Source organism: Dama dama, chromosome 12 (assembly GCF_033118175.1).
Source record: "Dama dama isolate Ldn47 chromosome 12, ASM3311817v1, whole genome shotgun sequence".
In the NCBI taxonomy this organism is placed as follows: domain Eukaryota; kingdom Metazoa; phylum Chordata; class Mammalia; order Artiodactyla; family Cervidae; genus Dama; species Dama dama.
The window spans coordinates 14988047-15059848 of record NC_083692.1 but is presented as its reverse complement, the minus strand read 5'-3'; the positions used below and the strand labels follow the sequence as shown (position 1 = coordinate 15059848).

Sequence of the window (71802 nt, the reverse complement as noted above, 5' to 3'; positions counted from 1 at the left end):
GGAGCCGCAGAGAAGCAAAGTGGGTCTTCTGGGGGGAGTAAGAGTCTGTTTGACCAGCAGAGGTGGGCCGTTTACTGCCAGCAAAGGAAGAGAGGCTCGAAAGCACACATGCGTGGGGGAAGCGAGCCGCCGGGCCGACCGACGCGCAGGGGCGCGTGCCGTGCGGACGCAGGGGCTGGGGAGGTGGTGGCGTGGAAGGGGGGCAGGCGGCGGGGGGCGGCTGGCCCTGGGAAGGCAGGCCGGCTCACCGTTGGGAAGGACCTGGTCCGCCCGACAGAGGCGTGGGCTTTGCTTTTCCCTCGAAGACCAACGCGGGGGCCGTGGAGCTTGAGAAATTTTACTTCGTTTTTGAGGTTTCTAAGCCAAGCACCACAGGATCAGATAGCATTTTTGGAAAGCAGGTTCTGGAAGGGGCATCCACTCAGAAGAGTGCGCAGGAGCCTCTCGCTGTTGTGCCCGGACTGGTCACTAGAGGGAGACCTGGGCTCAGAAGTGCCACCTCGCTGCTGCTGTTGATGCTCTGCTGGTCCCTGGCCTCAAAGGGGTGCCTCCGAGGGAGCAAAACTCCAACCCACATCGGCCCTCGGCTGAGACAAGCTTGCTAGATGATAGACAAGGACACCGGCAAACTAGGAAGAAAAGGAACGGCCCTGGTGTGCTGTGGGCACGTTGACCTGCATGCATCTAACAATTGACCTCTTCGTCTGGCCACCGCTCCTCACCCCCCGGCCCATCCTCCTTCTCTTCTTGTCCCTTCCTCACCTCCAGACCATGCGTAAAGGACAGCCCAGTCTGCATGACCAAGCTTCATCCACACCCCAGCAAGTAGCCTGTGGGCTGGGGGTGCATACATGGGTGGGAAAATGACCCTGAGGATGAGGGCTGCAAGGTGCAGGGAGGAGGCTTGGGCCATTTGGGAAGAGCATTTCGGGGTCTTGGGTGCTCAGAGCACAGTGTAGAAAAGGGTCCAGTGCTCTGGCTAGGCCCCTCCGCAGGGCCTGTGAATGAGTCGCCTTGCGGGGAGGGACGTGGTCAAAGAAGGGAGTCAAAGTAGTGTCCCGTTTCACCCAGATACTCAGTGAAGGGTCTTTCCACGTGATATCCAGCTTGAAGCCCACAAGCTAATGGGCAATAAAAGCTGTTTGGGGAATTCCCTGGCAGTCCAGTGGTGAAGACTCTGCACTTCCAGTGCCGGGGGCACAGGTTTGATCCCTGGTCAGGGAACAACGATCCCACGTGCCACCAGGCAGCCTCAGCCAAAAAAAAAAAAAAAAGGTGCTTGAATTAATGACGTCTCCTCCAGCTCTTGCCTGGCTTCTTATGTGAGAGAGCAGAGTCACTTTTCCTCTCTCCAGGACTCTGTGGTTTTAAGAACGATCCCTGAGTTCTTTGACCCTCTTCTGGAGAGATGGAGCTGAATTCCCCTTCTGGGCTGGACTGCCTTCTAAAGAATACAGAGAAAAGTGACGGTGTTTGACTTTGGAAGCTAGGTTATACAGGCAGGGTGCCGTCCCCCCCTTTGTCAGTTAGATCACTGCCCTGGAGGAGCCCTCCCGTGTCAGGGGCCCTGCAGGGAGCCCTGTGGAGAGGTTGCAGAGGGAGGAACTGAGGCCTCCGGCCAACAGCCATGCTGGAAGCTGATGCTCTGGCTCTGAACAAGCTTCAGGCCACAGCAGCCTGACCTGTAGCCTCGTGACCATTCCGCTAAGCCGCCCCTGGGAAACAGTGTGAGATAAAACACACTTGTCATTTTAAGTTACAAAGTCTGCAGAGAGTTATGCCGCAGCGGATAACCGCGACAGGCTTCAAGTGGCTCTCAAATGTTAGCATTCTTATTTCCACCTGAGTTTTGCATAAGTCAAGGAATAAAACAAAAGTTAAGTATGGAAGGTGAAATAGTACCCCTATTGGTGGTCAGAGACCATTCTTTAGCCAATGGAGTTTGCTAATACCGAGCCCCAGAATTTAAGCAGACCTACCCACTGGATCCCAACACTGACTGGAGACAGACTTCCTGCCCTTTGAGGGTAAAAGCAAGGGCTCCCCTGGTGGTCCAATGGTTAAGACTCGGCACTCCCAATGCAGGGGACACAGGTTGAATCCCTGGTTGGGGAACTGAGATCCTGCAAGTCTCACGGCGGGGCCAAAAAAGCAAAAAACAGAATAAATAAATACACAAAAATAAACCCTCTTCCCTCCTAGCTCAGTTCATGTAATAAAGGTCTTTATTGTTCTGAAATAAAGAAATAAAATGCCTACTCCTTAAAGGAAAAAAAAGAGTAAAAGCAAGAAGGTGGGGAGAACAGTTACCCAAGAAAAACAAGATGTGGACTGAGTCAAGGGTGCCCAGGTACTCTTTCCAAAGTTAACAGCAAGTCACTGGAGCAGTGGGGCAGAGAGAGTTCCAGAAGCTCCACTAGTTAAGCTTCCTTCTCTGGAAGGAAATGTCAGGAGTGAGGAAGAAGTCCCCTTCCCCATAGTCTCCCCTTCCACCTGTCTGTGGTCCAATCCCAGGCGTGTGACCTGGGAGCCCTTTCTTCCCTGGGGGTTTGGCACCGCAGGTGACATCTCATCGCTGGCATTTTTCTAATAGTCTTAGTTCTTTTTCTGCTTCTCCCTGTTGTGTCCCAGGAACTTGACGCTTTGCACCGTGCTCTGCACATAACAAGACATATTGGGAATCGTGATGCTTCAAACTTGCCATGTGAAAACGGAGGTGTCTGTTTTCCCTTTAGTTCACCTTTTTTTTCTTTGCCTTTGTGGGCACTGTTTTATTAAATCATCAATGCCTTTGGACCACACCGTCTTTGCAGGAATATTGTGTAAGTGTGAAATCATCACCCTTTTTTTTTTTTCACAAAGACCTCATCAAGGAGACTCATTACATTTTATGGGTGGAAATGTGGTTCTGAAAATTACTTAATGATCAGCAAGCAATGGCAGAGATCCAGAAGAGAACAGACAATCTCCGTCATCCATTTTGATAGCTCAGTAATAATATGCACATCTATTTCACATTTGCAGCTATTTCCAAGTCTGATGGCATTTTATTTCTTATCACTGGGAATCTGGTGAAATATCTATAGTTTCTTTCTTTGCTCTTTCTCTAAATTTATTTACCTATTCCTTGTGAAAGGACGTTTAGTCTGTTTCTGGTGGTTCACTGCCACAAATAGCATTGCTATGAACATCCTCGTGCTTCCAGGTCTCCCTGCCCTGATCTATCCTGTCCACTGCTGCCTGAGTTAAGGGAGGGGCAGAAACAGAAGCTTAGCAGGCACTTAGGGGTCTCTGGATAAATACCTGCAAGGTTTTGGCTTAACCCCTTTCCTCTTTAGAAAATAAAGAAGCATTTGTGCACCAGACGCCACTATTCCTCTCTTTCCTGTGCTCTTGGGCGTCATTAAAGGGTTAGAGATTTGCAAAGTGTTGTAGATGCATAAAGGAGATTTATAACGGAAGACAGATGTATGTTAGGAAGGCCAGAAAGCATATGGACTCCGGCAGGCTTCTGTGTGGACCTGTCACAGGGGCTCTGCACTCATCTAAATTCCCTGGGGGGCTCCGTGCTGTCTGGGGGTGCTTTTGCAGCCCACGCGATTGACCGAGGTATTGCAGGAAAGGGTATGGGCGTGGGTGTCTATGACGGGGAGGCAGGCTCAGGAATGGTTTCGCTTCTGCAGAGGGATTTCTGCCAGAGGTATGTGTGTGCGCGTCGCGGGGGCCGCTGACAGGGAGCTGTATGTGCCTGAGTGTGGATGTGACCAAACTCAGGGATATGCTGCTGTTAAATGAAGCGAGGCATTGCCATGGCAACACAGCTCTCTGCTCCCAGCCAGATGCCAAGCCCTTAAATTATATTTTTCTGGTTGAAAGCGCCTCAGTCGCCTCTGGTCTCCCAAGCAATGGGGCTGCGGGGGAAGCAGATGACTCACCCCCATCTCCAACCTTTCAACAAAGCCCAAGAGGCGACAAGCCTGGGGGATGTCACAGGGGCAACTGATGAATGTTGTCTGGGGGAGCCCTGGGAGTATACCCTTTGGCGAAGGGGCTTGGGCAAAGCCATGGATAGGTTCCCCTTTCTATTATCTCCCGGTCCAGTGATCTGAGGTTAACCTTCTCCAGCACTTCATTCTAGAAGGAAATTTATACGATGCATGTCAGTAGAGATGCCAATCATTTCTTCCACTAATCATTTCCTTTCCTTCCACCCATTATCCTTCCTTTGATTTCTTAAAAAAAAAAAAAAAAAAAAAAAAAAATATATATATATATATATATATATATGTATTAAATTAATTAATTTATCTCTGACTGTGCTGGCTCTTCTTTGGCGTGCACAAGCTTTCTCTAGTTGCAGTGTTCGGGCTTCCCATGGCAGCGGTTTCTCTCGTTGCAGAGCAAGGGCTCTAGGACGCCCGGGCTTAGTAGTTGTGGCCTATGGGCTTGGTTGCTCCTCAGCATGCAGAATCCTAGTTCCTGACCAGGGATTGAACCTGTGTCCCCTGCATTACAAGGCAGGTTCTTTAACCACTGGGCCACCAGGGCAGTCCTGTATCCTTCTTTTGATTTTGATGAGGAAAGTGTCCCTGCATCTCTGACCGCTGCTGACCAGACCAGGGAACATGAGGGACCAGAAGAATACCAAGCAGATTTTCTTCCAGCAGTTTGGATCCGGGTTAATTACCTATTTGCACCCAACCTGGAAGGCTGAAGGGGCAACTTCAGGAGCAGCTTTGTGTAAGGAAAATCAGAAAAGGGTCTGCAGTCCCAGGAAGCAGACACAGGCAGAGACTAGGGAGGGAGGGGGAGGGAAGAAGTATGGGAGCTGCTGTGGTCCAGGGGACTTTCTAGTTCTCAGGGAGGTTCTGCATTTCCGGCCCGCGGGTAGTTTTTGTAATTTGATAGGCTTCTGTTATACAGGGGAAGGGTTCCTCATTAAGGCATGAGGAGCACTTGGATAGGGTTAGGCTGATGACACTGGAAGTGCCTTTGCTAGCCACATTCCTGCTCAGGATAAGCAGTAAATCCCTCACAAAAGGCTGCCTGGGAAAATTTTCTTCCATCATTCAACAGTATTTTGTGAGCAGCTATGTACAAGCAATGGGCTTCCCAGGTGGTGCTCAGTTCAGTTCAGTTCAGTTGCTCAGTCATGTCCGACTCTTTGTGACCACGGACTGCAGCATGCCAGGCCTCCCTGTCCATCACCAACTTCCGGAGTTTACTCAAACTCATGATCATTGAGTTGGTGATGCCATCCAACCATCTCATCCTCTGTCGTCCCCTTCTCCTCCCACCTTCAATCTTTCCGAGCATCAGGGTCTTTTCCAATGAGTCAGTTCTTCTCATCAGGTGGCCAAAGTATTGCAGTTTCAGCTTCAGCATCAGTCCTTCCAATGAATATTCAGGACTGATTTCCTTTAGGATGGACTGGTTGGATCTCCTCACAGTTCAAGGGACTCTCTTTAGAGACTTGGGTTCGATCCCTATGTGGGGAAGATCCCCTGGAGGAGGGCATGGCAACCCACTCCAGTATTCTTACCTGGAGAATCCCATGGACAAAGGAGCCTAGCAGGCTACAGTCCATAGGGTTGCAAAGAATCAGACACCACTGAAGTGACTTAGCACACATGCACATACAAGCAATATTCTAGATGTCAGGGAATTATCAGTGAACAACACAGAGGAAAGCCTGCTCTTAGATTTTTCTTTGGAGGACCCACATAATAGAACAAAAGGTATGACAGCAGACATTGCTAAGGGCTGTGAATAGAATGAATGAATTGTACTGAATCATAAACTATTAAGATTTGAAAAGGTCCTCAAAAGTTTCCAGATGCTTTTATGCCTATAAGACCAAAGAAACAATAGAGATAATAAAAGGTCTTTAGCCACACGGGAGGGTAGTGAAGCTGTGGCCAGCTCATTCTTTGCCAGCTATTATGTCCCTTTCTGTAGGAAGCTTTTTCCTCCCAGCTCTCTGTTAGATGCCCCTCCAGCTGCACCTTTTTCTTGGCTCATCACAGCATATTTTATTACCTGTTCATGGAGGTGTTTTTCCCACTCACTGTAGACCCAAGGGCAGAAACGGTGCCCATCACATTCACAAAACACAGTGACTCACGCTGCAGAGATGCTGGGTTAATAAATAACAAGGGCTGCTGCTGCCTGCCTGACAGCAGCAATGCTGATGTTCCTTCAACTCCTGTAGGCAGTTCTGCCACCACGTGATGCCTCCAAAGGCAGGACTAGTTGGATAACGACACAGACATGGCCTGGTTGTCTTCAGAGATGAGAGAAGAATCGTCCATGGCCAGAACCCAGGCAAGGTGGTTAGTTGACTGTTTTCCAGCTGTTGAGACCACAGCCTTTGTGTTGAGCACCTCCGAAAAATGAAGAAGCAAAGTGTGTAGGGCCAGGAAGCGCTTGATTCCTTTTGATGGGAGCAATGGGAGTAGCCTGGCAGCGGCTGGGCACACGTTCAGGCCTAATGTCACTTTGGGGATAGGACAGTTAACACCTAACAAAAGGGAACATGTGCTATGCCCAGGAAAAGTAGACGTGCATGAAGACGCACCAGGGTGCCCCAAACAGCAGATTTTGTCTCTCCTCCTGCTTTCCCTCACCACACAGCTAACAGATAATAAATTTAGGGCTCTGTAGACTTCAATTTTATGTGTCCAATAACATCCCTAGAATATAGTAATCCTTTTCAGAGGATGACTGTGGCCCTCACCAGTTGGTTCAACCTTAAGGCTGATTTTTTACTGCCCTAGCAACCAAAGCCCCTGTTGATGTTTCCACGGTGGATGGAGAACAAGGTCTCCAGGCGCGGTGAGCCACTCGAGCTCAGGACAGACCCAAACACGGTGGAGGCTGGTTCTCTTGCCTGGATGGATAGAATCATACATTCCCTAGTCAGCCCCTGGAGAACCCAACCCAGTAAGCTTTGTGGGAGTAGCTGAAACTCTGTGCTTTCTGCATCACTTAACAGAGTGTGTGCATGTTAAATCGATCCAGTTGTGTCTGACTCTTTGCAACCCCATGGACTGTAGCCCGCAAGGCTCCTTGTTTCATGAGATTCTCCAGGCAAGAATACTGGAGTGAGTTGCTATGCCCTCCTTCAGGGGATCTATCTTCCCGACCCAGGGATTGAACCCGAGTCTCTGCATTGGCAGGCAGGTTCTTTACCACTAGAACCACCTGGGAAGCCCACTTAACAGAGTACCTGTTCTTATTTATAAGAGGAAACTTACAGAGAGTCTGGGGGAAAAAAGATGAATTTCCTCCATTTTCCATATAATTACTGCATACCATTCTTTACAGGGTTTGCTATATAATTTAAAAAATTATATGAGTCGTGCATAAATATGTTTTTATATAAAAAAAATCAGACTACACACAAAACCTAGAGAGGAAAAAGTCCCTTCCCATCCTCCTCCTTCCATTACATTTTGATGTATCTTTTTTCCCAACTTTACACACAGGTACATCTATCTACAGATAATAGTCTTGTTTAGTTTTTACATATTAGTTCATGCACTGTACATAGAATTCTACCATTTCATGCTTTTCAATAACCAATTGAAAGTTATTGAAAATTTCAATAACCAAGATATCCACTCTATCTTAGAGTCCTTTTCATGTCAGTATATTCTTGCAAAGGGCTCCATAGTATTAATATTCCATAGTGTGTATGAACCGTAATCCAAACAACTCTTTCCCTACTGATTAACGTTTGGGTTGTTTCCAGTTTTCCACTATTATGAACACTGGAATGAACATCTTTTTACATGTATCATTTTGTGTTCTGGACAGGCATTTCTCTAGGGAAGATACCTAGAAGAGCTGGGTCAAAATTGAGTGAAACACTGATGATATAGTGGTTTATCAATTTATACTACAGCAGTGTATGCAAGCTCCTTCTCACACACCCCGTCAACACTGGGCATCCATTCAGTCAACAGATACTGATGCACAGTGAGAAATGACTATGCGCCAGCCAGTCTTCTAGAGAACTAGGGCGCGTCTGCTCAGGGCGCTCAGAATCTAGTCTGGGGGGAGCAATATTATCATTTCCTCATTTCTTATAACACAGTTGTATGTCATAAATGCTATCAAGTGTTGTAAAGAAAATGAGGAACACCAGTGGGGCTGAGACTTTGAATAGGGTAGTGAAGGCAGGCCTCACCCAGGTGGTTTCATTGTTATTGTTCAGTTGCTCAGTCGTGCCCAACTCTTTGCGACCCCATGGAAGGCAGTACATCAGGTTCCTCTGTCCTTCACCATCTCCCGGAGATTGCTCAAACTCATGTCCATTGAGTAGGTGATGCCATCCAACCATCTCATCCTCTGTCGTCCCCTTCTCCTCCTGCACTCAATCTTTCCCAGCATCAGTGTCTTTTCCAATGAGTCAGTTCTCATCAGGTGGCCAAAGTATTGGAGCTTCAGCTTCAGCATCAGTCCTTCCAATGAATATTCAGGACTGATTTCCCTTAGGATTGACTGATAAGAGTCAGAAATTTGTTTTACCAATAAAACTGACAGCCAACAAATTCATCTCCACAAGGGCTCAAGTTTGGATAGGATAGTTAATCAAAAGCAATGTCAATAAACATTTACTACCCAGGCTAATAAACTATATTTGCATTGCTTTTTCCACTGTAATCTTTGAAGCAGAGGAAACAAGTGAGGTGTCTTTCCCACTGATGTCTACCAACCCTTCACTCACACTGAGATCAATAACCATTCCTCGGACTCCTTTCCACCTCATTACCAGTCTAATTTGCCTTAGTAGAATATACCTAGGGTATTAGGGTTTTTCTCTTTTTCCCCTGCTCTAATAAACCAACCTTTTAGATTAAGTGAAAACAGAAAAGGGCTTAAGACCAGCTTGAAAGCAAAGTGTTAGTTGCTCAGTTGTGTCCAGCTCTTCACGACCCCATGGATTGTAGCCTGCCAGGTTTCTCTGGCCATGAAATTCTCCAGGCAATACTGGAGTGGGCAACCATTCCCTTCTCCAGGGGATCTTCCTGACCCAGGGAGCGAACCCAGGTCTCCTGCATTGCAGGCAGATTCTTCACTGTCTACCTTAGTGAAAAATGGGCTTCCCTGAAAACTCAGTTGGTTAAAGAATCCGCCTGCAATGCAGTAGATGCTGGTTCAATTCTTGGGTCAGGAAGATCCGCCGGAGAAGAGAAGGGCTACCCACTCCAGTATTCTGGCCTGGAGAATTCCATGGACTGTATAGTCCGTGGGGTCACAGAGTCGGACATGACTGAGAGACTTTCACTCTTTCACTTTCACTTTAGTGAAAAATTGGGAAAATCAGAACATGGCAAGCCAAGTCTTGCTGAGTCTGTCTGTTGAACTTCTCTCCGTCTCACTGTGGGCCTGAGCTCCTTCAGGAAAAACCTGATGAACAGTGCTGGAAACAAAGAGTCTCTCCTGAAATAATAAGCCAAGAAGTGAGAAGATCCGCTGAGCCTGATGGGCCCATCTGAGCCTGACTGGCATGGAGCTGATGAGGGCAGTGAGCAAGCAGACACCTCACAAAGCTGCTGCTGCTGGGTGCGCTGTGAGCCTCACCGGCCCCTTTGCAAAAAGCATCACAAAGCCTCCTTCAAAAGAGTGATTTATGCTGGCTGTAGAAAATTTCTAAGATACATTATAACCCTCCAGCCCTTTTTGTGCACATACAAAACACACTGGTAAAATGCTTGTATATACTGTTTTTCAGTTAACATATTAAGCATTTCTTTTGATCACTGAATAGATCTCTAAAACGTAACAGCATTTATATAGCATCTTATTACATAAAACAGCTTTCATCAAACAAGCTCCTCTTGTTAGACAGTGTTGGTGTCCCAAGATTTATATTCTAATATATTTCAAGCAGAGGCAGAACTACTAGGTAAGACAGTATTTTTTTTTTAAAGAAATTCAAGCATGCTGTATTTTAAAAATGATTTTAAAAGATTTTCAATCAAAAAATTAGAAATACAGAAAAACACAAATAAAAGAAACATCAATTATATCCCCACCATCATCCACACTTTGGTATACAAAGCCTTCCACTTTTTTTAAATATGTAAACAATTTGTACAGAATTAGATTACTATGCATGGTTTCATAACTGAGTTTTCTCATTAAATACAAGTATTTCCTCATATCTCTACTTGTTCTTCCAGGACATGAATTTTAACAGCTTTAGTTCTCCACTGTATGGTTATGTCATTTCCGCAAGGAAATAAGCACCACAAAGCCAAGTGCTTTGTGGAAAGAATAGTGCACAAAAACCATTTACTGAATACATACATGAATTTAATCAACCAACTCCTGTCTCTGGAGTTTATTTCCAACTTTCACCATTATGTTTTTACACAAAAATCTTGCAGACAGCTCTAATTACCTCCTTAGACTTAACTAGAAGTGAAATTTACTGGGTCAGGTGGTACAGATTTTAAAACATAATTAAGATGACCATATAATTTATCATCAAACCAGAACCCTTCTGAGAGGAAAAGGAAACATCACTGAGGACTGCCCTGACCAAACTGGGATGTAGAAGTCATTATAGGTTACATGATGCCAGAGTGAGCCTTAGAGGTTATAGCAAGTTACATTCCCGCTTGCAGAGTATTGGCATGCCAATTTCCCCAGACCTAACATTCATGACTCTTGATACAGATATCCCAGATCACACTGAAGATCTATCCATTTTTTATATAAAATAATAAAGAAAAGAAAAATCCTCCGCTTGGTCTTTTCTCATGGTTTCAGGTCCGTCTCGAGGGGTCTGGTTTCCTTTCCAGCTGTTGGCAAACCTTTACCATAGAGGCTGGATCATATCTTTTAGATTTTGTAGGCTACATGGTCTGTGTTACAATTATTCACCTCTGTCATTTTAGCATGAAAGCAACCACAGGTAACCTGTAAATGAGTTAAGTGTGGCTGTGTTTCAATAAAACTTTACTTAGGGACAAGAATTTCATATAATTTTCATGTATCACTAATATTCTTCTTCTAATCCGCCCCCTGTCATTTAAAAATGTAAACACTATTCATAGTCGTAAAAAAAGCAGGAGGTGAGTTATAGTTTGTTGACCCTTGACTTAGAAAATTTCTGGTAGACAACTAAAAATTGGGTGAGAGTCATCACCAGTTTATTCCCTTTTTCTTGAGTTGTATCATTTCCTGTGTCAAAGTGGAGTTGCATTACATACATCTTCAACTACATGTGCCTCACAGAAATATACATAAAAAGAGAACTGAATTGTGCAACAGTTCTGCTCAGCCCCCTCCACCTCCCAAATGAGTTCATGGCACAGCCTTAGAGGAAGCCTGGTTGGGCGAGGGGAATCTGCTTTCCTCTTGGCTGGCCTCAGTTCCTCACAGCATACGTATCTCACTCCATATTCAGTTTGAACATGCATTTTGTGTAAAATACTGTCCCTGACCACGAGCCAACACCTTCATCTGACAATCAACTGACTAAAGAACAATCTATTCAAATGCTGAAGGGTAAGTTGACTGCTGGATGTACTGAATGACATGTTGGTTTTCAGCACTGAAAACCATGAGTCAAATATAATGCACACAGTGTTCATATAATGTATATTATGGAAAATTTAAGAGATTTTTTTTCAGTGGTAATTTTAATTAGAGAAAATTATCCTATTATGAACTAATTTTAGAACCCAGCTACACATAAAGGATGAATCTGTTAATTTTTATTCCTCTAAAAAAAACTCACCAAAGATTACAATAAACTCAATTATTCAACACTCAAGAAAAAAAAAGGGCAGGACAGAGAAGAAACCAAAATTTGGCAAATCGTATTGCAAGCAGCAGGTAACAAAGCAGCTGCTGGTCAGGCATCCACACAGATACACTGGGGTGTTTCTAAGAGTCTATACAGTAATAAAATATTGGCAACATTATGTTCCTAGAAAGGGGCACTAAATTTCCATTACTGTTTGACATAGCAACATCTATCTAGGAAGATGGTAATAAACATTATCTTCATTTTATGAATGAGGAAACTGAGGTCCAGAGAAACATAAGGTAACTTAAAGGCTCAGGATATACTGAGTTGAGTAGTGGGGGTACATAGATTAAAACTCAGTGCTTCATGCATTTTCCATGCTGTCTATAATCCAAAAAAAAAAAGAGTGACTAGAATGTCAAGGAATATTCTCTCCTGTGAGACAGCTACAAAGAATACTTAGGGCAGAAACAGATAGAGGGCTTCAATAGCATGAACAATACAGCAAGTGAAAATAGGAAAAAAACTAATCCCAGATACATTCACCCTCAAACACAGATACAGATCTTTAATTTAAAATTGAGTAAGTTTATTCATGGAGAAAATAGTTACAGAATACCCTTAGGATTTTTTTAGTCCAACAATTAAAATTGAATTTAAAAGCCAACGGAACTGTTTACAGACCCAAAAGACATCTGGAGAAACTACTGTTCCTCTTTCCTTGGGTTTATACGTGTTTACCTTTTAGGCAAGAGAGATAGCTGGGACTAATTTCTTTTCTAGGAGATGTGATTTCCAGTTATGTGTATAGGATTCTTCTGTGAAGACCAGAGAAGTCCAAAGGCTTCAACGTCGATTGGAAGAATTAAGGTAAGACTAATGGTTGGTTCATGGAACCACATTTTACCACAAATCCCTAGATAGGGTGGTGGAAGGAGAATAATGTTTCCCATCAACAAAACTTGAGGTATTTAAAGATGCCATAGACATGGAAACTCACTTCTACCTCGCTCAAAGGTGATGGCAAGGCTGAGAAGGCTCTTGTGGAAGGTCATACCCTCTTGGACTTCTCTGTACTTTAGCACCAAAACCTAACCAGGACTGGACAATGTCAAACACTTCTCTGAACAAAGTGGTTAATCAGTTTCCTCTTCAGGATGAGTTCGAAGGCAACAGTGTGATCAGTGATGAGGTTTTCCCTGTCTCTGTTTTTTGGCTTGTCTTGGTGCTAAAGTCGATGGCAAGACAAAACAGCACAGCCATTTCCTGTAGAACCTGCCGGAGCAGAAGAATGGGCTCTCCAAGTCTCAGTAGTCAGGGCTTAACCTCGCTCGTTTGACTTGGCTATTGTCACCATGCAGATGGCAGGAACCTTCCGCGGTGATGTCTCTTTTATTCTCCTCTGTGGGTTCCAAAGGGAAGTCCTGACCCACGGCCAGCACCTGCCGGACAGTCATGTTAACGCGAGCAGTTTTCAGGTAGCTGGCGCACACCTGCCAGTCCTCCAGAGAACAGGGCTCCACCACCGAGTCTCTGGGGAGGTCAGCTGGGAGAGGCGTCCCGAGGCAGCCAGGCAGGCTGTCCCCTTCTGCACTGGGAAGGACCCTCGGGACTGCATGGTTCAGCAGGCGGCTGAAACCTGACATCACCATGATGTCACCACTGTGCATAAACATGGGGGTGGGGGCTTCGTCTCTTTTGAGGCCACCCAGGAGAAAGATGGCAGACTGTCCGAAGCTACGAAAAAGAAAAACACCACACAACAGTAAGTTTCTGTTATTAGCCACGGTTGGGAGAGTTAACTGCCAACTGCACTAGTTTTCTAATTTCGGCTTGATACTTATTGCTACCAAATACTCCTTTTGGGAAGGGAGGTATGTGTGCTGTGTGGCTCATGGGGTCTTACTTCCCCAATCAGGGATGGAGATTAGGCCCATGGCGATGAAAGCACCAAGCCCTAACCAGTGGACTGCCAGGGAAGTCCCAATCCTCCTTTTTAAACTGTGCTAAGATCCTTCTTTTCTGGTTTGTGTCTGTGAGTGACTAGTTCATGGTCTGCTACCAAAACTTATTAGAGCCCACAGAACTACTGCAAAATAGATTTTGAAGCAATTAAATAAGCAAATAAAAATTTATTTGGGTTTTTTTTTTTTAACTAGATATTTATCACTTCTGTTCACTTTAAAGATAAGGCAGTTAGTAAGATTCTGTTCAGGCACTTTCCTGTGAAGATACAGGTGCAGCACTCTGGAAAAATATAAACTTACATTCAGGGAGACAAAGAGAGTAAACTACTTGGACTTCTGTGCTTTCCTCCTCTCTATTTCAAAAAGATCACTCCCTTGTCTTATGTCCTTTACCACTCATCTATTCCACAGACACTGACAATACTTCTAATTATGAAAGACAGAATCCATGCATCTTAAACAGAAATATTAATCATAACTTGGTCATTACCCAAAAGGGCGATGTTAATTTTACTTATGCTACACTGCGAAGATGCCCAGAAGTGAAAGATTATTGAGCTCACCCATTTAAAAAATTTAATGTTTTTATTTATTTAAGCTTAAAAATGCTTTACAAAACGGAATGAAATGATAAAAAGTAATTCAAAATCCCTAGACCCAACTCACCTGAATGACAGCAGGGGTCTGGAGTGATCTAGTTCAGATCTGTCTACGTGGATCCCCAGTGTGGAGTCTAGTCGGTAGTAATTCAGGATACCTGCTTCAGCTCGGAAACCCTGAAATCCACAGGCAGCAGCTACTTGCTCTGAGAGGAAAGCCAGGTCAGAAGGGAAAGGTGTATAATGATCTGCTGAGTATCTCTTTGATAAAAGCAGGGAAAATAAGAAAAATAAACAATGATCTCAGGAAAAGAGGAGACTGGCATAAGATTAACCACCACTTTAAAACCATCTAATTTACAGGCAGTGTACTGACCGACGGACTGACAACGTTCTGTCGGTTTCTGCAGTACAGCAAAGTGACTCAGACACACCCATGCATGCTTCTTTCTCACATTCTTCTCCGTTACAGTTTATCACCAGATACCAAATACAGTGCCCTGTGCTGTCAGGACCTGTTGTTGGTTCATCTGTTCTGTTTTCAACAGTGTGCACCCGCTAACCCCAAGCTCCCAATCCCTCCTCCCCACCCCGCCTCGAGGCAACCACAAGTCTGTTCTCTACCACAGGTGATATTAATACAGCCCTTAAAAATTTTTTTATTGGAGTACAGCTGATTTACTTTATATTAGTTTCAGATATACAACACAGTGATTCAAAACTTTTGCAGATTATACTCCATTTATAGTTATTATAAAGTATTGGCTATATTCCCTGTGTTGTATAATATATCCTTATAGCCTATTTCTTTTATACATAAAGCTTTTTATATACAAAAATAAAAGTTTGTCTTCTTAATAGCCACGCATTTTTGAGGGATCCAGTAATCTAATATTGAGCCAATTCAAAACACTGAGCACCTATGATATGGTGGCACTACGCTAAGCGGTGATAAATCTGACAAATTCACCCTGCACGGAGTCAACATACAAAGCAGTCACACCTCTCTCTCAAAGTCACTTAGTCGTGTCTGACTCTGCGACCCCATAGATTATACAGTCCATGGACTTCTCCAGGACACAATACTGGAGTGGGTAGCCTTTTCCTTCTCCAGGGGATCTGCCCAAACCAGGGATTGATCCCAGGTGTCCCACATTGCAGGTAGATTCTTTACCAGCTGAGCCACAAGGGTAGCCCAAGAATACTGGAGTGGGTAGCCTATCCCTTCTCCTGCAGATGTTCCCGACCCAGGAATCGAACTGGAGTCTCCTGCATTGCAGGCGGCTTCCTTATCAGCTGAGCTACCAGGGAAGCCCACTCTAACCCCAAACATGAGAGTTCTCTTAGGATAAAAAGGCAAGTCAGAACTCTGTCACTGCCAAGAGGTGCCTACAGAAACACGCTGACTAAATGTAATGTATCCTGGATGGGGTCCTGGGACAGAAGGCAGAAAGTTTATCAATTAAAAACTAGTCTGCAACGTAGCTTCATGTGATTTCATTGGTCAATCTGATGGGCTGACATGCTCAAAACATTTAAACTGACTTACGCTGTGGTCAAGTCAGGACCTTAAAATGGAAGTGATTTTCACCACTTACCTTCCTGAACTGCCTCTATTTTCTGTACCTAAGGGTCACAATTCTTTAAGGCCAGAACACTCTCTATACAAAACACACAATCTGAGAACAAGGCAGCAGACAGGTCTGAGGGCCGTGTAAGCCAGCAGCATCCGACACTCTTCCTTGGTCTGATGCTCCTCTCTCAGTCCTCCTGCTATTCAATCAACCTCAGATCTGATTAGAAAAATCAGAGTTTTCTGAAAAGTCTCTGATGGATGGCCAAGCCTCTTCAGTTGGAATCTGTTTTAATTTTTTATTCTTTTTTTTCCTGTACTACAAATAAGAGCTCCTATTTAATTTCTCAAAATTATGAGTGTAGTTAGAGAAGGTTTTCTCTACCATTTTGTTTTAGTCCTTTAAAAGACCAACGACTTACAGCACTCGATCATCTCTGCTATAACAAAACAATTACCTTTTTGGGCTTTTATCCCTATCCAAATTCCCTATGCACTACACTTGTTTCTTGATTCTCTCTTACTTTTCTCTTATTAACCAGTCAGTGTTTTTTGACTAATTTCACACCAAGCTTTTCTTAGTAAGTGAGGCTAACTTTGAGGTCCTTGGAAGAGAACAGTGTCTACAATAAAACTAGTGCCTTAAAAACCAGTGAGCTCACATTTACTGTGTTACTGCATTAACTGCTCGTCACAGTCAGGCACTACTGTAATCACTATAAAGGCATGAATCATTTAATCCTCACAATCATCTGGTGAGGTTAGACACTATTCATATTGAAGGCAGGATTCAAATCCAGGCTGGCTAACCAGAAGAAAACCACATGGCCATTTCCCCAAATACAGATGTCTGGTTTTCCAGTAAAGCTGTATCACTGAAAATAAGACATATCATGAATAGTTCTGAGCAACATTTATTACTATTCTGAGTAGTTAATACATTTATTAATAAGCTGGACTGACTGAAACTATAGAGCTTTTAAAAAGTAACTGGTTAGTAGGAAGATGGTTCATGCCAATTTGATTCAGTTTATCCTCAGAATTAAGTCCTTTTGGTGGCAAACACCTCACTGAGAAAAGTGGCATTAAGATGTCAGCGATAAAGGAGGCATTTTCTGAAGCCCAAGGGTCAGGAAAGAAGAAATTGTACCTCCAGAAAACATGGAACTTTAACTGTAGACATTCTTTCCCATCTCTCCCCTGCACAGACCTTATATAGCAGTCAAAGGAATCTAGATCTTGAAAGTTCTTTTGTGAGTTGATAGAAGAGAACACTGTAAGTACATGGAGCTTCTTTCACTCCATGCACACATTATGTAGAAAATAATCAACAAACACTAAATAACAATGGAACTAAAGATTATAATTGAAAACTCCTCATGAACACAGGAAAGAAAAATCTGTATCCCTGAAACCTCCCCAGAGAAAGCATCAATGACTTCTGATGAAATAATATAATCTGAGAGCACATGAAGAAGTACTTTTCTCTTGATAAATTATTCATTCCTCTTCAGAGTCTGTTTTAAAAGGATTTTAAAGAAGGGAATATATTAAAGAAACCCTCCCGCAAATGAATAATCTGATACTTTAAGCTTGGCCAGAAAGAAGTCAAACTATGTGGGCCCAAGAAGCATAAAAATGAAAATCAATGAAATTAGCAAGAAAATCTGAATACCTTACTGTCCCAGTTATAATGGTAGCCAAGGGTCACCCAGCGCAGTTTCTCTAGCAAACTTCGGGGTCTCCGTTTATTCACTTCTTTACACCTGCAAAATTGGAGATGATTTATTCATTGCAAATGGCATCAAAAGCATGTTGCATGGATCCCGGAGTCTAAATTTGGTATCTATATAAGCAGTTAGCCAAGATCTCAGGGGAAATTAAAACAGATAAATGAGTTGACCAAGAATGTAATACTACCAAAAATATGCTAGCTATTTTGGGCCCACAAAATATGCTAATTTCTAATCCTTGGCTCTAAATCCTCTGCTGAATGGGATCAAGTTTAAAGCGTGAGTCTCCAGAATATCAATAATGATAAAATGATAACAGAAATGTCTTTACCTGTCCATGGAAAATGGGACAAAGAGTCCTATGGATAATTGAAAATTTGGCTAACAGAACATTTACAATTTTGTTTGCTGAAAGCAGGACATGATTAATTACAGTTACCATTATGTCTAGAATGATGGTGGCTTCCTAGCAATGCAGTTTGGGTGGAAAAAAGTTTGGCAAAATATAGTATACAATCAAAAATTACTTTTTTTTAAATTACCTTTTTTTAAAATACCTTCTTTAACCTCACATAACAACTTAAATACCTGAGGCTTAGCTAACAATTAATGGCCACTTTAATTGATCTGGTTTCTAACATTACCTTATTTAAACCACAGGAGGTTTCTATAAAATGGAGGTGTCCTTTCTGTAATTATAATCTAGTCTAATCAAATCTATGGGGTTAACTACTCTTTTTTTTTTTTAAAGCCACACAGCATCGCTTGCAGCATGTTAGTTCCCTGGTCAGGGACTGAACCTGGGCCCTCAGCAGGGGGAGCATGGAGCCCTAACCATTGGACCATCAGGGAATTTCTTAACTACTCTTTTTCTAAAGAAGCCTGCTTGCTTGATTTACCTCTAAATATCTAAAAATACAAGAAAGCTAGGCCTAAGCATTTCAGTTTTTCTATGTAATTTACATCATTAATCAATCTTCTTTTTTTAATCTAAGAACCACTACTCTTTAAAGCAGAAAAGACTGGACTGCTTTAAGGAGTTTATATTTTGACAGGAGATGACAGATAAGTATAAGAAATGAGGGGAAAATTTAAGGTTGTAGAAAATCTAGCACTAAAATGGATAGCACAAGACCACCAGAATCAGGAGAAGGCAAGTTCAAAGTCAACAGTCTAATCAGTTAAGCCTTCATGGTAAAGTTGGGGGGTTGAGTATGGCATTGAAGAACGGCCGGCATTTAAACAAAAAGTGATGCAGTAGGCAATATAGGGAGAGCATGAGCAGAAGCGAAGGATCTGCTGCAGGCTCACAGTGTAAGTGGCACTCATCTTGATGTCTGATAGCTTACAGGGTCTGTCTGTCCTCAGAGTTTACATTCTAAGGACATCGCAACACAGACACACACCAAGAGCAGTGCGTGCTCAGTCGCTCAGTTGTGTCTGACTCTTTGCAACCCCATGGACTGCAGCCCGCCACATTCCTCTGTTCATGGGGATTCTCCAGGCAAGAACACTGGAGTGGGTTGCCATGCCCTCCTCCAGGGGATCTTCCCAGGGATCAAACCCATGTCTCCAGCACTGCAGGCATTATCTTTACCAACTGAGCCACCAGGGAAGCCCCAACACCAAGACCAGTAACTAAATAAAAGAAATGGATCAACTACTAACTTACTTTGCACAACTGTGAAAAAAAGAGGCCCAGCAGGTCCCACTTCTATCCTTTGAAAGGACTATATCAGGTTGGCCCTTGGCCAAGCTCACGGTTCCTATGGTGTCCCTATAAACAATATAGTTTATGCTGAACATGTGCCTTCCTTCTGGGAGTCTGAATTTTGGTACCTGTCAGGCAGAGATTGCCTATGTACCATCCTCCAGTAAAAATCTGGGCACTGGGCTTCTTCAAACCATGCTGATGCTGCTGATCCAGGGACCATACTCTGAGAAACACTATTCTAGCCAAACACACACACACAACCTTTTATTTCTCTCAATAAGAGATCATTTTATTCTTGACAAAGAACCCAAAACCAGACTGATCTGTACAAATAAAGGTAACAAGGCAGCTCTGAAAATTTGATGCTGTTTTAGACATTTGAGGTGACACCAAAAAACTGCTTTTCATCAAAAGATTGGGTCTAATGCTCTTCAAGAACAGGGTATACGCTACTATAACCAACACATACAGTTTATGATCTTAATAATCAAAATTCTAGTAACAACCAAGCATGAAGATATAGCTTGTAACATGAACCTTTAAAATTTTTGTTTTTCTAGGAAACCAAAAAGAACATCTCTTTCTACCTTAACTGTATCACTATACAAAAGGCTTTGGGTTTTGTCCTATATGAATATTATAGAGGGACACTGGTCTAGGATGTGAAAGCAGCCAGAGAAGAGCCATACTTTCACAGGCATTAACTCCAGTTTTCATAACAGGAGGGAAAAAAAAAGCTTAAAATTTGCTTAGTAAAAGATTAATTCTGAGTGTGCCATTTTGAGGAGAAAATGTGTATATGTGTGTTTATATAATGTAGGTATGAAATTCTACCCCTTATTTCATATCCTCTTTTGAAAACCTGACTTCTATTCTTGCTTTTGTATAGGATTTCTGGAAGGAAAGTAGCAACAACTGCTGTAACAATTGCCTTCAAGATGTGAGAGCAGGACTGGCCTGTGCTAGACATTTCATTTTTTAGTAGCACCTAGGGACTCTTCTGGGCCCCATGGGCGTCCTAGGTAATAAAGATTCCAAAAAATTCATTTGAACAATGTGAGTAGTATAAGGCTCAAACCAGGTTTCACATGCTCCTTGATCTTTTTCAGGCAGAAAATACTAAGGGGTTAATGAAGGAAAGGGTGGGCTGTTCTTTTTTTAAGCCTGACTTGTCCAAAAGGAAGAAGCCAAGAAGGCTTCGCGGTAATGGAGCTGCTTATCCACCTGAAGGAATGCAGGGAATGTTGCCATCTAACCTAACTTTAAATCTTCACCAATTATCCAGGAGGTTTTCAACCAGGTATGACCCTAATTATTGGTGCTCACTGCAAACAGAAACCTGCTGCCCCTCCAGGCAGCAGCCAGCAGACGATGGATGGGCAAAGCTTGCACCTTCTCCCCTGCTGAACGCCCACTCAGCACTTTGCTCAGTTTCTGTCAGGGGAAAACCTTTATGTAAGTGTTAGCATTTCTCTCAAAAATCTCGTTCTACAGCACTGCTTTCAACTGAACCCAAGCTGTGTGGAAATGAACTCCCGTCCTGCTTGCCCACTCTCCATGCAGTGGGTAAGCACTGGTGTTTTTTCTTCCTTGCCTCCAGGGACATTAGTGAACCAAGTTCTAACTTAGGACAGAAATCTGGAAGTTGTTTATGATAGAAAACCTTCAACATCCTATTACAGGTATTGCGTCTTCAATCATTTTAAAAAATTTAGGGACTGTGTCTTTCACCACTCTGAATATTTCCCTCCACAACCACAGCTTCGGTCCTTCTTCCTTTCCTAGTCTCTCACTTTCATTAAACCTAACGTTGCATCTCAGGTCCCTAGCACTCCAGTTTTTCAGCATTTGAGTGTTTCCAGTTTTGTTTCTCTTCTTAACCTGAATCTCTCAGTAACCAGTGCGAATGGACATCCAATTCTACTGTAACACCCTTTTGCTATCTTGCAGATGTTAGTTTTATCTCATCTTCCACTTTCTGTTCTAAACCTTCACCATTTATCTCAAGTCCTCAGTCCTGCCCCTATTCCCTTCCAGGACAAAGAGAATACAGACGCCCACTCAAAAGATCCAGTTAATGATTTCAACTTCCCTCTCCTACACCTCTATGCTGTTTGAAATCCTTACTCTGTCCTTCCTTCCTGGTTTCAGCAGTGGTCTTATTGCTTTCCATTAAGGCCCATTCTCCACCTACACTGTCTCCCATTTCCCTGATGTAGCTGCTGAGGCCTTTCTCCATTATCTTTCTTCTCGTATTTCCAACCTTCCTTTTTATTTGTTTCTTCCTCTTGATCCTGTAAAAAATGTTCAACATTTCCACAAACTTAAGAAAAAAAACAACAAAAAACACTTTTCACACCTGACCTCTTAGTTAGGCACCCTAAGTCCCGCCTCTGTCTGCTCCATAGCTCTCCTTCTCTCCATGATTAAATCATCCCAAAGGACTCAACATCAGCTGCCCCCACTCTCTCTTCTCACTTAGATCTCACTTTTGCTTACACTTTACAAAAACTAGTTTAGTTTTAATGATACCATTTAATCATCAGATCCTAAGTCCTGGTCCTTGTCTTGTTTTGGAAACACTTTCCTACCTTGGCTTCCAATAGTGATTTTTTTCACCCAGACCTGATGCTCCCTAGGCCCAGTTGCCTCTCTGTATGTTTTTCATAAACAAACAAACAAAACGCCACATCACTCCCACTGCTGCTTTATGATGACGGTCGTCCCGTCTAACTCCCATATCCCTCTGTCTCTCACTTGATTCCTAAATCTTGCTCAGCTCCCTATTTCCAAAGGCAGAGACATCTCCATGTGGATACTCCACAGGCATTTCAAAAACAATAAGCCCCAAATTACACTAAGGATTATCTTTGCTCACTCTCTTCCTCCAATCTTTTTTCCATTGAAAATCTCAGTATATAATATTCCAGTGAACATGGAGGTGCAGATATATTTCTGGGATAGTGATTTTGTTTCCTTTGGATATAAACTTAGAAGGTGAACTGCTGGATCATACAGTAGTTCTATATTCAGCCATTAAAAAGGGAAATCTTGTCATTTGTGACAACATGGATAAAACTGGATGGCATTATGCTAAGTGGAATAAATCAGGGAAAGACAAATACTGTATGATCACAGTTCTATGTCGAATCTAAAAAATCTGATACAGAACAGATTGGTGGTTGCCAGAGACAGCGGGGAGGTGGGGTGGGGTGGGGTGGGGTGGGGTGGGGTGGTGTGGTGTCTGTGTGTGTGTGTGTGTGTGTGTGTGTGTGCGCGCGCGCGCGCGTGCGTATGACATGGGTAAAGGCAGTCAAAAGATAAAAACCTGTCATAGGAAGAGAGGTTCTAGAGGTGTAAAGTACCACATGTGTGCTGAGTCATTATCGACTCTTTGCGGTTCCAGGGACTGCAGCCCACCCCATGGAATTTTTCAGGCAAGAATACTGGAGTGGGTAGCCATTCTTTTCTCCAGGAGATTTTCCTGACCCAGGGATCAAACCCACGTCTCTTGTGTCTCCTGCACTGGCAGGCAAGGATTACCACTAGCACCACCTGGGAAGCCCAATGGACAGCGTAGTGACTATAGTTAATACTGTATTATATATTTGAAAGTAGTTGAGAATAGAAATGTTCTTAAAACAAGAAAAAGAAATTGTAATGATGTGAGGTAACTGATGTTAATGAAATTTATTGTGATAATCATTTGAAATTATACATGTATTAGATCATTATGTTGTACACCTTGGATAACACAATGTTATATGTCAATTATATCTCAATAAATCTGGAACACCCCCCACTTTGCCCAAACTTAATCTACCTGCCACTTAGAAATCTGTGTTTAATCCTTAACTACTTTTCTGTCACTTTTCATAGTCTTCTGCTTACGAAGTCTTATAGAAAATGTCTCTACCAGACCCGCATTATCTTTTGCATGCGTTAGTAAGCTAAATTGTTAACTGTGCTTTCTGCAATGATTAAATTTGCAGTCCATTTTCTGCACTGTCACAAAAATTCTCTAAAGTGAAAAATCTATTACTAATCTTGAATTTCCCATTTACAAGGACAAAGTCCACATTTTCTTATTGTGAAAAAAATTCATATTTTATGGCAAGACAAGAAAAATTTAAACATAAAAAAAAAATTCTCTGCCTTTAGGCTCCCTCTCTCCCCTTTACTATGCATTGTGTATCTGTATTATGCATTGATCAAACCTCCCCCACTGACAGAAATACCTGCTCATATAAAGAGTAACATTCTCCCAGATTCAATACGATAATTCCTTAAAAGATAACATTCCTTGTTGATCTTGTAAAGCGATGCTTAGAAACAGACTCTGTAAACTGTCAATAATCCATCATTTCATACCCAGCTCTCTGTCTCAGAAAACTTATGCAACTGTGCCTTGACTTCTAACAGCTTCTAACAAGTTCTTGGAGCTTTCTCACATGCTATTTCCAGGTAGTAATCCTCAGCTTGGTTCAAATACAATATTTCCATTTCTTTCTTAGATCAATTAATTTTTCATCAACACTATATGGCATGGAAACCCCCTTATAATCTGGCCCTAACCTTTCGAGTTTTGTCTCCAAGCATTTCCTACAAGGTATCCTACCTTCCGTCTTTCATGGCTACGTCCCCGACCACGCAATTTTCTGCGATGCTCTTTCCTCTCCTACTCGACTCTCGATGTTTCTAATTTGCTTCTTCACACACAGTTTAAACACTTCTTCAGGAAGTGGACTCAGTCTCTCACTCCTCTACAGTGCTCACACAGAACTCTGCCACTTCCTCTATTAAAGCGTCCAGTTTTAGTGCTGTAAATATGTTATCAAAGTACCTGAATTCCTCCTGAAATAGTCTCTTCCTCAAAGGCAGGGGCTGAGTTTTAATCTTCATATCTATGCTAGCACCAAGTATTTCCTAAAGCATAAATATACATTATTTAATAAATGAATGAAAATAAAATATAAAGATACTATATACAGTCTTTAATCAATCATTCTCAAGTTTAGCATTATACTTTTACTGGGCTAGCAGAGAAGCTAACAATTTACTTAAAATTAATATTTACTCAGCACCTTCCAATACATACAAAGAACTGTGGTTGGCACCAAGGCTACAAAATTTTCAAGGTCTGGGGGAGGGGGCAGGGCAGACAGTGGGAGGAGAAGGGGCAGATGCCAGGATTCGCTATGATACATGCTATAACAGCATCATAAACAGTCTTAAAGAAGAAGAAAGGGCAAGGGGTTAATTCTGCTTCCATACAGAAAATATCAATGGAAAAAAGCCTTCACATACATTGAATACAAAAATGGATACAAAGCATTGCATAAGCTAACTTATGAAATAAATAAAGCAAAGTTCTCTTATTTAAGTGTACATTTTCCCTCGTCTTATTGTTTGAAGTTTTTTTTTTTTGAAGTTATTTTTGAATAGATAATATATTCAAAAAATTCAAGAGGTATAAAAAAGTATCCATTAACCAATGAATTCTACAAATATTTATTTAGTAACTACCATGCACTCAAGAATAAAAACACTGGCAAAGGGATAAAGACGAAGGGAAATGGGGGTGGGGGGTGGTGTGCTATCTTTAACCAGATAAGGGAATCATCTCACAAGATGATATGAGAACAGTGACCAACAGGAAGCAACCCACTGATTGGTCATCTAAGCAAAGAGCTTTCTAGGTAAAAGGAATGGCTTGTACAAAGAATCTGGGCACGTCTGAAGTGTATAAGGAACAGAATGAAGGCCAGGACTGCTGGAGAATAAATGAAAAGAACAGGAGCTGAGGGGGGACAGTCAGATTGTGTAGGCCTTACAGCCTTGATAAAGACATTTGATTTTGTTCCAAGTGTGATGGGACTGTACACAAAAAATTTGACTGGTATTTTTCCCTGGTTCTTTAAAGCAAGCTTTTAAACCCTTGGAATTTCTGGAAGGGATAGGAGTATCTGTTATTTACTCTGGACCCTAAGACCACGCCTGAGTTTATGCTTAGAGATGACTCAGGATGTGGGTCTGTCAAGCTAGAAAGTGGTATTAGGCAGGTAGACTGAGTTCAACCATGATTCAATCAATCATGCTCAAGTGGTGAAACTCCAATTAAAACTGCGAACATCAGGCCTCGAGGGAGCTTCCTGTGAGAGCCACATGTCCTGATTCCCTGGGAAGAGGACACGGAAGCTCTGCGTTCAGGATCCTTTCAGACATCACTCTGAAGGCTCTTCACTGGATGGCCCTGATCTGTACTTTTTATAATAAAATTATAATCATAAGTATAATGCTTTCTTGAGTTTTGAGAATTGTTCCACTGAGTGAAGGGAGATCATGGGTTCTAAGACATCATGGGAATTCCCCTGAATTTGTACCCAGTTGGTCAGAAGTGTGCACAGACTGGGGGTCTCCCAAACTCGGAGGTGGTGTCTGTGTTGACTCTGGATGGTGTGCATCAGAATTGAATGCTTCTGAACTGTGGTGTTGAAGAAGGCTCTTTGAGAGTCCCTTGGACTGCAGGGAGATCCAACCAGTCCATCCTAAAGGAGATTAGTCCTGGGTGTTCACTGGTAGGACTGATGCTGAAGCTGAAACTCCAATACTTTGGCCACCTGATGCGAAGAGCTGACTCATTTGAAAAGACCCTGATGCTGGGAAAGATTGAGGGCAGGAGAAGGGGACGACAGAGGATGAGATGGTTGGACGGCATCATCGACTGAATAGACATGGGTCTGGGTGAACTCTAGGAGTTGGTGATGGACAGGGAGGCCTGGCGTGCTGCAGTTCATGGGGTTGCAAAGAGCTGGACACAACTGAGAGACTGAACTGATACTGCAGATAAGAACTATACAAGATGTGACATGATTTTCATACTCTATGTAGAAAACAGATTCTATGTAGAGAGAGACAAGAGCAGACACAAGAGCAGACGGGTTAAGAGGCCATTGCAGTTAAGTGATGGTGGCTTTAGACTAGGGTGGATGTGATGGAGATACCAAGGCATGATTTTATTCATTATGACTGTAGATGCTATTGTATTTGTTGGAGGGCTGGAGGTGGGATTTCTCAATGGCTGTTTAGTGCCTGATTCTACTACTGGGTCTGTCACGTTTGATCTCCTGTTGACACTCAGGTTGTTTCTCATCCTCTCCCCTCCATTATAAACCATGCGATAATAAAGCTGCTTACAGAGAGACACTTAGGTGATGTAAAATCCTGCTGACAGACACTTATGCTGTTTCTCACTCCCCCCATCACAAGCAATGCTGCAATAAAGATGCTTACGCCCAACTATTGCACTCTTTGTGTGAGGATCTCTAGCTACATCATTCACTGACAACAAACTCTGAACAAAACATAAAATTGGGGTGCCCTTATTTTGTGAACAGATCTATTTTTGCTTATATGTCCCAATATTTCATTTTCTACTTAAAAGTTTCTTCTGCCCCGACCACAGAAACCTAGAAAGTTAAAATTGAAAGGATTCTTAGAGGTCCTCTAATTCAGTGGTTCTTACTGTGAATGTAACAGTAAATAACCAAAATCTCTAGGGAAATCTTTTTGAACCACAGACCCTTTCCCTTTCTGATACACCCTGGGAAAGTGGGAGAACTGGCAAGTACTGTCTAGGTGACTCTGACCAAGATCCAGCCACTCTGAATGGCTATCCAGTCCAATCCCTGTATCCCAGATGAGGAAACTGAAACATCTGTCCTACAGTGACAGAAGGAAAAGTAGGCCCTAATTGATTTTCAGGGCTGGCAGCAATGTCTGAGCATATCAATTTCTTCCAACCCTTGACAACAGAAGGTATAACCATCACATTTTGTATTTTTTCTAATTTATTAGACCAAAAAAAAAGGTATCTCACCATTGTTTACAGGATGATTTATTACAGAGATTCATCTGAGCTATCTTAGAAGATGACAACTGGCATTTCAAGAGAATCATTTGTTAGAAACAACAAAAAAAATCAATTTTTTGAAAACAGAGGCTGGTTTAGGTAACAAACTCTAAGCTCTCTAATTTCACTCAGCCAGGACCTTCCTCTACTTGCTCTCAATTCTACAGAAGACATATTTAATAACAGGATTTTCCTCACTGCTTTCGCTTGTAATGTAACCTACAGGCCAAGAGGATTTTTAAAGGAAAACCAATGCATTTTACTGTTATTTTCCTTTCAGCTTAAGAAAATCATCTATTTCCCTGTTAGAATTAATGTAACATAGTTTCTGAAAACTTCATTAAACAATATGACATAGTTTCTGAAAATTAAGTCCAAACAACACACACAAAACTGGTACAAAGATTTTAACAGGCTGTTCTAAGGAATTCTCACATATCATCTTGTTTAATCCTAACACTATTACATGAGGAAAAGACTGCTATGAGGCACAGAAAGGTTAAACTGCTAAAGTCAACAAAGCCGGTAAAGCTCTGCTCTACTGGCAGAGCCAGGATTTGAACTCAGGCAACTGGCTCTGGAACCAGTGCTTTACTTCACTACCCTCTTTACAATCTGGCCCTAACCAACCTTTCTGGTGTCATCTCTTGTCAATCCTATTCAGGACTTTCGGGAAGCATCTTCCATCATCCACCTTCAATCTAGCCACTTACTTGACCATACTCATTATCTTACAAACTCTATCCCTGTACTTTCCAAATTGTATTTAATTCTATGTGCACATGTCTCTGTCCTTGACTAACCTACAACTCCTTGAAGGCAGGAACTGTGTCTTTTCTGTCTTGAATCTCTAACACTTAAGCACAGAATCTGACACAGCAGAAACTCAACAGACAGTTGCTGAATGAACACATGAATGTATACCTTCTGTGCTCCTGTATCAGAGAACAATTTACTCTGTCTTTGCTAAGGCTGCTTTCTCTATCCCAAACAGCCTTTTTGCTATTCTGACGGGTAAACACCTAATTGTTTTTGAAGATTCATTTCAAACAGATAGAGGAAAAAAAGAGGATAATGGGCCCAATTAAAAAATCATTTTTCCTTCTTTGACACCTCTTCCCTGCCTGTAAGAATTACTTCTTCCTCTGATTCCCCACAGCATTTTCATAAACACCTATTCTAACACTTTCTGAGCTCTGTTATCTTATTCCTGTTGATAGAGTTCCTGCCACAGACTATGCACTCCTGAGTGCAGAGACAGTGTCTTGTTTATCTTTGTACTGTGTATCTCCAATGCTTAGCATCATGTCTGGCACACAACTGACCCTCAAAAAATATCTGTAGAATAAATGAAATGCTGAAACAACATTAAGGTACAAAGACTAGTTTTCATGAAGAAACTGCTGACCAACATGAAACAGATAGTAATACTGACTTCATCTAGGAGAGCAGAAGAGCTTTTAGTGTTACTCTCTTCAGGATACTATAAAGCTTCAAAGGAACTCTCTTCACGCAGAAAAAAGGGTGAAGCTGAATAAAAATGGATTATCTAATGATTAATGAGGATGAACTCATTATCTAAGGTATGATAAGCTAAACTTTAAAAATGGATCTCAATTTACTATAACTGTCAAAGCGTCTGTCCAAATGTTCCTGGGGGAAAGAATATAACTGTGCTGTATTTGAGTGGACATCAGAGGAAAAAAAAGCAGATCAGTTACTTTCACTCAACTATTATAGAGTAGTCCCTTTAAAGACCTGTGATGACCTGAGCTGAATACTGATGGTTTATTGTGACTGGGATGACTTACCTTAGAAACTCCTTGCTCTGTTCCCACAAATCCTGGGTCTCTTCTTTAGTCATATGCTTATCCAGGTTACATACATTAGGTTTCCGGGAATATAACTTAAGGCACTGCTTTACCCAATGCCACTGGTAGCCTGGGAGGAAGGGGTTTGAGATAAAAATAAATCCTATATGGAGATGGACAAGAGAAAAAGGAGAGGAGGAAATTCTCCATCAGTTAATCAGATCATTTATTTTTGTTGACATCTTTACACCCCCTACTTTATTATTTATTCCACACCTCCTTTTGCTAATGCTTCCACACATAAACATAAGTTTTCATTCCTATACTCCAGTTTTAGAGGAAGAGGCGTTCCTTCAACTTAATAAAAAGCTGTTTTGATGATGGTCACCAGACATCTATCACTATGCAATATCTCTGGCTTTCTGAGTTATTCTCAAGAGAAACAAGTATTACAATTATAATTATTAATTGTGTTACCCCAAAGCAAACTTCAGAACTAAAACTGCCAAGTCACCCTTCAAATTTCACCAAGTATCATTTACAGAGGTGGAAGCTGCTTCCTGTAGTTACTATTTCTCTGATATCTCAGTGTTGCCTTTTTGCCTTTTCTGTTTTCTAATATCTGGCTAATTATTATTTTTTTAATATTATATTATCTCAGAACAATTGTTGTGATTTCTGCCTCTTTTGAACTTTGACTACTGTAACAGGGAAGAAAGACGGTATGGACATCTGTCCAGTATGCAAACACCTAGCCATCTCTCCTCTGTAAAAGAGGAGTTAACAATGCTAACTGGAATCATATGCATAGTTAACGATTCACTCATCAACGTTCAACAAACATACACTGTATGGACTTTCTTAAGAATTAAAGACAGATGAAAAACTCTGTCCCAAGAAGCACCTGGAGACAGAGCAGTAGAGATAGTTATACAGATAATGCCTTTTAGAAGTCTGGCTATGAAGGGAAACAAAGGCTGAGAAGGAGCCATAGAAGAATAAGGGAAGAGTTTGGAAAGACCTAAGCATGCTTATAGATGATGAGCAAAGAGCCAGCAGAAAGGAACTGGCTGAATATAGGAGAGGGAAAAGGAACACAGGGAGGTCTTGAAAACTGGAAGGGGTAGAAGGCAGGATCAAAAGGTGAAGAGACTGGTTCTGAACAGAAGGGATCCCTCTTCTTCTAAAATTCAGGACAGGAATGAACACTCACTTAGAATTGTGGAGGTCATTTTTGTATTTCATGTGTAAGTCAAATTCTCCAAATAATTTAAGAATGATAGAACTGTTGATATTTTGGAGAAAAAAAAGACATGAGAAAAATTTCCAACAAATGACTGTTATCACTACTTTACAAAATAAGAATATTATAATACTCCCAAAGATATCACATTAAACAAAGAATACTTCTGATCTAATTCAGGTTTGAGCAGTGACAGGAAATTGAACACTTTTATAGGGAGTTGGTTCCAGACAACTGCTGTCTTCCTTTTATGGAGTAAAAATTTGCCTAATTTTAATTTTTCATGCATTGGTCTTAGGTCCTGACACATACAGCAACCCCAAATCAGTTTTCAACTCTTCTTGATAAATGCCTCTAACTATGTAGCTAACATTTACTGAGCATTTACTATGTGCCAGAAACTGACCTAAGTACTTTACACGTACACTCACACTGAATCCTATCCTTATAAAGTGGGTACTATCTTTCGACACATTTTACATATAAAGAAACTGAGGCCAAGAGATTAAGAAACTTGCTCAAGATCACACAGTACGAAGTGGTAGAGCCAGGACATGAACCCACAGAGTCTGGTGTCAGACCTTAATCACCAGTATGCACTATTTTCCACCTGTTTCTATGTAGGATAATGTTTGATGTTATCATGGTCCCCCTCAGGTCTACCCTACCCAAGACTCAGTCTCTGGTCTTCAGACCCATCACCCTCCTGCTCACTCTTGTAAGGACAGCTTGTGGTTTACTCAGGTCCCTTTAGAATATGCAGGATCCTGAAGTAAACATAATCCTTCTGATCAAGTCAGAGTAAGGTGAGACTCATTTCCCATGTTATGGACATTGTACTTCTATCAAATGCAGCTTATATAATGGCAGGAAAGACAGAATAAAGTCTTTAAGGACATAATGAAGTACCAACTCAAATGATGTAGCTTAAGTGTGAAATCCCAGAAAACTTCAAATACCAAGTAGAGGCATACCTCACAGATACTTTGACTTTTAGACCACTGAAATAAAGCAATTATTGCAAGTCACAAGATTTTTTTGTTTCCCAGTGCAATAAAATTTATACTATACTGTATTCTATTTATGCAATAACATTATGTCTAAAAAACAATGAACACACTTTAATTAAGTTTTATTTATTTGGATTATATAAAACAATGCTGAAAAACACTAACCATCATCTGAGCCTTTAGTGAGCTGTAACCTTTTTGCTGGTGGAGGGGCTGAAATATTATGAGAATCACCAAAATGTGACAGAAACACAAAGTGAGCTAATGCTGTTGGAAAAAAAAAAAGACTTGCTTAACCCAGGGTTGCCACAAAACTTCAGTTTGTAAAGATAAAACTATCTGTGAAGCAAAATAAAATAAGGTATGCCTATATTCCAACACGGACAACAGAAAACCAAACTTTGTAGCCTGAACAATCTGGTAAACATGGCCATGAAGACAGGATCAAGGCCTGAAAGGTAAAGGGCCGCCTTCAGGAATAAAAGGGGCACAAAACAGTACTGATGACAAACGCTCATCTATTGAAACACACGAAGAGCAGTGCTTTCATATATAAAAGCCACCACTCAACCCCTTCCTTGGTGACTTCAGACACAAAAGTGCATGTGGCCTTTTATAGAAGCATGAAAGTTGTTATCTCCTTCCATGATAGCAACATATACACTTCAGTTGTCATAATGTATTAATAGCTGTAACACAGACCTGGCTCTTGGAACAACAAAAAAACTACATTTTCAAAGGAATTTCTCTTGCTTTTGACCTGCATTTGAAATCACAAGTGAAATGTTAACTTTATGTCTTTGAGGAACAGAAGGGAGATATAAGATCATCTGGCCAAATAAGGCATTATATATTTTCTAAATGTTTCATGATAATTAATTGACAATGGCCCCATGAGCCTAGAAAAAAGGTTAATAACATTACCCACTTTTCATTATTATCTTTTCTATCTGTAAAGTGAACTACCTGACATCACTGAAATTCAAAAATCTAGATTATTTCACCTTATAGGACTTTTGATTTCATTAACTGTAGTTCTCTATTCAAAAATTCAGTCTTGATAACAGCAACAGCTTTTAAGTTGTTACATCATTTGTGAATGTAGGGATTTTGTGACTGGAGTGAATGTGATGCGTTACTCTATCAATTCGAAGTGCTTCTTCAGTTCAGAGCTGTGGCAGGGAGCCCAAAGTCAGGGTTCTAATCTTTGATTTGCACCTGGTTTGTCACTTCCTGCACTATAAGGCACGCATTACTGACTCCTGTTCTATCCTATGAAAATGCCAAATAAATGGACATCTTAGACAAGGAAGAATTCAGGAGGGGTTTGGGAGCGAAACATTTGTACATTTAGTTTTCTTCTTTGTCTATTTACTCCTTCTCCAAAATTAGACAAATGATTGAGTAATTTTTGCCTCCTAAGCTCAACTGAACTCACCAGGATAGCCTTGGAGTCCGTAGGCTTGCCACTTGCTGACCGGCTGAAGTCCTGCTCTGAGTGCATCATGGTCACTGACTGAGGACAAATTTAGCTGAGATTTGACCACCTGACAGGAAGGAAACAGAAGTCAGCAGGCTAAAGCTATTTCACAGGTTAATTCTGAGAATCTCAAACCTCTAAACGCATTTCTGATGTGCAGCAGTTAGGAGTCTTAAGTTTGGGGTCCTAAATCAACCCTGAATATTTACTGGAAGGAATGATGCTAAAGCTGAAGCTCCAATACTTTGGCTGCCGGATGCCAAGAGCCGACTCAAGGGGGCAGCAGAGGATGAGACGGTTAGTAGCATCACTGACTCAATGCATAAGAATTTGAGCAAACTCCAGGAGGTGGTGGAAGACAGAGGAGCCTAGCATGCTGCTGTCCATGGGGCTGCAAAAAGTCGGACACAACTTAGCGACAGAACAACAACAACAACAACAACAAACTTAGTTCTACCATTTACTTGATGTAAGACTTAGATGAGCCACTTAACATCTTAGATCCTCAGTTTCCTCATCTATGTACTAATAAACACAACACAGCTATACAAAATTGAAGTCGTTATGAGGAGCTGACCTACTCTGGCCTTTAACACTATCATCTCCTATGATACCACACCTTTGTGATTTTTTTTTTTATAAGATTCTGAATTATCAAAGGTGTTTGGTATATGGACTACCTTTGGTTAGGACTAACAATAATGCTTCTGAGGAAATTGAACCACGGTGTTTAAACAGGGCTTTGAGGAACACCAGGCTGGAGTGCTCTAGTCAGAAAAAAATCTTTCAATAAAACACTAGGAATTTTGTTTACTAAAAGCACCATAGTTGCTCTCTTTTAGATGAAAGTTCTAACCGAAACTCCTAACTTTTTATCTTTGTGAATTAATTATAAATTAAACTTTTAAGGGACCTATGGAGGCTTCCTGGCATTTAAGAGTATCTTAAGAGACTTCCCTCGTGGTTCAGTTGTTAAGAGTCCGCCTGCCAACGCAGGGGACACAGGTTCAATTGCTGGTCCGGGAAGATTCCACATGTCAGGAGGTAACTAAGTCCCTGAGCCACAACTGCTCAGCCCATCGCTTCCGAACGCTCCGCTCCTCTCTCCGTACCTTGGGGGCACCAGGTCCCGTGCCGCGGGCTGCGTGGGACACCGAGAAGTCGATGACCCCTCCCAGGTCTGCGGTTCCGGGGCGGCTCTGCCGGTAAAAGCGGAAAAGCTTCCTAAACGCGTCCTCCCCAGGCTCCGCTGCCAGCGTCGCCACAGAGCCCACTGCCGCCGCCATCTTCCCCATCTCGTTGCCCAGCCTCGCCTGACCCGGAAGCTGATTTCCGTGCTCCGGATTAGGCAGGCTCTTCCGGGGTCGTGACCTCAGGTCACTAGAAGTTCTTCAGCCTAAAGATGGCGGCTTCTGCTGCGAGGGGCGCTATGGCGCTAAGAACGAATATCAGCCGACCGGTTGCGTTTGTCAGAAAAATTCCCTGGACGGCGGCCTCAAGTAAGTTGGAAATGTAGTAGAGGCGGGCGGAATTTTTAGGTCCGAGCAATCCTGAAAAGCCTTGATTGCTGCGAAGCACTTAAATCCGCGTGGTGGCTGGATTAAGGAGGCTGAGTGTGCTCCTGAGCAAGCCAGTGAGTAGAAAGAAATTTTGTCTGCAATTAGCCGTTTAAGGGATGCCTTTTGAGCTTTTGGGACACCCATTCACCGTCTCCAGCCTTTCGGAGTTTAAAGCTTTAATTACTTGGAAACAACATTCAGAAAATTAAGATCATGGCATCTGGTCCCATCACTTCATGGCAGATAGATGGGCAAACAGTGGAAACAGTGGCTGACTTTATTTCTCTGGGCTCCAAAATCACTGCAGATGGTGATTGCAGCAATGAAATTAAAAGACGCTTGCTCCTTGGAAGAAAAGTTATGACCAAACTAGACAGCATATTGAAAAGCAGAGACATTACTTTGCCAACAAAGGTCCGTCTAGTCAAGGCTATGGTTTTTCCAGTGGTCATGTATGGATGTGAGAGTTGGACTATAAAGAAAGCTGAGCACCGAAGAATTGATGCTTTTGAACTGTGGTGTTGGAGAAGACTCTTGGGAGTCCCTTGGACTGCAGGGAGATCCAACGAGTCCATCCTAAAGGAAATCAGTCCTGGGTGTTCATTGGAAGGACTGATGTTGAAGCTGAAACTCCAGTACTGTGGCCACCTGATGCTAAGAACTGACTCATTTGAAAAGACCCTGATGCTGGGAAAGATTGAGGGCAGGAGGAGAAAGGGACGACAGAGGATGAGATGGTTGGATGGCATCATCGACTCGATGGACATGGGTTTGGGTGGACTCTGGCAGTTGGTGATGGACAGGGAGGCCTGGCGTGCTGCAGTCCATGGGGTCGCAAAGAGTCGGACACGACTGAGCGACTAAACTGAACTGAACTTCGAAACTGTTAAGATTTATGATTTAGAATCGGTTGTTTTGATTGCAGCGTGGGGGCGGATTCAGCGTGACAAGAGGTAGTTTCAGTAGTTTAGTTCAAAAGTGAAGACTTCAGGGTAGTTATAGAAGGAGGGGGTCGGGTCCACTTATGTTAACCAAAGAATAATGGATAGATTTTGTGGCGGCTTAAATGGGGAAGAGTACGGAATGGGGGAAAGGGAGGAATGACCTCCAGGTTTTTAATGTTGGTGAATTTGGTGATTAGAATGTAGGAGAAGCACATCGAAAGAAGATGAGTAAAGTTTAAATGTGTTTAGTTTCAGAAACCTGTGAGTTCTCTGTTAGCTGGACAGGGGACGTTGTGTATAGATTGAGAAATGCACTCCGAAGTGGTTCCCCTTGGGTTAGCATTCCAACTTGGCCTTTAGGTAGTTGTGTAACCTAGTTCAGTTCAGTTCAGTCGCTCAGTTGTGTCCGACTCTTTGTGACCCCATGGACTGCAGCACGCCAGGCCTCCCTGTCTATCACCAATTACCGGAGTCTACCCAAACTCATGTCCATTGAGTCAATGATGCCATCCAACTACTTCATCCTTTGTCGTTCCCTTTTCCTCCCGCCTTCAATCTTTCCTAGCATCAGGGTCTTTTCTAATGAGTCAGTTCTTCGCATCAGGTGGCCAAAGTATTGAAGTTTCAGCTTCAGCATCAGTCCTTCCAATGAATATTCAGGACTAATTTCCTTTAGGATGGACTGGTTGGGCCTCCTTGCAGTCCAAGGCACTCTCAAGAGTCTTTTCCAACACCACAGTTCAAAACCTAAGATGTGTACCTAAGGGAACATAATTGGGGGAAAATGGCTCACGACTGTGCCTCAGTTTCAACAACCATAAAATGGAGTCAATAATACGTTTCTCCTAGGGGTGTTGATTGTATTAAATGAATTTATTTGTAAACACAAGTGCTTAGACTTGTACTCAATACAGGATAAGTACTCAATAAATGACAATTGTTTTCATGATTACAAAAATTAAGCTCATGGGAGAGGCTTAGGCTGGACATAGAGTTGGGGAGTGATCAGTACTGACTTCTGTTACCAACACTGCTTTTTGTCAACTGTAGTTTTGAGTTAAGGTTTTTACATTTGCTCACCAAAATGTAAAATCCATGGTCACTTTTGCAGATATTCTTGAGATTGAGATTTTATTTGGAAATCTCTAATATAGCTAACAACACACAGTATTGTGATTGTTTAACTGTTTCCTGTGTGATCATCTCACGAGGATTTTAATCCATGCATTTAGCTAGTACCTGGTATGGTGAAGACTCAGCACTTGCTGGAGATGAAGACTAAGTCAACTCAGCAGTTTATCTGTCCATGTCCCCCCACCCCAATACCTCCCCAAATCTGGTACATTACAGCTTTATAATCAATACCATAATGGTTTCCTGGATCTTAAAAGCTGCAAGGAAATACAAACTAGCACTTGTTCACAAGGAGTTTGGGGGCTCTAGGACCCCTCTTGGTTTCTATCTCAATCTAGGATGGAGGATAAAACAATAACAACTTAAAAAATATGTTTTCTTTTCTTATACAGGTGAGCTGAGAGAACACTTTGCACAATTTGGCCATGTAAGAAAGTGCACTGTTCCTTTTGTGAGTATTACCTTTTTTTAAAAAAGCAATAATGTTTTCCTCTAATTTTTTATTATTCTTTGTCAAAGCATATCAGTTTACATGAATTGGTAATGGAGTGAAGCTGTTCAGTCTTTGTTGATTAAATTATGGGTGGTACTGATTTAAAAAACAAAACAAAAAGCCTTATCCTAGGTATTCGAGGCATTTGTGTTAGTTTTTTTTATTGTTGCATAAAATTATCACAAATGTAATGGCCCAAAACAACACATACACATTATTTCACAGATTATAGAGATCAGGAGTCCAGGCATAGCTTTGCTAGGTCCTCTGTTCAGGGATTCACATAAGAGGCAATCCAGGTGTCTGTCCACTGAAGAGGCTCAGCCGGGAAAGATTGATTTCCCAGCTCCCTCAGGTTTTGGTAGAATTCGTCTTTCAACTGTAGGGCTGGGGTATCTGCATTCTTGCTGGCTTTCAGCTGGAGGCTGGTCTCAGGTCCTTGAACTACCTGCAGTTGCTTGTTACCCAGCTTGTTACCTTGTTACATTCCTCTCATGTAGGCCCTGTCCCAACATGGCAGCTTGCTTCAGAGTCAGCACTGAGTTTCTCTAGTCTGCTGAGATAGTTTTATAATTTAGTCTTCAGAGGGACACCCCATCTTCCTGTTCAAGGAAGCAACATCCTGTCACTTTTACTGTATTCTTTTGGTTAGAAGCATGTCATAGGTCCTGCCCACATGCAGGGGGAGGGGATTATACAGGGGGTAACATGGTGGAACACATGGAGGTCTTGGGGCCATTTTGGAATTTTGTCTATTACAGTATTAAGGACTTTGAGAGAGTAGAGGATCATTTATCATAAAACTTAACTGGTGGAGAAAATTTTAATCTTTATCCTCACTGAGTTGAGTGTTTTGGATGTGCTAGGTTTTGGTTGCTGCACGGGCTTCTCTTCTGATTGCAGTGGCTTCTCATTTCAGAGCATAGATTCTGCAGCATGCGGGCTTCAGGAGTTGTGGCAGATGGGCTCAGTTGCGGCTCCTGGGCTTTAGAGCGCAGGCTCAGTGGTTGTGGACAGGCTCAGTTGCCCCAGGACATGTGGGATCTTCCCAGACAAAGGATCAAACAAGCGTCTCCTGCCAACATTGGCAGGTGGAGTCTTTACCATTGAGCCACTAGGGAAGCCCAGGTTGAGTGCTTTTGCTGTTTCTGTTTGTTACATTTTCTTTGCTTCCTCCTGAGGGTTTAAAAATCAATCTATGGTAATTCCCTGGCGGTCCAGTGGTTAGGACTTTGTTCTCTCAACTGCCAAGGGTGTGGGTTCAATCTCTGGTTGGAGAACAAACATCCTGCAAAAATAATTAAGTAAATAAAGTAATAGAGTTCTTTACTTAAAAGAAAAAAGTCTTAAAAAAAAAAATCACTGTATAAATTTGTTCTTTATCCTAAGCTGTATTTTTCTGTGGACTTTCATAAATTACTGTGTTTTGGGGTGTGTGACATGAGTAGACTTACAGTTTACACATGCTTCACTAAAATTGCTTTTTTCCTCATGGCACTGAAAAGGCTGTGGTAAAATATCAACTTTAAGTAACTTAAATTCTTAACTATTGGCTTAACGTTACTTGCCTTACAAAGATCTAACAGGTTATGCATATCCAGCCCTAGTGAAGGTATAGGGAAACTGGTACTGAAATTGTTGAGTTTAACTGATACTGTCTCTGAAGGGTAATTTGGCAAAATCTGTCAACATTTTAAGATTTGCCTTTGACTCTAGAGAAAGCCTGTGTGCTGCCATAAAGACCCAGTGCAGCCAAAATAAAAAGTAAGTAGCAAAAAGAAAAGAGAATTTGCTTTGATCTAGAGGTTCCATTTCTAGAGATAGATTTTACAGAAATGTGAGGTGAGGGATGTTCAGAACAGCATTGTTTAGTAATATAATTGGAAAGAAGGTAAGTGTTCATCAGTGGGGTTGGTTGAATAGATATTAATTCACTGATACAATGGCATTTTTATAGCTGATTAAAATAATGAGGCATGTGTATTACAGACATGAAAATCAGTAAGCTTGAAAAAATAGTTTTACAAAGTGTATGAAGTTGAGAGTTTTTTGAGGAATATTAAAAAAAGTTTCTCCAAAAAGTAACATTTCTCTTGGTTGCCATTTACCTCTTAAAAGTATCAAGAATAATAACTTAGGACCTGGAGTTAACAGATTTTAAATAAGAGAAGTCTTTGATTCGTAGGAAAATTAATGTGTACATTACAGGAAAATATAGGGAAGCCAGAATCTGATGTATAGGTTGGATGATAAGCACTCCTGTCTTTTGCACAAAAGTAGTAGGATTGCTTAAATTAACCCAGAAGTCTAAACTAGGTAAGTAAAGGTAACTTTTCCTTTTTCCTCAGGAGCAAGTGATGATATGGTGATAGTCGTGATGAGAGTGATTAGTTTCAGAAATTACCATAAATGCACTTAGGTTTGAAGGCTTAATTTCCTAGTTTCTAGAAGTGAGTTAGAAACAGGAAGAGTACTTCTTTATCAAAATTTCCCTTGACTATTGCCACTAGTGTCGTTTTTATCTCGAACAACACAGAAAGCACTTTACTCATGTTTTAGAGAGTATGTTAAGATTAAGAGAGATTAAGCTTTGGGCAAATAAGAGAGTATTTGTATTAAAGCAGGGTTTTTGATACTTTTTAATTAAAATGTCTTGTATTCCATTTAGGCAGGTGAAAAAGTTGGTGGTTTGATTTGGAACACCTGGAAACTTTCTCAAGTTCATGCATGATTATTAATTTCTTCCTAAATTTTGAATTTTTAAGGACAAAGAGACTGGCTTTCACAAAGGTATGGGTTGGATTCACTTTTCTTCAGAAGAAGAACTTCACAATGCACTACAACAGGAAAATCATGTTATTGATGGAGTAAAGGTAAATATGTTTCTGTATCATATCATGTGAGTTTTCTGTATACCAGTTAAATAGGTCAGAAGTGTGAAATGACAGGGATTTTGGACAATTTGTAACTTAATGTTTGTTAAAGAATGGTGAAGGTGGGAGAGTTCCCAGTTCTAAAAGGTCTGGAAACTTAAGTACAAGAAGACACTTTAATAGTTAGCAAGATACATGGGACAGGGAACAGTGGAAACAGCAGGGAGACCTTGGTTGAAATACTGACTTTCCCACTTACTATGTGACCTTGAGAAGACTCTTTTGAGAGTCCCTTGGACTTGCAAGGAGATCCAACCAGTCCATCCTAAAGGAAATCAGTCCTGAATATTCATTGGAAGGATTGATGCTGAAGCTCTAATACTTTGGCCACCTGATGCGAAGAACTGACTCATTAGAAAAGACCCTGATGCTAGGAAAGATTGAAGGCAGGAGGAGAAGGGGACAACAGAGGATGAGATGGTTGGATGGCATCACCAACTGGATGGATATGAGTTTGAGCAAGCTCTGGGAGTTGGTGATGGACAGGGAACCCTGGCGTGCTGCAGTTCATGGGGTCGCAGAGTCGGACACGACTGAGCTTAACTGAACTGAACTGATGTGACCTTGGGCCAGACTGATTTACAATTTTTAATGGGAGTTCAGGGAGCCTTAAGTACAAGGAACAAATAACATCCTTTGGCTCACTGATGCTGATCCCTCATAGAACAGCAGTTTTCAGTTTTAATGTTTTTGCAGACATTGACTTTCCTTATAGTGCTGAAATTTTTTGTTTTCCCCCAGCTCCATGTTCAACCTCAAAAACCCAAAGCTTTACAAGGAGACCAAACATCTGATGAAGAGAAAGATTTTTGAGACCCTCACTGCCTACTGAATAAAGTAAATAAAAGAGGAAGTTTTGTCTAAATGTTTTTATTTGAAACAAATAGTTGCACCAAGCAAGAGCTTACTTTCCCCACTCCAGATTAACAGAGCACAACAGGGGCAAACATCATTTGGCAGGACAGTTCCAATATGTGAACATCCTTCTTTCTACTTGCTATGACGGGGGTCACTTTATTCATAAGCAGTCATTTTTAGACAAAATATTAACCCCAAAGTACTAATGTCACTTGAAAGGAAGTGGCCTTAATTTCATGTGTGGGGCAGTATTTTCTATAAATGCCAAAAGGTGGGAGAAGCACAAACACAACCCATTTTTAAAAAAACTAAATAATTCAAAGTAGAACTTTTCCATACCCCCCTCCCTCTCCTGTAATAAAAAGTAGTGCTGGGCTCTGACACCCAGATTTGGTTTTTATCCTGGCCATGTACAAAGTGTTCCCCATATGACTTGCATCATTAGGGTTATCAATAACAGTTCGTTCACTCTGAACAAAGTATCTACTCCTTCCTCCTCTTCTTGCTTTCATGCTCATGTTCCTTGGGACGGCTGCTATCTGAGGGTCTTTTAGAGCCACCGTGTTGCTTGGCTTCTTCCAAAAATTTGTCCAAACCGAAAGGATCCTCCTCAAACTGAACTGGTCCTTCTCGGCCTCTTTGTCTACGGTCTGAACCTGAAAACTCCTTATCGGGAACAAACCTAGGGAAAAAGAGAAATGACTATGAACCACTTTATTTTCACTGGCGTAGATGTTAAAACTGAGCGGTCAGCCCTGGTACCTGTTAGTCTTTATTCTGGCTTCTAGGTCATCTCCATACATGTCCTTGTCCAGATTTTTACTGGGCCTGTAAATATTCTGGACCATATCTTTTCCACCTCTCCAGGCTTGGTCATAAACATTGTAAATTTCGTCTTCTCCATCTGCAAAACCACTGTCCATACCCTGTGGAAAAATAGACATTAAAAGTGTACATGTTTTTATTAAAAGTTGAATCGGATTACATTCTTAGGAAGAGTAAACCCTTGCTCATTTACAGCTTACATGTTCAACAATCTGAACTACAAATTTAAAAGGTTATTAAAAAATGGTCACAGGAGGGGATATATGTATACCTATGGCTGATTCATGTTGAGGTCTGACAGCAAACAAAAGTCTGTAAAGCAATTATCCTTCAATTAAAAAAACAAAAATGGTCACAGTCATTCTTTTTTCTTCATATCACCTTTGGGTCCTTACATTAAATATGGTACTCATTAACAACTGTTTTAGCAAAGTGGTCTTTAAAATTGGAGGATACTAGTATAAGCAGGCACTTGACAATCCATTTGTGCAGACACAGTGGCAAGATCAAAGAACTGCAAAGCATTTTATCTGACACCATTTACAGTAATAATGTTAAACCCCTTAACTGTGTGAGAACACTGTTGAAGCATAATACAATTAATATTCTCAATGCAAATCTCAAGTCAACAAACTTGTTTTGTGATGGTTCATTAATGTAAGAATGTGCCTTTTGATAAAACTTTTCATCACAACTTTTATTTTTTTTTTGTTTCAAAGGTAGACTTTGTTATTCACGAAACAGTCTCCTGGGGTGTGAGGGGTCATGGTCTCTGTTGGACCATGGTTATGGCCTAGAAACAGGAAGCCAGGCCCTGACTCAGCTGGTGCAGGGTCAGGGCGAGGACCTGGGTTCTCCTGATGTGGTTACAGTCGTGCTGGGGGGGTGTGTGTACCCTGTCACCCCCTGGTGGGTCTGTGAGTCTGTCCTGCTGTGACTCGGATACCATGCTCTCAGCATGTTTGCTGGAACAATCCGCAGGGTGACTCCCAGCCTTGCAGGGGGTGATGGGACCCCTCTATATCCCAGTAGACATTTATACTTCTGTATTCTTAGCACAGTCCGCCTTGTCTTTATTTATATACACGTATCTGTCTTTTCCAGTAGACTTGCAGGTTCCTTGAGTGTTAAGACACGTCTACCTTTGATCGCACTGTAAATAATCAATGCTGGGTGAATTAAAACATAAAGGCACTTCCTCAGGCCTAAGGTGTTCTAGCTAGTTAATGACAACTGATACTAGAAATCAGACTTTCTGATGAGTACTTTGGTTTTATAGCTTCATTTTTCAAATACCCCAAATTTGTGTTTTTATAGCATTAAAAAAATTATTTTTGCAAATATCCACAAAAAATAACCCAAGAGACACTTTTTATAGGACACTGGCTCTAGCCTAGAAATGAAAGACTTACATACCAGCACCAAGTTTTACCACCTAATTTCTTTCATTTTCTAACAGTGTCTCAAATCCTAGCCAACTCTAAGAGCTATTCTAACTTGTTTCTTAAGTTACAATATGCAACTTCTAATTTTTTTTTTCCCATCACACCAGCATACCTTAGGCTGATGCAAATGTCTCATATGCTAATTTTCTTTTCCCTGAAGACTGTATTTATATCAACACTTAAGAGATGCTATTTCTAGACTCTGTGTACCTTGGATTGGTTGAAGAGCCTTTGGTCATACTGAACTTCATTGGAAGTCCGAGGGTTGGGCACACCAAGAGCAATGACTTCACTGATGTCTCGATTTTCATTTCTCTGCAGTTTCGACCTGTTTTGAAATACCATGCTGCAAACTGAAACTTCTTCACAGACAAGCTGAATTTCAACTTCAGTACAACCATTATCAGAAGCAGAGGAAACAAATATGTCCAGTTCACATCTTATGAACATATATATTCCTTGATAAGGCATAATTAGGATGGCATTTCTTACAGTATTTCAGATACATGATTATTGGAAGAGAGAGGGTTTTATAATTAGGCATTCCTGATACAGAAAAGAACTGCTCAGAGACTTTTTTTTCCCTTGAGGAAAAATTTAGGACTACAACATTATAATTTGACATCTGTAAACACTACACAGTGATTACCACCAAAGTCTAGTTACTGTCAATCACCATACAAGTGACCTCCACCCATTTCACTAATTCCTCAACCCTCTTCTCTGGTAACCACCAATCTGTTCTCTCTATGAATTTTTGTTTATTTTGGTTTTTGTAGATTTCAAGTAAGTGAAATCACACCCTGTTTCTCTTTCTCTGACTTATTTCACTTAGCATAATACCCTCAAGGTTCACCCAGGTTATCACAGACAGCAAGATTTCAGCTTTTATGGCTGAGTTCTTTTTTTTTTTTTTAAATGGCTGAGTTCTATTCTAGTGTGTACACACACACACACACACACACACACACACACCCCTTTATCTGTTTATGGGTACTTAGCCTGCTTTCACATCTTGAGTACTATAAATAATGCTGCAGTGATCATAAGGATGCATATACTTTTTGAATTAGTGTTTCATATTCTTTGGATAAATACCCAGAAGTGGAAAAGCTGGATCATATGGCAATTTTATTAATATATTGAGGAATCTCCATAGTGTTTTCCATATTGACTGCACCAATTTATACTCCCACCAACAGTGCATGAGGGTTCCCTTTTCTCTACATCCTCTCCAATGCTTGCTATTTCTTGTCTTTCCGATAACAGCCATTCTAACAAGTGTGTGATTTTGATTTGCATTTCCTCATAATTAGTGATGTTGATTATTTTTTCATGTGCCTGTTGACCATTTGCATGTCTTCTTTGGAAAAATGTCTATTCAGATCCTCTGCCCATTTAACTGGGTTGTTTTTAGTTGAGCTGTTGGAGTTCTTTCTATAGCTTGGATATTAACCTCCTGTCGAATATATGATTTGCAAGTATCTTCTCCCCCTCAGTAGGCTACCTGTTTATTCTGATGATGGCTTCCTTCATCATGTGGAAGTCTTTAGTCTGATACAGTCCCATTTGTTTATTTCTTTGTTTCCTTTGCCTTTGGAGTCAGAGTCACAAAATCACTGCTAAGACCAGTGTCAAAGGGTTTACTACCTATGTGTTCTAGGAATTTTGTGATTTAAAGTCTTACATTCAAACCTTTAATTGATTTTGAGTTAGTTTTTGTGCATGGTATAAGGTTTTCCTTCTTTTGCATGTAGCTGTCCAGTTTTTCCAACAGCACCTACAGAAGAGGATGTCCTTTCTCAAAAGAATAATTCTTAATACAAGCAATCTTCTTGTAACACATGTTGAGATATGAAACTGCTATATGGTCTGTATCTGCTATTATAATAAAGGGTTAGGGGGACTGGATGCAAATTAGGTATATCACATGAATCACTTTCAATTTTTACCTAACAACATTTAGTAATTTTATCCTATTAGAAGTTTGAGAAAAATATGTCTAATGACTGGATTACTCAGTATGATGTTTGACATTCAGATGAACTTAATTCCTCTGCTGTTTTGGTATGTATGTAATCTGCATCACAATGATACCATGATAACTGTCATCACTTACTTTACTAGAGGTTCAGGTCTTAAAATGATTTCTATGGACGATCTAATTTTCATCCAAGCACAAGTTTAAAGCTTTTCTATTTTATCAATTCTCAGTCACTTTACTGGTTTTAAGGGCTCTACTCATCTACAGAGCCATTTTGATATCTACAGCTTAGGGATTTCAGACTGAGAGTATCATTAACTGTGTACGTTCACATTTCATTCCTTTCTGTCCTGTACTGTACATTTAAACTCTAAATTCAGATTTTCTGCTTTTCCAAGACTTCACTTATTCAAGGAGATGAAATATGCCATTAAACAACAAAGAATATCACCAGCAGGAATCTGTTTAAGATATGACCTAAAAAAACAGATTGTAACAGCTCACAGGAGGATGAGAGCATGCAAAACTGCTCATTTGGAAAGAAAATGTTTTACATTTGCATTTAACCCTCACTCAGAATTCCACCTCTTGTATTACAGCAGTTCTTCAACTTTTCATCAATTTCAGTCCTCGGCCTTTGGCGAACCACAAACTTCACGAATCCATTTTTACTTTATTCCAAGTGTTCATACATGTATTTCCTTTAAGTTTGTACTTATTAAGAGCGTTCTGTCAGTTTTCCCAAGTAATTTCATATGCTAGCTCTATCTTTCTGAATTTTAAGTGAAACTGCTCATGGAAAGCGGAGAAGGCAATGGCACCCCACTCCAGTACTCTTGCCTGGAAAATCCCATGGATGGAGGAGCCTGGTAGGCTGCAGTCCATGGGGTCGCGAAGAGTCAGACATGACTGAGTGACTTCACTTTCACTTTTCACTTTCATGCATTGGAGAAGGAAATGGCCACCCACTCCAGTGTTCTTGCCTGGAGGATCCCAGGGGCAGCGGAGCCTGGTGGGCTGCCGTCTATGGGGTCGCACAGAGTCGGACACGAATGAAGCGACTTAGCAGCAGCAGCTCATGAAAAGAGGCTGACTTTAACTTCTTACAAAAGCTGCTCTTCTCCCCCACTGTACTCACTCAGTACAGTATTCTGCATGTGAAAGGACCTCAATAAAGGTCCAGCAGCTTATTTCCTGTCTAGAGGAGCAGGCACAGGATAAATCAACCTGTCTCACCGTTTGAAGCAGGAAAAGAACAGACCAGAACAGGCATATCCACTACTTTCTTCTTCATAAATAAGATCTGAATTCCCTTTTTGTGTATCCCCATCCTTCTCAACCCTAGCTGACAATACAAGGTAATGGAAGAAAAGCTCACTTTCAGGCACAGTCAGTCCTTCTGCTAAAGCAGACTAAGCAGTTTAGGGCAAGAAAATAGGTGCTAGTTTATGAAGCTATCAACCTGAAGAGGAAGAAGAGAAGCAAAACTGGTTTCAGTGGACTAACACTCCTCTCTAGAAGGCTCACAAAGGCCACTCTTCCCAATTCACACTGACCTCAGAGAGCACCTACCTCTTGTCTGGAGCTGCCCTGGAGAGGTTCCGGTCATGCTGTCTCTCCTTTCTCCGGTCATGCCGGATTTCATCCCTCTCACGTGCCTCCCCGTCCTCTGTGGACACAGGTGAAAATGACTTTATCACTGTATTTATCACTATTAATATTCTGAACAAGAGAATATTTCTATGTATTTTAAAATTTTCATAATAAAATGCCAGAAAAAAGAATTTGCAAAGTTCATCCTTATATTTTCAAAGTCTTACTTCAAATAAAGAACCTTTTACTCATGATACATTGGGGCTTGTTGCACCTAATCTCATCTACTGTGTCTATATCTATCTTCATTTTCTCTACCCTCTCCAGGCTGAAGGGATATAGTGCAGGTACAGAAGGAATATAGTATAGACCTTGAGCTTTGGAGTCAGATTGTCTGGGTTCAAATCCTGTTTCTATGACAGATCAACAATGTGAAATTATACCCATTACTTGACCGCTCTCAGCCTTTGTCACCTCCTCTGTAAAATAGTCACAGTAACAGAACCACTGCATAGGGCTGCTGTAGGGATTATATAAAGTAATATAGTACTCAGAGAGGTACCTGCCATAATAAGCACGTAATAAATAGTAAGTTCTTATTTGGCAAGAGGATTTTTAAAAATTTTAACGAACTTCTCAAGAACCATCCTTTTTTTTTTTAATCAGTTTAGAGAACTTAGATACAGAGAGGTTTTACTCTGAGTTATCTTCAGTGGCTAGGTTACAACAGGTAGGTTCTTTTATATCATGCCCCATTAAGACATTTATATATACATATGCAAGGAAGTGGGTTACTAGCCAGAACCTTCATTACTTCCCTTCAACTCTAGACTCCTATAACCAATTACCTGCTTGACACCTCCATTTTATTTTTTCATTTATTTTTATTAGTTGGAGGCTAATTACTTTACAATATTGTAGTGGTTTTTGCCATACATTGACATGAATCAGCCATGGACTTACATGTATTCCCCATCCTGATCCCCCCTCCCACCTCCTTCCCCACCCCATCCCTCTGGGTCTTCCCAGTGCACCAGCCCCGAGCACTTGTCTCATGCATCCCACCTGGGCTGGTGATCTGTTTCACCCTAGATAATATACATGTTTCGATGCTGTTCTCTCAGAACATCCCACCCTCGCCTTCTCCCACAGAGTCCAAGAGTCTGTTCTGTACATCTGTGACACCTCCATTTTAAACTTAACGTGTCCACAACTAAATTCCTTATCTTTCCCTCCCAAATCTCTCCACAGTGTAGTCTTATCAATATTAGTAGAAGCAATTCAATCCTTCTCAGTTGTTTAGGTCAAAAGTTCTGGAGTCATCTTTGACTCCTTTTCTCTCCTTCTGCCGAATCCATAAGCAAATTCTGTCAGCTCTACTTTCAAATCACACCTGGTACCGGGCATATTTTCACTACCTACCTCCTGCTATTATCTCTTATCTGGATTATTGCAATAGCTTTCCAACGGTGTTCCTGCTCCTCCAAATAACCATTCCATTGCCTTCTAACATATGCAAGATCATGTCATCCTGCTCTAGACTCTTCAAATTGCTTCCCTTGTTACTTGAAGTAAAAGCTATAAAAGGCACACAAGATCTGGCCACTTCGCCCTAACTACTCTGACACCTCATCTCCTCTACTTAGCTTTCTAGGTCTAATCCAGCCATCCTGGCCTCCTGCTTTTCCTTGAACACACCAGATACACTCCCAGCTCAGGGCCTCTGCACTGGCTGTTCCTTCTATCTGGGATGCTCTTCCCTTAGGTATCCACATGGCTCACTTCCTTACTTTCTTCAAGTGGTTTTTGTTAAAGTTACCATCTCGGAAGTGAGGTCTATTCTGACCACTCCCTCCTTCTGGCACTTTTACATACTCCTCTTTTTTTCCCTCATAGTGACTATTATCTTCTAATACACTATATGATTAACATTTTTTTTGTCTGTCTACATTCCCTAAAATGTTCACTGCTATATCCCCTACCTGACTAGCAGAAAACTCTGTGTTTAGATGAAATCCTTGCACCTAGTAGGTGCTCAACATGAACTGAATGAGTAAGTATACTAGATGAGGAATTATTACTGAAAGGAAAACTACCCTCATAATTTTCCTGAATTAAAATTAGTCTTCTCACTCTAATTAATATAGCACATATACCACAATATTTATGCAGATCACTAAATAGAGCGAGAGAGAAAATGATTAAAGGCCTAAAAGAAAAACTATGGATTAAGTTTACCATTGGGTGAGCTGAATTGTTCAGTTTGAGATCTCTTTTCTCTAAGTTTCCAGAAAAGAGAAAATTAAGCCTGTCATTTGAATAATATGTGATTTTTAAAAGTATTCTGCTCAGAATTTTAAAAATTTCTGGTGTACTCACATATTAAAGGCCCACATTTAAATACACATTCTTTACTTTCTATTACTTCCACTTAATGAGGCAGAAATTACTGTTTCATTTCTACATTATTTCTGAAGTATCTACATTTTCTTTACATGTATGTACTACTTCTGCATGCAGTTAAAAAAACAGCTGAGATTTTCTAAATTGAGTTAATATTATTCATAAAGTAAATTCAATTTAGTAACGAGTATGTCAGGGCTTCCCTGGGGACTTCCCAGGTGGTAAACAATCGCCTGCCAATGCCAGGTTTGATCCCTGGGGTGGGAAGATCCCCTGCAGAAGGAAATAGCAACCCACTCCAGTTTTCTTGCCTGGGAAATATCATGGACAGAGGAGCCCGGTGGGCTACTTACTGTACATGGGATCACGAACAGTTGGACATGACTTAGCAACTAAACAACAATGAGTATGTTATACCTTTTTCCACATGGGTTTTGATCCCAGCTCTTCTCTCTCTGGCTTTCTGGGCCATTTCTCTAAGTTTCTCTTCATGTTTTTCCTTTTCTTTTTGAGCCATCTTTCTCTCTACTTGAGCACGCATTTCCACCGCTTCACGAGCCTGTAAGTGAAGTTAGATGTTAAATAAGATACTATCAGGGATAAAGAATTACAGCTGTCATTTAATTTCCTGACTAAACTCTGGCTTGAAAGAACAGTTAGAAGAATTCACATTTGTTACTGCTAATTAAAACAAAGATTCTTGTCTACAAAAGATAACTCGCCTAGATGACACTGCAAACAGCTTTTTCACTCTGACTCCAATCAATCTTTTAAGTCAGTGTTTCATTAATGCTTTTTCACTTTTTCACTGTTTCATTTTAGAAACAATCTAAAAATAAAATTAAACAAGCAATAAAGCAATTTTCAATATCAATAACAGGAACTGGTACTGTTTTCAAAATCAATCAGACCAACTCAAGATATAGCCTTAGTATAGATGAGCAAGAAATAATTTACATAAGGGTGCTCACTGTGACACAGAAGATATACTCTTGTATATTCTACGCCCATACCCTGATGCATGTAAACTTAAAAGACACATATTAATACCATAATATTAACAGACAGCCAATACTATGAATGCCATTTTCTGTAGCATTCAATACATCAGTATGTTTATTTTCCATTCCATGCCACTGATCTTTTGGAAGACAAAGAGAAATAGGGAAAGATTATGAAACCCAGGAAGAGTAGGTGCCAACCTTCTCAAAATGGGATCAGTCTAGTGCAGCACCATTATTCTAGAATGTTGTGGGGAAGATGAATCACCACTGGTGGGGTATGTATATGAGTCTACAAAGGCCAAGACTGGGTCAGAACTGCCACCAGCACATGTCATCTCTGGAACACATACCACAGGCGAAAGCCTCTTTGGGTACTAAGCAATGTAGCCCAAATAACAGTATCTTAGGTAATTTTGAACAGATTTACAAATTATCAAGAGCATTAAACAACTTAATTACAACAGACCAACCTTTCGATCAGCAATGTAGAGGGCTTCGGCCAGTTTTGCAAAATTTTCATTGATGTGAACTGTTTGCAGCCCTCTTCCATCGGCAGCCAGACGTTTATCTAACGGAATTGTATAACCCTAGCACGAAGGCAGGCAGAAAACACTGGTCACCAAAGAACAACAACAGAGTCTTTAAAACTGGATTTATATATGTCCATTTTGACAACCATTTTAAGTTCTTTCTCCTTACATCTCTTTTCATAATTAAGCCACAGTAGTAGCAGCTACTGAGGGCTTGGTGTGGAGGACTGTTTAAGCATTTAATATTTATGCCCTCATTTATCCTTCACAGCAATTCTATAAGGCTGGTAACATTATTATTTCCATTTCACAGATGAAGACACTGAGGTAGAAAGCCTAGGTAATGTCCCCAAGGTCATAGAGTTAATAAGCAGAAGAACCAGCATTTCAGAGTGCAAGCTCTGGGAAAACAGATTCTCATGTTAAATCTTGGGTTATAATAAAAGGAAGTCACTACCAAATAGCTAAATAGTTGCTCATCAAATAAATATAACAGTTATACAAAGGTAGAAGCAAGCACTAAAATCATAGTGTCTATAGGTAGCTTAATCTGCTGCACTGATTTCATGACTTATCAGATTCTTGGAACTCTACACATTTTAGTAAACAGAAAAAAAATAAAAGTCTGCTAGACAACTAAGATTCGTGTTTTGAAATTCTGCATCCTATTTCAACAACTCAAGGAATATGCCTGAATGTTTATGTAACTTCCATGCTAGCTTTCTTCTTTCAGACTTTTGACGAGACTGCTAAATAATGATCTGCCCATGGTCTTTATTCCTAATTCAAGGAGTGTTACAGACAGCTCACGATACCTCACAGTTATACATGTCTACATATATGTATGGTATACCAAACCAGACTACTCAACAATCCTCCTGTTTCAGGATGAGTGTCTAACTTATTTTTGGCTGTGCTGCAAGGCTTGTGGGCTGGATCTCAGTTACCCAAGCAGGGATCAAACTGGTCCCCTGGCAGTGAAAGCACCGAGTCTTAACCACTAGACTGCCAGGGAATTCCCTAAATTCCTTTCAGGAATAATTTGTATTTAAAATCAAGGATTGATGTGGTCTTTTTCACCCATTAAAAAAAGAATCATGAAATATTTGGGAGGAAAAGGAAATAGTGGTTATGAAACTTATTTCACAGTATTTTACAGATTATTCATGACTCTTTTGGTGATTAGTAGATATACATAGGGTTTAAATAATTTATGCATGCATTGTTATAAACAGAAATAAATAATTAAAAAATGAAAGCACTGAATATATCCAAACATTTATTTTGTTTTGTCATATGATTATTTAAATTGACCTACATCCTTTCAGGAAGAATTTCAGATACAAGTTTAAGTTTTCTAAAAAAATAGTATCTTTCACTGAAATGTTACTTTATTCTACTCATTCCTTCTCTATGTGTTTCCAATAACTATATTTTACCAGGAGAATCTACATGGAACTCATGTGCCTGGAACACTAACATTTCTAATACATTAACATAAAAAGAAAAAAGTCATATAAGTTGAGTGTTCCTTCTGGAAAACCTTCAGCTAAATGAGATGCTGAGGTTTCATCTAAAGTAACCCAGGCTGAAGGTCCTTCCTGGGTGTTTTTCAGGAGGTTCTAAGACTAAGATACTGAATTTACGACAAGTTAATTACCTTTGCATTTTTCCAGTTTGAAATACAGGGAGGAATCTTCCACTCTTGCTGCTCCTTCACGGTCATCTGTGTTGAGAAAAGAGAGGAAGAAGAGACATTTTTAAGATTTATAGTCTAGCAAAAAACTAAGTGCAACCTTTTTCTTCAAAGATAGTTCAATATACACTGATTTAATCAAAGGTCTCAATTCCATTTATTTAGTGCATTATATACTATGTTCCCACATCATGGTTTCTAGTAATAAGTTTAATATAAACATGGAATATAATCTATTTTTGACACTTACAAATGCTGGTTAGTATTTTTACATATTTAAACTGATGTGACTACTTCCAGATGAAAACTTTTTCTTTTAGTGGGGTAATAAAATATACCTTAAAAAAAGTCACTTAAACTGTCAATTACAGACCTGATGATCCCAGGAACTTACTTCCTACAACTATGATAACATCTTTTCAAAAAGCAGACCTTTTTCATTCCATTAAAAGCAGGGGTTAGGTTATTAATCATAAAGCTAACAGCTAACATTTTACATACATTCTCATACTATGGAACCACATGTTACAGTCTTGAGTGGGTCCCTATCTGTGATCTTGAAAAACAAGTTAAAGAAACAATATGTTTGGTGAAAATAATATAGGCATCTAGAATTTATTCTATAGGGGGTTATTTATAAATTAGTAATCATGAGTACAAAAAGAGATTTTTAAACTAGAGCAAAGATTACCTTTCGGCTAGGAGAATGCATGACAGGTGCAGGAGGAGAAGGTGGTCCCCGAGGAATTTTCTTATTAATCCTGAAGGATAAACCAAAGCACAATCACAGAATGATATACATTTTTCCTTTTTAGTCAGTAAGTCAGGTCTTCCCGCCTCATTTTTTATTACGTAAAGCTTCAAACAGACACAAAAACAAGAGTATATAATGAGTGTCCATCTATTATACAGTAATGTGTTGAGAAGCTAAAGCAGGTGTATTCAATCAAGAATGTGCAGATTAAGACCTCCTGAAAAAGGGGCACAAGCCACCCACACAGGGTCCTCAGATAGCCCTCTCAGCATCTAAGCTCCCACCCTCGAGAAGTGAAACCCAACTGGGTCATTTCGATTTGAGGTGCAATTTTATTTTTTAATACATCCACACGATGAAGCACAGTCACAAGATTTATTATTACTTAAAGACCCCAGAAGTGAGGAGTGAGGAGATAGCAAAGAACTAGAGGAAGAACAATCCTCTGTCCTAGGCCACAAGTGAGCAGCAGACAGAGAGCAGGGTAGTAATACCTAGGTGGCTGGGACAGAGGAGTCTAACTTTTCCTGGGACTTAACTCTAAGTAGTTGTAGTCGTCCCCTGATATCCAAGGATTGGTTCCTGGACGTCAAGGATACCAAAACCCATGAATGCTTAAGTCCCCTAAACAAAATGGAGTAGGATCTCCATATAAACCACACACATTCTTCCTTATACTTTAAATCATTTCTATATTATATCTAATACAATGTAAATGTTGTATAAATAGTTGTGGTGGGCATGACATTTAAGTTTTGTTTATGAGAACTTTGTGGAATTTTTCTTTTTTTCCTTTTTGCTATGCCACGTGGCATGTAGGATCTTAGTTTCCCAACCAGGGATCGAACTCTTGTCCCCTGCAATAGAAGCACAGAGTCCTAACCACTGGACTCCCAGGGAAAACTCTCCTGACTATTTTCAATGTGCAGTTGGTTTAATTTGCAGATGCAGAACCTGTGGACATGAAGAGCCAACTATATTTTAAAATGTTCCCTGGGAAAGGCAAGGTGGGAACTTATGACTGGCATCCTAAATCCAAGTCCTAATTTAAATGTCCAGTTTCTATGGGAGTAGTGTCATCATAATGCAACATGCCTAGGCAGCAACTTGGGGGGAAAAAGCTGTTTTCCTCCAAAGTTGTTTTTCTTATCACAACCACTCAGTTTCAACAATTATTAAAACACAGCCAACTCTGTCATCACCATCACTACCCACTTCACCTCCACCGTATTATCATCATTTCATCAAATAATAATATTCTGCCTTCTTAAAAAAACAGCTTTATTGAGGCACAACTCATGTACAACTAACTATACATAAAATGTACAATCTGATTAACTTTTGACACAAGTAAACACAATTTACTTGTGTGAGATCATCATCACAGTTAAAATACTGAACATACCCATCACCTCCAAGTTTTTGCACACCCCTTTGCCTATGTCTCTTTTTCCTCTCGTCTCCTATCCATACTCCCTCCCTCCTCACAGGCAACCACTGATCTACTTCCTGTCATTATAGATTAGTCTGCATTTTCTAGAGTTTTATATAAAAGGAATCATACAGTATGTACTTGTTTTTGTCTAGCTTCTCACCATAATCATTTTGAGATTCACCCATGTCACTGTACATATTAAAGTTTTTTTTTTTTTTAATGGCTCAACAGTATTCCATGTATGAAAGTGAAAGTCGCTCAGTCGTGTCCGACTCTTTGTGACCCCATGGACTATACAGTCCACAGACTTCTCCAGGCCAGAATACTGGAATGGGTAACTTTTACCTTCTCCAGGGGATCTTCCCAACCCAGGGATTAAACCCAGGTCTCCTGCCTTGCAGGTGGATTCTTTACCAGCTGAGCCACCAGCAAAGCACTCCATGTATAGATGTCCCACATTTTGTTTATTCATTTATATGCTGATGGACATTTCCCTCCTTTGATATCTTTTTTTTTTTTTTCCTTTTTAAGGAATAGTGGTGCCTTCTCATGAAACCACCTACTTACTTGAACCTTGGAGGCTCCATTGGATCTTTCTGCATTTCCACCATCCGAATAACTCTCTGTTTAGCGCCAGAGTTGAAAGCCACTCCTTGTTGAGACGGTGTGTATCTAAGGAATGTAGATGAAACTAAATGTATAACTAACTGAAATTTTCAACAGGTATTTTACTTATATTACAATCCTAAGCTGGACTACATTGTAAGTTTCTCTCACAAAGCAGTAATAGAAAACTGCAGTAATATTTAGGCAGAGCAGATAGTAACAGAGGTAAGAGAACTAACAGCAACTCAGAATTATAAGCAGAATGTAAACTAGAGTTGTATTAGTTTGCAAATTATCCATCACAGTCCATTTTGAACCATGCTAAGCACAGTGTTCAATTTCATTAAGTAAGAGGTCTAGAACACAGCACTTATTTTGTAAGTCTTCATTTGAGGAAAAAATAATATCCTCAGTAAGCAACTTAAAATTAGTAGTTTCTGAATAATCATAGGCTATAAAACAGAAAGAATAATGGCAGCAGCCCTATCAGCTCTGAATTTTTTCTTAATATCTATATGTGAATTATCTTTCCACATAAAGATTTAGTTGAGTGAAACTCCTCAAAATTTAGAAGTATTATAAGGATGGCTATTATTATATAAATGATATTAATATATTATTAATATTTATAGCATATATCAAATAATTATAGTAGTGTTGTATTATACAATATTTCCAATATATTAATGGTATTATATAGATATTATACACATATAATTTTAAAATGTAAAACTATAATCACTGGTTTACATCATATACTCTGTTAATTTCTATAAGGAAAAAAAAATGTTTTAAAATAGCATAACAGCTAATATCTTAAAAACCTCTGCTTACCATTTGCACTAAGAATCAACAGACTTCAAGTAATTACTTGAAGTAAATGCAAAAACCTGCATTTACCATTTTGACTAAGGATAGTGACAGAACACCAGGACCCCCACTCCAATCACTTCCAACAGGAAGCTAAAGCCTCCAGGCGTGATGTCATACCGGATGTACTGAGCAGGGGCCAGCTTATCAGCGGCTCGGACCGGCATGGCTGCAGCGACCTTCTGCGATACGGATTTTTCCAAGGCTACCCTTGTCTTTTCTGTTATCTGAAATAAGAAACGCCACAATGAGTGCTCTGAAAGCTAATGAAGACGTAAAAACTCATCTAAAATAATTACATATATCAATTCCCAGTTACCTCTTTAATGGCTTCTTCATCAGGTCTTTGCAGGTCTGGGTCATCTGCATTCATGACTTCCTTGGGAACCAGGTCAGTGTACTTGCTATAAATGACCTAAAATGTTCAAACACAAGCAGGCTTAAGAAAAGCAAAGAATGAAGAGAAGCAACCTCATTAAGTCATTTCAGAAGTCAAAATGTCCTCTCAGCACACTTATAAATTTAGGACACAGATTTTGTCTTTTAGATTTTAAAACCAAGGAAGCTTAAAATATATACACAAATTGCTGCCCTGGCTATAAAAGCTAATAATTTTCCTCTGACCTCATGCATTTAAATTATTTGAGATCTTCTAATCAAGTCAGTATCCAAATAAATTGTGCCAACAAAATCTTATGCATCAGTGATCCCTATTTTTGAGGCTCGCTAGGACTTGAAATTAATGATGATATAAATTGCCTAAAGCACTATTATCTTGGATTACAAGCTCATTGGAATTTAAGTCAGGTTAGTGAATAATTTCCAAATTCAGTGGGCCTAAAAAATTTCATTGACCTGGCCCTACTTATGTTTGTCTTTTATCGCATCATTTATATTCATAGATAAGAAAATGAACATATGCCATGGTCAAAAAACCCAGAACACATTCTTCCATGAAAAAAAAAAAATCTATACACACACCTTATTTCACACTTATTTAGGACTGTTTTCTGATCGGTAGGACTCTGCCAAATAGAATATTACCGACTTTCATGCTCATGACTTCTTGAATACTTCCATAATAACCTACATGGCAGATTTTATAGAAAATAGAGGTACTGGAAATTTAACAAATAAGCTGCATTCTAGATTTTGATGCTTGAGTTAAGCATTCTTTAACATACATACAAAGGATAACTTAACAACTTGCTTTCCCCCAATTCTGGGCCTTTATAGAATACTGCTCCTGGTTCTTCAACTGGATTCTCAACCTGAGTCTTTATTCAAAGGTCACACATGCAAGGGTGAGGCCTCCTATGACTACCCTTGCTACAGGAGCAAGGATTGGGAGCAATTGGATTGGGAGCAATTCCTCCCAATCCAATCATTTGCTGTCACAACTCTGTTTGCGCTCTTCAAAGCACTGCTCACAGTATGAAATCATCTATTTTAAATCTTTGTCTTCACCATTAAAGTAATAACAAAACAGCTAACATTTACTAAGCACATATTTTGTGCCACTGTTCTTTTGTTTTATATATATATATATAAAAACGAATATATATATATATATAAACGAATTTAACTTTTTGTATCAACCCTATGAGGTGTGCACAATGATTATACCTATATCACTGATGAGGAATCTCTTAATCATTGAAGTATCTCCAGTGCTTATAACAATGTCCACAGGAGGCTTTCAGTCAATAGTTTTTGTAAAAATGACTTTTACAGATACTCTATGTTAAAGGTGTATGTATACATGTTGGGATTGCAGAATGTTTTATATAATCTTGATTTCCTGGAAAAAATGCATGATGAATATAGGCCAAAATCTCTAGCTTGTTTTTCTCAGGAATGAGAAAAGGGAGCAGGTAAGAAGTACAGATACTTTACCACAAAACATGTTTACTGATATGGGAGCTACTAGTGTCACCACTGGAGAAGGAAATGGCAATCCACTCCAGTGTTCTTGCCTAGAGAATCCAGTGGACAGAGGAGCCTGGTGGGCTACCATCTATGGGGGTTGCAAAGTCAGACACAGCTGAAGCAACTTAGCAGCAGCAGTGTCACCATCCTCTCAGTGTTCATTTTGGAAGGTGCTCTGAAGCTCACTCTAGTGAGAAAAGCAAGGCTCAGTGTGTTAAGATCACACAGTCAGTAACTGACCTCAAAATCTAACACCTTTTCAGGATGGAAAAAATCTGTATCTTAAGAATTAAAAGTTATATAATAATCTCTGGAAAATACTACCAAAACTATGAAGAGTTAACTACTTTTATACAGCAATCATTACAGGAAAGGATTTGAAGTAAATGGCTCCCTCATAGTCATACATGCTCAACATAAAGTCTCAATACTAATTTAGCATACAAGAGCCATTTACTGCTTCTTATTTGGATATTCCAAAGTTAATAACCCTTTAAATGAGCATCAATAAGATTCTAGCATCTCACAAAGCTGAGTGAAGGACATTTGAAGAGTGAGATTCCTCCAAGGTAATTAACTATAAAACCCCAAATTTTTATTGCTTGAGAACCAAATGTGCTGAAGAAACTAGGGACTGGAGTGGATTATCTGAAAAATACAATATATTTTCGAAGGTATCAGGAGCACAAATGAGCTCTGTGAACAAGATAAAGTAGTAACTCATCTGTGAAACAAAATTTTTTTATGACTGAAAACTGGCAAAGGACTGGACTGACTAAAAGGATAAGCCTGTCAACATATCTACCGTTTCAGAGGTAGAAAGAAAACACTATCTTTTGGTTATATCAAAACACTATAGTTTGTGATATATCATGAACAAGGTAACACCATAAAATTTATCTTAGGGTTAAAGTTTGGAGGTTTTTTTTCAGGTGGGAAGGGTTGAAGGCATTCTTCTAGGTAATATCATATATGTAACATTTCCTATGTAACTATTTCAAAAGGAAAAATGTAAACACTTTTTAAGATTTGCTACTGAAGTCACCATTGGACAAAAAAAGGATTTAGTTCTATTGACATTGTATTTTTTTCTCTTACCCAATTTTGTATTACTATTAAGTCTTATACACAGTACTTACATTTAGAGAGATCAATGACCTTAGACTTGCCCTAGAATATGATCCCTTGGAACCCTCCCTTGTTCACCTCTTAAGCCTAGAGCTAGCATTTTCCATTCTTTTTTTCTGGCCACACCACATGGCACATGGGATCTTAGTTCCCTGAACAGGGATAGAACCTCACTCCCTACAGTGGAACTTCAGAGTCTTAAAACACTGAACCGCCAGGGAAGTCCCAAGCATTTTCCATTCTTGCTTTCACTATTAATATTTCAGTGAAAAGTCCCTGGTTTCTGAAGAATACCAGATCCCTCTGATACAAATCAGAAATCACTACAATACAGTACAAATTCAATAATCCAGTAAACCTTTTCATCCTAGGTCAAGGACCCTGCATATCAGCATCCTGAATAATGAATTTTTAAAAAATCTCATCTTGTACATTTAGTAGCCAGTTCCTATTACCACAGGAAAATCAGTGGTGTTCACACAGGGCAATGCAAACAGCTCCAACTCCCATCCCAGGGTCTTTGAAAACATGTCAGGTGTTCCTGGTTAAAACGGCGGGGATGCAGGTGAGGCACTACTGCCATTTAATAGATAGTGCCAGTGATGTTAAACATAATTCAACATGCAAGACAGTCCCCAACAGTCAAGAGGTGTCCCCCTCCTACAAATACCAGTGCACAGTTAATGCTGAATTATTAAATCCATTCAAAAACTTTATACATTAATCCATCTACTTAAAAAATCCATCATACAGCAATACATACATCATACAGCAATCCAAGTAGTCACTCCATTCAGTCTTTCTATTCAACTCAGTGAGTGACCCAGTCTTCTTTTTTTAATCTTCACTGTGGTTATTTATTGTTATTATTTAAAAGCAGTTTTCAGAGCAGTTTTAGGTTCACAGCAACAGTAAGAGGATGTAGAGAGATTTCCTACATACCAGCCGCTCCTACACATGGAGAGCTTCCCCCATTCAAGTTAGGGTCAGTATGAACCTGAGAGTGGTGCCCCTATAAACTACTAGTCTAGGGTTCATTTCCAGTGGGTGCACTACAGACAGACATGTCAAGGCTTCAACTGTATAAGGAAAAATACTTTGGAGACCGTATTTGGGCAGAATACTGAAATCTAAAAATAAACAGTTCAGTTTTAACATTTCTACTCTCCTTTCAATACAAAAGAATCACTAATATACATTTTAAATGGGCTAAAAGTATATTTCATTCAAAATTACACAACCTGTCAATGCCAAATTATTGTACTAAAATGTTGCTTTTTCTTAATAAGTAAGAGGAAAGGTAGCACGTATCAGTAAAGAATTGTCACCATTCCAAAGAAAGAGCAATGCATCAAAACAAAGGCAAATAAAGGCCTTTTGGCACAGGATAAATTTCCAGTATGTGCTCTGCATGTATAGGGACCTATTTTTCCTTTTGTAGGTAGGAATGGACCGTGTTTCCTTAGTGGCTTCACTCAGTTGTGTCTGACTCTTTGCGACCCCATGGACTGTAGCCTGCCACGCTTCTCTGTCCATGGAATTCTTCAGGCAAGAAAACTGGAGTGGGTTGCCATTTCCTTTTCCAGGGGATCCTCCTGACCCAGGAGTTGAATCTGGGTCTCCCACATTGCAGGCAGATTTTTTACCATCTAAGCCACCAGGCAAAAGTGGTTTTCCGTTTTCAATAGATACAGCTATAATTCTTCCAACAAACACTTTGGAATGCCTGTGTGTCAAGATGTCAGGCACTAAGTTAGGCATCAAAGAGGATGTCAGGCACTAAGTTAGGCATCAAAGAGGAAAATAAAGACATAATCTCTGTACTCCAAGGAACTTATAATTAAATGTCATAGACCATTATTAGTGAATGGATAATTACAACAAGGTGATGACTGCTACTAAACATAGGAAATACAGAGAAAGGACACCCAATCCAGCCAGGGAGGATCAGAGAGATTACGCTGGAATAGAAAAGAGTGAGTTGAAAGCAAGAGAATTTAGTCATAAAAAAGAACAGGGAGAGGACTTTTCCTAGCGTGAGAGGGCACACAGTGAAGTTCCCAAGGTAAAAATGTGTCATAACGCGTGAACTGCAAGAAGTTCCTTATAGCAGACATATTACGACGAATGCCTGAAAGTTTCTTCTTCTGTAACAACAACCTGTAATGCTGATAATTTTGTACTGAAAATAGAATGGCTAAAACTGGACTTTTAATTTCTGGATTTCAATATCCTGGTCATGAAAATTGATGCTAGGCTAGAAAGGTAAGCAAGAGGTCAAAGGTGTCCTTAAGTGCTTGGCTGGTTCTCATCCTAAAGATTATGGAAAGATTTTAAGTGTGCGTGCTTATGCTGCGTTTGTGGTGGGGAGAGACAGAAAAACATGAACTACTGTTTTTTCATGCAGGTAAGACAAATGCCAAGGAGAGGGGTTCAGATTTTGCTGCAGTAAATTAAGCAAGAAAAGAAAAGGGTCCGAACTAAGTAGCAGAGAAGGAACCATACCCGAGAAATGTTAAAGAAATAAGATAAATCATGGTACCTAACAGGTTCAGGGTCTGAGGAAAATAAAATAAAATGAATGTTAGGCAAAAGCTTTTTAGAGAACATACTGGCATTATATGTCACATGTGAAATGTGACTATCCTCTGACCCAATACATATACTACTAAGAATTCATTTTATACAAATCTGTTGCTGTTGTTGTTGTTTATTCATATCTGACTCTCTTGTGACCCCGTGGGTTGTAGCCCACCAGGATCCTCTGTCCAGGCAAGAATACTGGAGTGGGTTGGCATTTCCTTCTTCAGGGGCTCTTCCCAACACAGGGATGGAACCTGCATCTCCTGCACTGACAGGTGGATTCTATACCCCTGAGCCATCAGGGAAGCCGTTATGCAAAACACTGATGTGCAAAAAGATGGTTATATATGGATCCTGACTAAAGCACTGCTTGCAAAAGTAAAAAACTGGAAATTTTCAATGTTTAAAAACAATTAGGGCACAAGGCCACCATGAAAATCTATGTAGATTTTTCTTAATGAAGTAGACCTCTATGTACTAATAAAAATCTTTAAAATAAAAGTAAAAAAAAAAAAAAATCAAGTCTATGGGAGTTATGAGAATTAAAATCTCATTTATTTAAAAAAAAGATACGTTATGTTTGTGTGTATGTGTATATATATAAAGTGGGAATACATGTAAAGGTGAAGTTACAAAGGAAAGGGGAAGAGATGAGATCTAGGATACACTAGAATACACTTGGCAAGATTAGGTTTAGATAGGAGGAGATTTGTTATAGAGACAAAAGGAACAGTCAAGACATAAAGGCAAGTGCAAGATAAAGAAAGCCAACAATTTTCTTCTAACAGTCTTGTCTGCAAATAGATGGAGAGTCACCTGTTAAACTGAGAGAGGATGGAGAAGAGTAGGAGTTAAGCTTGGAGGAACATCAAGGGAGCCCAGTTGAAATCTGAGATAAAAATTTGCATGACTGCATAATTGTTCTCCCCCTAAACTAGTAGCCATGATGGAGGAGCAACAATGATATATCATTAGTGCTGTCTTAGAGAGTAAAATGAGAATGTCTGGGAGAGAGAGAAGAAGCAAAGGATAGGTACTGAAGGTTCTCAGGTACTGTCCCCAATACATTCAATTCTAAAGAGATCTTTTATCTCTATTTGGAGTATTATAAGAAAAAAACTAGGTCTTAAAAAACAGTTCCTTGGCTCTGGGTGTGGCTGCTCTACGATGAAATTATTTTAAATAAATTTTATTTTTGGTCTTTGGATTACTTTGTAAGCAGGGCCATCCTAAAACTAGCAAGTGCCAGTTTTGTACTTAATCAAGGAAGAAAGAAGTTCATGTGATTTATTCTATTCAAACGAACCATTAAAATAATTAAGTATGTATGTATTTTGGAAGAGAAATAGAAAATACTATAGAAAAAACTAAATTTTGATTTTTTTAGGATGCCAGAATTGTAGATTTTTAAAAATTCACTAGCACTTAAAAAAGCTAGTACTATAAATGCATTGTTTTTTATATATGATGTTATATGTCAATTATATCTCAGTAAAACTGGAAGGGAAGCAAGAATTGTTTTTAAAATGTGAAACAAATATATGGAATCCCTAAGTATTTATATAAACTTATCATCAATTTGAGGAATTTCTAAGGAAAAAGTCATTGCTGTTATGAAGCCATATTATATTGTTCATACTGTTAAGAAGTCATCTTCAGTTAGCCTAAGTATACTTCATTGTTACTTTTAACAGAAACTAAATGGCCAAAGATTTATCATTTTCACACAATTAAAAAAAAAAATTCTCACGAAATATTTATCAATGGGGGAAAAAAGTCAATGAGAGGGTTACCTTGTCTTTTGACTGTCCTTGTCGAGCAATTGCATCATACTTAATTTTTCCTTCAGCATCCACCTGAATGGCCAATGCATTTGACATTTTTTTCTTTCGTCCCATATCCAGGGGATACTGGGCCACGTGGATCTCTGGAAAAGCCCCTCCATCTCCAAAATCCTATATAAATAAAGAGAAATAAAAAGAATGTTCAATAATAGTAATTTGAGATTTAAGACACAGTCATTCTTTCAGCAAGTAACACAGAGCCCTTATCATGCTAGATGCTAGAGAGATGGCAGTAAACGAAGCAGGGGTCTCTGACCTTGTGGAGTGTACATTTCAGTGTGCAAAGATATAAAAGGCCTAATTTTTGGCTTGTGATAAATGCCTTGAAAGCAATAAAGGGGCTGGGAAGACAGGCTGTTTTTTATAGTGGGGTTGGGATAACCTTTGTGAAGAGGTAGTGTGAGGTAAAGCCTGGATGATGAGAAATCAGTCATGGGAAGATCTGAGGGAAGCATTTTCCAGGCAGATTAAACAGCAAGTGTGAAGGCCCTGAGTTCAGCATGTTCTAGGAAACGAGGTCCAGTAGGGCTGTAGCTTATTGAGGGGAGAGGTACAGACACATAAGCGATTAAGTCTGTATGGGCAGACAACAAACATCAGATCATGAAATAGCTTCTAGATCATGGCAAGGATCTGGATTTTAAGTACATGGCAGGAAGAAATTAAGCAAAATGTTTAGTAAAAGGAAAAGATTTTTCATTTTAGCATACATAATTTTCTTAGTGAAAGACAGGTCACGCTATAGTTAGAGCAGAAATATAAAGAATTGGGGAGTTCCCTGGTGGCTTAGTGGTTAGGATTCCAGGCTTTCACCACCATGGCCTGGGTTCAACCCCTGGTCGGGGAACTAAGATCCTGCAAGCTGTACAGCACAGCCAAAAAAAAGAAAAAGTATAGAATTATATTTCTTCTTCAGATTTTAGGAACATGATACTATTTATTCAGTGCTCCATGAAAAGCAAATAGGAAGCATCCAGAAAAGAGTTTACCACATTTCTGATGATTATATATAATTATTTAGAAGACAGAATTAAGACTTCTGAAGGAAACAAGCTAAGTCTGTCAATGAAGTTTAAAATTACAAAAAAAGGTCTATCATTCAAGTTAACATATAAATATTAAATTTAAAGTTTTATTAAATTAATATTTGCTTAGTACCTTATTAAAACTTAGAAAATATAATTCACACATATATTCTCATTATATTCTTGCAGTTCTTCAAACCTCATTTTTCATATGGAAAAAATAAGTTTAGAAAAGTTAAAAGTGATTTTTCCAAGGTCTCATGGATAGCTATGACTGGAACCCACATCTTTTGACTCCAAAAGTCTTTTCATTTCCTACTAAACTGAAGTATCTTAGCTCAAGAAAGGGCAAGAAATCAGAGGAAAAATATATTAATATTAATCATTTAGAGGGGATCTTATGAAAAAAATTTATGAAAATAGCCACTTTTATATGTCCTCCTCCTTCAAGAAATATTCCATTAGATCCTAAATATATGATTTTCTAGGTACAACATACTTACTTGCTAAAGAAAGGTTTGACATCTTTTAAAACAAATAATAGAGCTGAAGATGTTTTCTTGTAAATTAGGCAGAAAACAGTTAAAACATTCCCCAGAAAGGTCCTACCCAGGCCATCAATCTGACATATGCACAGATTTGCTAGAGTTCTTCAACTATAACAAGCACTTCAGGACTGTAGATGTGGCATTATGCGGTCATTAAGCTTGCCAGAAAATCATAGCTTTTACTTTAAAAACTAGAACAAAATGCTTTCTTCCACAGAATATTCACTCTCCTCAAGAAGCATTCACAGTATTTCCATTAGCTGGCCATTTTGGTTTGATTTTCAAATAAACTGGCTGGCTCCACCAGGATATAGGAATCCTACGATATCCTATGATAGTCATGTAAGCTTTTAAAAAACTAATAGTACTAAATGTCCTGATGTTGAAATGCAAGTAAAGATGTGATTTCTGCTGTATGTAAATGATGCCTGCAATCCTCACTCTAATCTACTGAGAGGCCAAATGCAGAATATCTATAATCCCTTAAAAGAGACACTCAAGTCTTCTGTTACATAATGGCAAGTAGTACCTTTTTGCTCCAGATATGACAGCATTACAGCCTCCTTGATAATCATTTATTTTGCTCTGCTTCTCACAAATTACATGATCAGTGACAATAAAAGCAACAACAACAAAAATACCTTCAGAGGTGTCAGAAGGCTGGCCTTCAGACACTAGAATTAATAAAGATCAGAGTATAGTTGAGCAAAAACCAACCAAACAAAAAAACCCACCAGGGAATATGTTAGGAGAAGGCATGATTTAGCTGGGTGTTCCTCTTTTGGGCTGTACAAAGAACATGGCAGGCAGGGATAATGACAAAGGAGAGAGGCTGAGAATACAGTTGCTTTTTTATAGGTGCTGAGCAACATATTTCAATCCAATGAATAATTAGTTACATGATCACCACTTGGAGGCATGTGAAAAAAAGTTTAGGACTTGACCCTTCCTATTTGTGAAGCAAAATTATAACCATGTAAAGACAGAACAAAACCAAGTGATAAAATTATAATAACTGAGTACAAACGAATAGGCACAGAGATTTTTAACAGAACAAGTATATCCCTTGGGAAGTGGAGGAGGAAAATTTGCAGGAGTCAGAATGAAAATATGAAGATGGAGAAGAAACAGGAAGAGGCCTTGGGGAGGCAAGCCTCAAGTCTCTGCATTTCTTCCTAGGTAAAAAATGTGATCAAGCATGGGCATTCTGCCCCTGGAATTAGGGAAGGGAATATGCATTGAACTGATGTACAAGATCCTGAGTAATGAGGAGAATAAGTGCTGCTAACAAACTTTGTTCTTTGCGAACAAGCTAGAGACATAAAAAGATCATTTCAGATTCCTCCTCCTCCCTCACTGCCTCTGAATTAATCATCAAATTCTGTCTCTTATACCTTCCCCCAAATTGATCTACGCTGCACATTCTCCTAATGAAGACAAGAAAACAGGAAGAGAGCTTAGGATCTGTCCAGGGTCACACAAATAGTAAGGAACACAGCTATAAGGAAAAAAAAAAAAATTAAAAAAATCTTGTCAGTGTTCTATCCACTACATGTAACAGGAAAAAAAATCAGAAAAACAAATGCTGCCCGAGTTTTCCCTGGAGGAGAGCTGTTTCTTCAGGGTGATGTGGCACTGTGCACATAGGGAAGCGGGAGGGAAAGGTATCTGAACATGAAACCATTCTTTAATTTTTCTCTCTTACTTCCCCATTATTTTCCATACACTATAAGCCCCAATTTATAAAGGGTATGTTAACTGCTTCTGTACATGAGTAACAGTTTGACATAAGAGACATACATTGGTATACTTCTCTGGTGATCAAAGCAGTGAGAATAAGCAAGAACAAAAAGCTCAATCTTCTGAGGGAAGTACATGTCTTGAGAGCTCACAACCAGAATCTTTATCACACTGGAACTCATATGCAACAGTTCTAGGGTTTACATTTACTTTACAAAGGTGCTATAATAAATTTTAGCAAAACCATTTACCTCTAATAATCGAGGTATCCAGCCTTTCCGGTAACCGTACGGGGGAGGCTCTCTTCGGGAGGAGACCAGTGAGGTCTGTCGTGATCTCTGGGATCGTGCCTTTTCTTCAGCCTCAAGCTGGTCCTGAGACAGCTGAGTAGGTGCAGGTAAAAAGCTAGAAACAAAGACAAAAAAAGTAAGAATTTTTAAAAACTCTTACATTTTATCATTGCAATTTGGCCACCAAACACTATTTTCCTATAATATTTCTTCCTTTGAGCAAAAAAGCAAACTATCCAATGATTTATGGCAGGGTTAAATATTTGTTGCTTTATTATGCCTGGAAAAGAAATAAGTACTCAGAGACATACAGTAAAAATATCTGACCAGGATGCAGGCAACTAGTGCCCAGAATTAACAGATATTTCACATAATAAACCACTAGTTTTTATGCCTCCACATTTCTTTTCTTATAACAAGTAAATTTTCTCAATTACTGAGGGGTCAACTCTCTACAATATGATTTTCTTAGTGTCTTTAATACCCCTCTTTAAAAAAAAAAAAAGGAACGCCTCACGAATTTCATATTCGCTTCATGCGTGTCATCCTTGTGCAGGGGCCATGCTAATCTTCTCCGTATTGTTCCAATTTTAGTACATGTGCTGCTGAACCAAGTACTTTACTATTCTTATACTCCTTATTTTTAACTATTTTACCCTTATGCTTCCTACTTTCAACTATTTTAGCACCAATACAAAAAAATAAGTATTAGCACTGAAAGTAACAAAGAGGTGGATAAAAAAAGAAAGAAAACACAAGACACATGTTTAAGTGCGATTTCCCAAGGGTATCTAGTTTTGAATGTAATTTAAAACTTAAGAGGTTTTAACCATTCTTAACTTTTAAGTATGATAAAAGTTATCAGAGAGATACCAAAGTACCACAAAAGGATTCCAGTATGTAAATAATATACCCAATGGAAAAGTTAGGGTTCCTTTGTGATTCTTGGCTAGTAAGAATATTTGAATAAGCAGCAGAGCTTATTTATTAAAAAAATATTTATTGGTTGCTGGGGTGCTGGCACTGTGCTAGGTAGGAAAGGAGATGAACTGAGAAAGATACATGCATGCTGTAGAGAGAGATCAAAATCACACAAATCCGTAATTACCAATTGTACTGACTGATCAGAAAAGTACAGAGTGTTTCGACAGCATATGTCAGAAGAATCTAATCCAGTATGGTGGGTCAGGTAATGTGATGGTAAGAACTCTGAGTTCAGAAGCTATCTGTGCCACACATGAACTTGGATTAGTTGCTTACCTCTCTGAACTTCAGTTTTCTCATTTGTAATGATGGACCAAATGATTATCTACCTCTCAGAGCTGTTCTAAGTATTAAATGAAACCACCCATGAACAACGTGGCACAGAGTCTGGCTACCATTCAGTATGTGTTCCGTAAATATTTGACTGGAGTTATGCCACAATTCCCCCAGTGTAAGTTAGCTGCCCTTCACCTATGCTCTCACAAGACCCTCTGCGCACCACCACTACTGTCTTACTGTACTGCAATCACTATCGATTTATCTTTCTTTCTCTCATTAGACTATGGGCAACTTGAGGGCAGGAATCACACTTTGTTTCTTTAATCCTTAACTCTTAAGGCATTGCCTAACTAGCTCACAATAGGGCCTACTTAAATGTTGGCTAGAGAAATAAATTCACTCTACCCTTTGCACTCATTATTTTTCGGTCACGACAAACTTACTGCCCCTCTTTAACCAAGTCATCTCTGTATCTTTACATTTGCTTTCCCACTGCCATAGGTATTCTATTTATTTATTAAGAAAACTCTTCATCAGATTTCTTTAGTGCTTACTTCTTAGTATTCCTGTCCCTACAGCTGTCACCTGACCAAAACAGTCCACCCTGCTCTTTGCGTCACTCTCTATACCTTTATTTTACTCCTAGTACTTACTACCTGAAATTGTGTTATTGATTTATTTACTCCTACAGTCTGTCTTCCCTAGAATGTAAACTCTGAGGGTAAGAAGATTCCCTGACTGACTCAATAGCAACACTAGCTGACACACAGTAGACTTTCAACCCATGGGATCCAACACATGCAATTTACTGAGCAAATGAATGGATGAAAGGAGTCAAAACATTTTGGGCTTATACTATAGCTGTTTTCAGTAAACCATGTATACTAACACATAACAGAGACACAAAGTCAGAAACAAAGAAGCCAAAATATTTACTTAGGTTTCATTTCTCTTTTACCTTCTGTTGGAAGAACTAGTCACTAAAATGATCAAAAGGCAGGCAGCTTGCCAAGGCAGAGTTTGGACAATCTAGTAAACAGGTAATCTGGCCTGAATTATAATGAGAACACATCCTAGCCTTCCAGAGGGTCTTAATATTGTTGTTCCCTGTAAAGGATGACATTCCCAGGAGGTACTTTCCTAAGATAGGGGTGGGCTGCTTAAGTCTACCTCAGTATTTCTCAACTGGGGGCAAAATAACTACAATGCAGATATCTGACAACATCTGGAGACATTTTGTTATAACGTGAGGTAGAGGGAGAAGGGGTGGGGATGCCACTGGCAGCTACTGGGTACAAGCTAAGATACTCATGAACATCTTAATATGGGCAGAACAGCCCCATACAAGAATGAATTATCCAGCCCAAGATGTCAATAGAGCCACTGTGGAGACATCTTAGTCTATCCTTTCCTTTTTACTCGTCTCTGCTGTTAAGAATCTCTGGGAGAACTTATTCTTAACAACACTTCATCTGGAAACTTGAGACTCTCTATAGAAACCAAATCAGCTAAAACTCGGCAAAATCAGAAAGCTGTGTAAGTCCCCAAGACAAGGTATTTAATGACTGCACTCTGCTATTGCAATAAGCACCCAATACCCACAAGATCTCTGGTATTTTTCCTCTGTGTCCTTTTCAACTGCATCTTTTCCACAAAGCCTTTCCTCATAACACTACTAGTCTCTGTCATACTGCCTCCCATCTGGAGGGCACTCACTGGAATGTTTGCTGCCTGCAACACTTCCTAAAGAAAACGCTCCAGTTCATTCAGCCCATTCCATCTAATTCTTTTTGCACTTCAGGCTAGTACTACATAATAAGCATTCTGTATTATTCTTTGTTTCATATCTGTAGGCCTTGTACCCCAATCTTCCCTGCTGCCAAAGACTGTCAGATTTCCTTCTGTATACACACAAACCCTAGGACAGAGCAAGGCACCCAAAAGAAACCTCTCATCCAAGTATCTTTAGGGTTCATAACGGTCATCAGCCAAGACAAACGCGAACAAGGAGAATGAAGAGTGTCAGAGGAGCTGAGGCAGATGTCCTAACGCGATTCCTTTCTTTATCCTCTTGGGCACTCAACTTTTCCCGTTGCAGTTCGTTTGCGTGGAAAGTTTTCCACTTAGATGGGGCAGCAAGGTCGGAGTTACGTAACTCCTTGGAATCTCTTCCTTAAGCATCTTTTCCTTAAAGGCGGGGGCCACTTTAATCCCATGCAGTTGCCAAGGCAACCGGGAACCACAAAGATCGTACGCGGTTCTATCTACGGGAAGAAATTCTAAAAAGACCCAAAGTTAAAAGTGAGGGGCAGCGGCGTGAACTAGCAGACAGCGGCCACTACTGTGGCTTTTGATTTTAAATCTCCTTCAGTACCGCTCCCCCCCGCCCCGCCCTTTTTTTCCAGGAGTCCTGGTTTCGGACAGAAACAGAAGACTTCGGCGAACAAACAGCCAGGCAGTCGCCTGCTCCCCTCTGCCCAAATAAGCCCCTGCCCTCCACACACCCCCATCGCGCCCACCCGAGCCGCGGACCAAAGGCGGAACCCTCCAACCCCCAAGACGCTCAAACGAAAAACACGCGCGACTCCCCGTCTCTCAAGACAGAGACCTATTGGCCACGCCGCGGCTTTTGGCCCTAGTGAGGGGGCGAAGTCAACCCGGGAAGCCGCTGAGGAAAGACCCCAGCTTCGGCGAGGCCTAGCCGTCCCGGCGTCCGGCAGGAGGGCCCAGCCGTGGCCTCAGCCTACAGTTACCCTGTGGCCCGGGCCGGGTGACCGCCCGGAGAGTGTGGGCAGAGAAATGAAAAAGGTGGGTACTCCCAGACCGTTCCGTATCGAGGACCCAAATCAACAAACCCACCTGGTGAGCGCCATCTTCTTCCGCTTCTTCCAGCGCGAGCGACAGCACCACGGGGCGGGCCTTTCCCGGGCGGAGCGCTGTGAAAGGAAGGAGCGCGCGGTGCGCAGGCGCCATAGCCGAACGGCCTTCTGGGACTTGTAGTTCTTTGAGCAAGACTACAATTCGGTTCCATTCTCAACCAGAGTTCTGGGATACACGCTTCAGTTAAGGAAAAGCAAAACGCGTCGTTCTTGCATGATAGAGCATTCCCTAAGCAAGATACTAACGAAGTTGAGATGACTTTTAAGTCGCTTTATTTTCAGTTCAGTTCAGTCGCTTAGTCGTGTCCGACTCTTTGCGACCCCATGGACTGCAGCACACCAAGCTTCCCTGTCCATCACCAACTCCCAGAGCTTACTCAAACTCAAGTCTGTCGAGTCGGTAATGCCATCCAGCCGTCTCATTCCCTATCCCTTTCTTCTCCCAAGTTTAATCTTTCCCAGCATCAGGGTCTTTTCCAGTGAGTCAGTTCTTCACATCAGGTGGCCAAAGTATTTCAGCTTCAGCATCAGTCCTTCCAAAGAATATCAGGACTGATTTCCTTTAGGATGGACCGGTTGGATCTACTTACAGTCCAAGGGACTCTCAAGAGTCTTCTTCAACACCACAGTTCAAAAGCACCAATTCTTTCGCGCTCTGCTTTCTTTATAGTCCAACTCTCACATCTATACATGACTGC

General features: G+C 40.3%; 3 protein-coding genes and 1 pseudogene across 5 annotated transcripts; 1 reads left to right on the top strand and 3 right to left on the bottom strand.

Annotated features, from left to right (window-relative positions):
- Positions 1–12334: 12334 nt before the first annotated feature.
- On the bottom strand, positions 12335–34112 carry ALKBH1 (alkB homolog 1, histone H2A dioxygenase). 3 transcript variants are annotated; one of them, XM_061156521.1, is made up of 7 exons: positions 33922–34112; positions 32768–32876; positions 31495–31596; positions 29077–29239; positions 17582–17672; positions 14401–14594; positions 12335–13504 (listed from the first exon to the last, which is right to left on the bottom strand). In XM_061156521.1, the coding sequence occupies exons 1-7, from the start codon at positions 34102–34104 to the stop codon at positions 13075–13077; spliced, it is 1272 nt and encodes a 423-aa protein (XP_061012504.1). In that variant the 5' UTR covers positions 34105–34112; the 3' UTR covers positions 12335–13074. The 3 variants fall into 3 exon arrangements, with proteins under 3 accessions (XP_061012504.1, XP_061012505.1, XP_061012506.1); XM_061156522.1 differs by lacking the exon at positions 31495–31596; XM_061156523.1 differs by lacking the exon at positions 31495–31596 and having other exon boundaries at positions 29077–29206.
- A 45-nt stretch (positions 34113–34157) lies between these two features.
- On the top strand, positions 34158–46563 carry SLIRP (SRA stem-loop interacting RNA binding protein). Its single transcript, XM_061156524.1, has 5 exons — positions 34158–34308; positions 36839–36897; positions 39705–39812; positions 40614–40709; positions 43322–46563. Exons 1-4 carry the CDS (start codon positions 34212–34214, stop codon positions 40683–40685), a joined length of 336 nt encoding a protein of 111 aa, XP_061012507.1. The 5' UTR covers positions 34158–34211; the 3' UTR covers positions 40686–40709; positions 43322–46563.
- On the bottom strand, positions 40727–71168 carry SNW1 (SNW domain containing 1). The gene is made up of 14 exons (XM_061156520.1): positions 71085–71168; positions 66924–67077; positions 63309–63470; positions 56195–56290; positions 55996–56102; positions 54967–55071; positions 52902–52971; positions 52175–52240; positions 50455–50571; positions 49398–49539; positions 46557–46653; positions 43211–43328; positions 41493–41656; positions 40727–41412 (listed from the first exon to the last, which is right to left on the bottom strand). The coding sequence occupies exons 1-14, from the start codon at positions 71096–71098 to the stop codon at positions 41214–41216; spliced, it is 1611 nt and encodes a 536-aa protein (XP_061012503.1). The 5' UTR covers positions 71099–71168; the 3' UTR covers positions 40727–41213.
- On the bottom strand, positions 67460–67580 carry LOC133067511 (U6 spliceosomal RNA; annotated as a pseudogene).
- Positions 71169–71802: the final 634 nt, after the last annotated feature.

Excerpts from the sequence above, each read along its gene's own strand:
- ALKBH1 (XM_061156521.1), bottom strand. The coding sequence starts at position 34,104 with ATGGGGAAGATGGCGGCGGCAGTGGGCTCTGTGGCGACGCTGGCAGCG. Across the intron at positions 17,673-29,076 it reads CAGAGCAAGGAGTTTCTAAG|GTGTAAAGAAGTGAATAAAC; the intron begins GTAAGTCATCCC and ends CCAATTTTGCAG. Across the intron at positions 14,595-17,581 it reads ATTATAACTGGGACAGTAAG|AGATACTCAGCAGATCATTA; the intron begins GTATTCAGATTT and ends CTTTTATCAAAG.
- SLIRP (XM_061156524.1), top strand. The coding sequence starts at position 34,212 with ATGGCGGCTTCTGCTGCGAGGGGCGCTATGGCGCTAAGAACGAATATC. Across the intron at positions 34,309-36,838 it reads TCCCTGGACGGCGGCCTCAA|GTGAGCTGAGAGAACACTTT; the intron begins GTAAGTTGGAAA and ends TTTCTTATACAG. Across the intron at positions 36,898-39,704 it reads GAAAGTGCACTGTTCCTTTT|GACAAAGAGACTGGCTTTCA; the intron begins GTGAGTATTACC and ends TGAATTTTTAAG.
- SNW1 (XM_061156520.1), bottom strand. Across the intron at positions 55,072-55,995 it reads GCCCCTGCTCAGTACATCCG|ATACACACCGTCTCAACAAG; the intron begins GTATGACATCAC and ends TACATTCCTTAG. Across the intron at positions 50,572-52,174 it reads CAAACTGGAAAAATGCAAAG|GGTTATACAATTCCGTTAGA; the intron begins GTAATTAACTTG and ends CCTTCGTGCTAG.